The sequence below is a fragment of the Malus sylvestris genome, chromosome 9, assembly GCF_916048215.2.
Source record: "Malus sylvestris chromosome 9, drMalSylv7.2, whole genome shotgun sequence".
Classification (NCBI taxonomy): domain Eukaryota; kingdom Viridiplantae; phylum Streptophyta; class Magnoliopsida; order Rosales; family Rosaceae; genus Malus; species Malus sylvestris.
Genome location: NC_062268.1, coordinates 33,950,577 through 34,001,051, shown reverse-complemented (window position 1 = coordinate 34,001,051; position 50,475 = coordinate 33,950,577). Strand labels below are relative to the sequence as shown.

General features: G+C 38.0%; 4 protein-coding genes and 1 long non-coding RNA gene across 17 annotated transcripts; 2 read left to right on the top strand and 3 right to left on the bottom strand.

The window, feature by feature from the left end:
- Positions 1-6,593: 6,593 nt before the first annotated feature.
- On the bottom strand, positions 6,594-7,337 carry LOC126633999 (uncharacterized). Its single transcript, XM_050304491.1, has one exon. It carries the CDS (start codon positions 7,335-7,337, stop codon positions 6,594-6,596), a length of 744 nt encoding a protein of 247 aa, XP_050160448.1.
- Positions 7,338-11,690: 4,353 nt separating this feature from the next.
- On the top strand, positions 11,691-17,932 carry LOC126582318 (disease resistance protein RPV1-like). 4 transcript variants are annotated; one of them, XM_050246430.1, is made up of 8 exons: positions 11,691-12,120; positions 12,310-12,448; positions 12,539-12,572; positions 12,671-13,305; positions 13,851-14,958; positions 15,034-15,393; positions 15,493-15,595; positions 17,351-17,932. In XM_050246430.1, exons 2-8 carry the CDS (start codon positions 12,378-12,380, stop codon positions 17,506-17,508), a joined length of 2,469 nt encoding a protein of 822 aa, XP_050102387.1. In that variant the 5' UTR covers positions 11,691-12,120; positions 12,310-12,377; the 3' UTR covers positions 17,509-17,932. The 4 variants fall into 4 exon arrangements, with proteins under 4 accessions (XP_050102387.1, XP_050102388.1, XP_050102389.1 ...); XM_050246431.1 differs by having other exon boundaries at positions 11,921-12,120; positions 12,310-12,380; positions 12,504-12,572; XM_050246433.1 differs by lacking the exon at positions 12,539-12,572 and adding an exon at positions 12,504-12,538 and having other exon boundaries at positions 11,927-12,120; positions 12,310-12,380.
- LOC126582331 (uncharacterized) lies at positions 13,936-27,910 on the bottom strand. The gene is made up of 3 exons (XR_007609463.1): positions 27,800-27,910; positions 15,806-15,847; positions 13,936-14,069 (listed from the first exon to the last, which is right to left on the bottom strand). It is a non-coding gene; the product is annotated as an uncharacterized LOC126582331 (long non-coding RNA).
- LOC126582324 (disease resistance protein RPV1-like) lies at positions 15,862-17,543 on the top strand. The gene is made up of 3 exons (XM_050246448.1): positions 15,862-16,694; positions 16,788-17,146; positions 17,244-17,543. Exons 1-2 carry the CDS (start codon positions 15,942-15,944, stop codon positions 16,803-16,805), a joined length of 771 nt encoding a protein of 256 aa, XP_050102405.1. The 5' UTR covers positions 15,862-15,941; the 3' UTR covers positions 16,806-17,146; positions 17,244-17,543.
- Positions 27,911-30,347: 2,437 nt separating the features above from the next.
- LOC126582328 (uncharacterized) lies at positions 30,348-41,921 on the bottom strand. 10 transcript variants are annotated; one of them, XR_007609455.1, is made up of 18 exons: positions 41,809-41,921; positions 41,645-41,724; positions 41,226-41,257; positions 40,771-40,836; positions 40,652-40,675; positions 40,324-40,376; positions 39,256-39,316; positions 38,975-39,109; positions 36,715-36,764; positions 36,488-36,541; positions 35,544-36,402; positions 35,243-35,434; positions 35,014-35,096; positions 33,808-34,928; positions 33,328-33,704; positions 32,020-32,501; positions 31,558-31,670; positions 30,348-30,727 (listed from the first exon to the last, which is right to left on the bottom strand). XR_007609455.1 is itself a non-coding variant. In XM_050246452.1 (5 exons), exons 2-5 carry the CDS (start codon positions 33,844-33,846, stop codon positions 32,292-32,294), a joined length of 420 nt encoding a protein of 139 aa, XP_050102409.1. In that variant the 5' UTR covers positions 33,847-34,294; positions 34,338-34,364; the 3' UTR covers positions 32,212-32,291. The 10 variants fall into 10 exon arrangements, 1 of the variants encoding a protein (XP_050102409.1); XR_007609457.1 differs by lacking the exon at positions 32,020-32,501 and having other exon boundaries at positions 31,558-31,674; positions 33,328-33,380; positions 33,587-33,704; XR_007609461.1 differs by lacking the exons at positions 31,558-31,670; positions 32,020-32,501 and having other exon boundaries at positions 30,348-30,569; positions 30,663-30,727; positions 33,328-33,380; positions 33,587-33,704.
- Positions 41,922-50,475: the final 8,554 nt, after the last annotated feature.

Below are 50,475 nucleotides of genomic sequence, written 5' to 3'. Positions count from 1 at the left end.
TTTGAGAATTGTGGTTGCCCTCCATTGATGAAGCTCTTGTTGGCACTATAAATTGGTTTTGCTTCACACTGTTTTGATCAAGAGTGTGGAGCTTTTGAAAGTTGTGGTTGCCCTCCACTGATGAAGCTCTTGTTGGCACCATAAATTGGTTTTGCTTCACATTGTCTTGATCAAAAGTGTGTGGAGCTTTTGAGAATTGTGGTTGCTCTCCATTGATGAATCTCTTGTTGGCACCATAAATTGGTTTTGCTTCACACTGTCTTGATCAAGAGTGTGTGAAGCTTTTAAGAATTGTGGTTGCCTTCCATTGATGAAGCTCTTGTTAGCACCATAAATTGGTTTTGCTTCACACTGTCTTGATCAAGAATGTGTGAAGCTTTTGAGAATTTGTGGTTGAACTCCTTTGATGAAGCTCTTGTTGGCACCATAAATTGGTTTTGCTTCACACTGTCTTGATCAAGAGTGTGAAGCTTTTGATAATTGTGGTTGAACTCCTTTGATGAAGCTCTTGTTGGCACCATAAATTGGTTTTGCTTCACACTGTCTTGATCAAGAGTGGAGCTTTTGAGAATTGTGGTTACCCTCCATTGATAAAGCTCTTGTTGGCACCATAAATTGGTTTTGCTTCACACTGTCTTGATCAAAAGTGTGTAAAGCTTTTGAGAATTATGGTTGCCTTCCATTGATGAAGCTCTTGTTGGCGCCATAAATTGGTTTTGCTTCACACTGTCTTGATCAAGAGTGGAGCTTTTGAGAATTGTGGTTGCCCTCCATTGATGAAGCTCTTGTTGGCACCATAAATTGGTTTTGCTTCACACTGTCTTGATCAAAAGTGTGTGAAGCTTTTGAGAATTATGGTTGCCTTCCATTGATGAAGCTCTTGTTGACACCATAAATTGGTTTTGCTTCACACTGTCTTGATCAAGAGTGTGTGAAGCTTTTGAGAATTTGTGGTTGAACTCTTTTGATGAAGCTCTTGTTGACACCATAAATTGGTTTTGGTTCACACTGTCTTGATCAAGAGTGTGAAGCTTTTAAGAATTGTGGTTGAACTCCTTTGATGAAGCTCATGTTGGCACCATAAATTGGTTCTGCTTCACACTGTCTTGATCAAGAGTGTATGAAGCTTTCTACGAGTTGTAGTGTTTCATTGTTACAGAGGAGAAATGTCTGAAGTAGATGCAAGAGGGCTGAATAGCTTGATCTTCGTATGCTATGCACTGAAGTTGTTGACTTGCAATAAGACTTTGTTGGTGACTATAACTCTTGTTAGGCATAAGTGCTCTCCTAGTTGAGTTGTCAAGCTTGAGGGTTTTTGATTATTTGTGAATGTTAGGAGTTCACATGTACAAGTTGTACCACTCGTCTTCTGGTAGGTGGAATGAATGGTGAGTTGCTTTCATCACTTGGTTGGTGGTACGAAGGTGAGTTCCTTCATCACCTTTCATCACATTTTATCACCTGGTTGGTGGCACGAAGATGAGTTCCTTCTTCACCTGGTTGGTGGCATGAATGACAAGTTGCCAAATGATATTAGAGTACGGGTTGTACATTTCATCACCTGGTTGGTGACATGAAGGAGAGTACGGGTTGTACATTTCATCACCTGGTTGGTGGCATGAAGATGAGTTATTTCTTCATATTTCATCACCTGGTTAGTGAGAATAAGGGCAAGGTGTCAATGCACATTGTAGCAAGTGTCGAATGACACAAACTATGTTGAACCCTTTCGAAGCACAGTTGGCTTATGTATGAATGTGTTGGAATGTATGATTGAACGAATATACTGTGAAACTGTTCGTTTATTTGTATAGTCTTGCTGACATATACTTAGACTTTGTTTCATGTTGGAAACATTCATGTTGAAGCTTTGAACCCCAAGGGTAATGAAACCACTTCTTTAGGCGTAGAAACAATGTCAACAGGATATGTGAAGTCGGCGATGAAGTCTGCCACTGCTTGGCCCTTCTCAGCTGACTTTGGTTAGTAGGAGATGGCAAACTCACCCAATGCTATCGCCCATTTGATCATTCTCCCTGAAGTGTCAGGACTTTGGAGTATCTGTTGAAGATGATGATTGGTAAGCATGATGATGGAGTGTGCTTGGAAGTAAGGGCGAAGTTTTCGAGCAGACATGACCAATGCTAGAGCGAATTTCTCAATGTTGGAGTATCGTGTCTCCGCATCTTGTAAGGCCTTGCTAGCGTAGTAGACAGGTCGTTCGACATTACTATCCTTTCGAATGAGAACATAACTTACTGCTGAAGCCGACACAGATTGATTGATAATGAGCGTGTCAACAACCTCAGGTTTGGAGAGCAGAGGGGCTTTACTCATGTAGTCCTTGAGGTTCTTGAATGCCTTGGCACATTCATCAGTCCATGTAATGTACTTCTTACTTCCCTTAAGTGCTTTGAAGAAAGGAGCATATCTGTCTGTGGCCTTAGAGACGAACCTAGTTAAGGCTGCCACCTTGACAGTAAGGCTCTGGATGTCTTTTGAAGTTATCGGTTCCTTCATGTCGAGGATTACTTTGATCTTCTCCGGATTAGCCTCAATGTCTTGTTGGCTTATCATGAAGCCTAAGAATTTGCCAGAGCCTACGCCGAATGCACATTTGTTAGGGTTCAACCTCATTCGATACCTCTTTAGAATGGTGAAAGTTTCAGATAGGTTAGTGATGTGTTGGCCAGCATGTTTGCTCTTGACTAGCATATCATCAACGTACACTTCCATGTTTTTCCCAATCTGTTCAGCGAACATTGAATTGACTAGTCTCTGATAAGTCGCTTCTGCATTCTTTAGGCCGAAGGGCATGACTTTATAGCAATATAGTCCCCTGTCAGTAGTGAAGGTTGTGTGTTCTTAGTTCGAAAGGTTCATGAGGATTTGGTTGTATCCTGAGTAAGCATCCATGAAGCTCACGAGTTCACATCCTGCCATAGAGTCTATAAGTCTGTCAATGAGAGGAAGAGGAAAGCTATCATTCGGGCATTCTTTGTTTAGGTCGGTGTAGTCGACACACATTCTCCACAAGACCTTTTGGAGCATGAGACTTTCTTTGGTCGGATTTTTCTTAACAAGGACCACATTTGCTACCCATGTTGGGTAATTGACTTCGCGGACGAAGCCTATGCCTTTAGGTTTTTCAACTTCTGCCTTCATTGCTTCGTATCGTTCAACGTCATAAGATCTTCGCTTCTGTCTCACCGGCTTGGTCTTGGGGTCAATCTTCAAGCGATGACATATGATATCGGGAGAGATGTCTGGCATGTCCTCGTATGACCAGGCGAAGACCTCAGTGTTCTCTTGCAAAAAATAGATCAATGCCAACCGAATGGGTGATGACAAGGTGGTGCCAATATTCACCATGCGATCTGGATAATCTTTTGAGATAGAAACCTTCTCTAACTCTTCCGCGGGTTGTGCTTACTAGGTGAAAGAGTCGTCTCGAGGATCGTCGGGTTGACTGTTACCACCGTGAAGATCCAAGTTGGCTTCGTCTGGGCTGGTCTTTATGACTTGGTCATGTATAGAAAGGGTTTCCTTGGGCATAGGCAGGTGCAGTTGCTTGACCGAAGTGTTGTAACATGATCGTGCACTAAGTTGATCTCCTCTGATGTAACTATTGCCATAGGGGGTTGGAAATTTCATCAACAACATATGTGTGGATACCATGACCTTGAGATCATTGATGCCTGTGCGTCCGAAAATGACATTGTATGCCGTTGGGCAATTAACCACCAGGAAGTTAGTGGTAATGGTAGTTATGTAAGGGACTGTACCAATGGTGAAAGGTAAGTGTATGCTCCCTAAAGGTTGCACAATATCACCGGAGAAGCTTATCAGAGGATAAATCGAGCGATTGAGCAAGTGTTCAGCTACATTAAGTGCCCTGAAAGATTCAGCAAACATGATATTGACCGAAGCCCCCATGTCTACCAGGATTCGTCGATCAGTGGGTCGTTGTGAGGGTAGATGATACCTCTTTCTTCCTCAGGGTAGAAACATATTGGATCCTAGTTAGGCTTTTGATACTTGCCTCCCTTGATATCTTCCACGTGAAACACTTGGTGGCCAGGCCTTAAAGCTCGTTCGCTGTTTTTCATAGCCCTGTGATTGGTCTCCTGGTTGGAAGGAAACTCTTATGTGTCCTTGACATTATAACGTTGACCGGTGCTCGGTAGTTTCGGGATTGGTCAAGTATGGTACAAACATGACTAATAGGCAAACCTGTTCCATCAAGCACACCACCGACGGTATCATGGCCATGATAATCTCGGGTAAGAGTGAGTTTGCCTAAGTCATTGGTGATGTGAGAGTTAGCACCGGAATCTAGAAGCCAATGTTTGTCGATTTGAGTAGATTGAGCCACGGATTGAGTCACCATGGTAGTGAGGCGCTTAGAAGGAATACGCCATTCATACGCCAAGTTCATACGGTCATAACAATCAATGGCAGGGTGCCCAAGACTACCACAAATTTGACACTTTATGCGTGACTCACTAAAGGTTGAAGAAGATGAACCATTGTGCTAATTTGGGGTGGGGCCTAAAAGACCTGCAGCTAGCTGACCACGATTAGAAATACCAAAGGAATTAAAATTACCTCGATAGAATCCACCATTGCGTTCACCACGATGAAATTTTCCAGAGGTATGAGAATTGACTCTATAGAAGCCTGATGCGAAAATAACTTAACACACAAATTAAACCCTTTTGTTGTCAATTGTAGTAAAGAATGTAAGTAGGGATCGTTCTAGGCCGGGGATTATGAGGGATTGCTAAAACACTTGAAACTGACTTAAATATGTGTAAACAAACTTAAAAGCATGAATTAAACTTACAAGACTCAAAACAAAGTCACAAGACTCAAAACAGATTATAAAGACTCAAAACTGCCTAAAAACAACTCTAAGGCAGTTTCTGCCACTAACACAAAGTTTGGACGAAAATTTATTTTATTTTGACTTAAAACACTTAAAAATACAATCTAAAACAAGTACTAACTATTATGACTTAATAAAATAAAGGGGATTTTGGTTTTGGACGAAAATAAGGAAAACAAAGCAAGAACAATTTAAACAGATTCTTAGACAAATTTAGGTGAATTGATGGGTGATGGGTTAAACTATGGATGATGAGCTAGCTAGAGGGTTCTTCTCCATACATGACATACTTGCACATAAACCAATATCCAGTTGCTTTTCAATAAACCATGAACCTCAACACCCCAGATTAATTAGGTACACTTAAATTAATCCTCAGATTTTTCTAATTTCATTGAATTAGATGATTGCATACAACAACCCAAAGCATTCCCCACAAGTTCCCTACATGAATTGCATAATAGAGATACAAGCAAGAATCATTAAGTTCTATGAAAATCATAAGCATTGACGAAACATTTGTAACTATGATGAGCATGAAACTCCTGCCAAGAATTCATTTAACGCGATCGTTTATAAGCGACCTCCACTACTTGTGAATATAAGTTTGTAACTATTAGGTGAAACTCCCTTATACTCTAGCATCATATTCATGCATGCAAACTAAGTGTGCACTCTTAATAAACATACACGAATAAGTTATCAATCAAGCAGTTAAACAAATTGAATTCACAACTTATGAATCACAACTGAAAGTAATCAAATCATATTGCAAGCATGAACATGGTTTCAAATTCCCCCTAGCTAAGGGGGGTTTAGTTCCTCATACTCACAAAGCAAAGATACATAAACTTAAACATTGAAAACAAAGAATGAAAACACCTAAAAACTCTCCAACAATCCAACTTGAATGGCAAGCACGTCCAAGGGTCCTCCTTCTTCTCTTTGTTGCGGCACAAGGTGTAGTTTGATGGATGCGTATGGATATATGGAAAGGAATGGCTAAATGTGTTTAGGTTGGGTGGAGGTCATGGCAAGGAAAGGGAAATGAATGGATGAATGGATGGTGCTCACGGCCAAGGAATGAAAGTGTAAGTGTATGGAGTTGTGAGATGTGAATGTAGTGTCTTTGGATGGATCTTTTCTAATCTTCCCTTGTTATGGTGAAGGATGGATGTATTTATAGGCTATGGAGATGATGAGTGTTTGGTAATGAGTGGATGTAATGGGTGTAGTGGATGGATGTTTGGTAATGAGTGGATGTAATAGGTGTAGTGGGTGAGTGTTGTGGTAATGAGTGGATGTAATGGGTGTAGTGGATGAGTGTTGGGGTAATGAGTGGATGTAATGGGTGTAGTGGATGGATGTTTGGTAATGAGTGGATGTAATGGGTGTAGTGGATGGATGTTTGTAGTTGTAGGTCAACACACTTGCACACACACATGTTGATTTCTAGCCTTCTAATCTTAAAAAACGTCCATCCTCATGTCTTCATGCTTGCACTATCCAATCTTGGCCCAAAAATGCTCCAAAATGCTCCAAATAGCACTTTGTTGCTAACTTTGTTATTTGAACTTACAAACACACGAAAATAGCTTAAAGTACTAAAATAACTAGAATTAAACTAAGTAAATGCCAAGAAACAAGCTAACTAAGTTGCATAAATATGCTCTTATCAAAGCCACCTCTACAAGAAGAGCGACCATCATTGCGAACAGAGAATGATCGACCACCCCCGCGAGAGGAATTGCGATTCCGGGACCGGTATAGCTTGAACGAAGTGATCAACAGGAGGAGTCGGATCGGCAAGACGCAACTCAGCAGAGAGGAGGAGGGCTTCCAAATCAACATAAGAAACTAGGTTTTCACGAGCTTGGGCAGCACCAACGGTGTTTTCGAACTTGGGTCCAACATTGGACATGATCACAGTAACAAGATCGGCATCAGTGATTGGCGACCCAGCAAGCGCCAGACTGTCAGCAAGAGAGTTGATGTGATCCAGATAGTCAGCGATGGAGGAATCACCACGCTTGGTTTGGAAGAAGGTTGTACGAAGTTGGATGATGCGACTCTGATTGTGAGACGCATATCGGTGTTGCAAAGCAACCCAGACATCACGAGCAAATTTGTAACGGGCTGTTGCAAAGAGAGCCTGTAGGCCAAGAGACCCATTGATCCAAGAAAGGACCAATTGATCTTTCTGAATCCAATCCTCATAAGCAGGATTGACATTGGTGGTGAGGTTTCCAATATCATCCTTGAGAAAGTGGGCAAGGCATTCGGAGGATCCATCAATAAAATGCATTAGACGACGACTCTTGAAAACTGGTACAATCTGAGCGAGCCAGAGAGGGTGGTTGTTGGTATCAAGTTTGAGAGTGATGGCGTGGGAAACATTGGGGAGGGTGGAATAATCTGTAGAATGATGAGTATTGGTAGTGGCAGCCATGAGTAGAAAAAATAATAATAATGGACGATGAGTCAAGGGCTTTGAGATACCATAAAAGATTAAGTGCTACAAAACATAAAGCACACACAGGTTTTTGGTTGAATGTTTGGATAATCTCCATTGATCTTAGTATATGGTATTTATACAATTTCACAGAGACTTTATAGGCGTTGACAATCTGTACAAGGAAATATTTTACAATTGAATATGTGCATACAATTAGGAAGCTTAATAAGGTAAATGGATGTGATCATGAAATCCTCTTTTGGACAGATGATTTCATGGGCTGATGAGCTTGATTCCCTCCATCTTGTCTATCATAAGGGTACGTTGTATTTGGCTTCAATACTACCCATAATTTATTATGCCTTCTTAAATATAATTAGATATTCATTTTATAAATGTGATTTTATTTTATTTTATATTTATCTGCAGTAGTCGACATGGAGGAAGCTCCAGAAGGAGAACTCCACCGAGGTCCCCAAGACGGCAATGTCATTGTTGGTTTTAACTTTCACTTGGCTGTAAATAAGGAAGATAAGCCTGCTATCAGCGCTCTAATTAGCAAGGTGATTAGCAATATTTGATAATTTGAGTTGTTTTAAAATATTATTGTATGATTTTTATCGCAAAAAGTTTAGCCTCAAACCCCACTCATTAAACGATATTGCCGTCTTGGGAATGATATTACCGAGGTAATTAATGACTAACCATAAAGTTTAATATTATTGTCTGGTTTTTATCGCAAAAAGTTTAACATTTGGTTAGCCTCAAGACAATAACATTTAATATTATTGTCTGGTTTTTATCGCAAAAAGTTTAGCCTCAAGACAATAATATTGCCGTCTTGGGGACCTCGGTAATATCTTTCACTTGGTTAGTCATTAATTACCTCAAGTGGAATCTCTCACTAGAAAAGAAAGGCTACACTTGAAATTGAGCGATCACAAAATTAGGATGAGCACAAAAGAGTTCAGAAAGAGCTTTCAAGTGCTTACTCAGAAGGTAAAGTAGAATATGCATTCCTTTCCTCCCTTTGCAAAGTGTCAAAGCAAAACACTACGTATCGGAAGAAAGGAGGAACAAAGTGAAGAAACAAATCCATTTTCTTTTTGCTTCGTTTTATACAGTTTCAAAACTTTGGGCTTTTTGCTACGTTTGTATATATATGATACTCATGTGGTTATAAGAAATAAGAAAGTGAATTCAAATGGCCATTTCATTTGAGTCTTATCTTTTCCGTGTGAATATTAATAATCATATCAAATTCTTTGAACTAAACTGTAAATTTTGTGGGTTGAAAAAAAAAAAACCTGTGAATCATGTGAAGTGGAATGAAACAATAGGCTTTCGTAATACATTTGGAAATGAACATTATTATTCTTTTGTAATATGATGCTCTCTTAATTTTATTATGTAATTTGCTTCTGTAGTACGAATGATATCTTAACTTGCTTTTGCAGATCTTCTTTGGTTCCTAAGCTAGCTCTGTGATTCTCCATGTTCAAATAATTTTGTTGGATAGTTTGGAATGGACAAGTTGGTTGATTTAGAGTTTTGGTCTTTGAATTGATTTAAACTAATTTCCTGACAATCAAGAGTGTTGGAGGGAACTTTTGTTATTCCATTGAACAATTTTTGTCATATTTATCAATGTAACGTCACAATATTTCTTAACATTTTTTTCATGTAAATAACTCAAAGTTTCATAATCTTTTGTATATAAGTACTGTTGTTGATCGAAAATCACAAAAACTGCTTAAGTGGAATGTGTTGATCTAATATTTTATGTACATAGATAGCCAAAACTTATACGATTTTTACTTAAGAGTATCAATTAAATATAGCAATGAATTGTATTAATTTTCTATGACACAATCTTTTATATCTTTCAAATATAATGCTTTTTACAATTTTTAATTCCGTAACAACGTGCGAACAATAATTTTTAGTTATTTTATATACTAAAACCTGGTTGTGGGTTACTGTTTATCTATAGTGTCCGGACGAAAATGTCCCTGGTTTTTTTTGCTTAATTTGCCGTTTTGCTATCTGCTTTTCTGTTTGCCTTTTGTCTCTCTTTGATTTTCTGTTTCCTTTTCTTCACTTTTGCTCTTCTGTTTTCACTTAGCTTTCCTGTTTGCTTTTCTGTTTGACTTTTGCTTATCTCCGTTTTCATCTCGCTCTCTTCGTGTTGGATCCTTCAGTTGTCTGGCGATTTTGTTTCCGGTCTGTGTTTTTCGACTGGTTGTGCGTTTTGTCCACGCTTATAAAATTGGGTTCGATCATTTTAACCCCATCTTGCGATCGTTGGGGAAAAAATTTCAGGGTGTTGGTCTCTGTTATCATCGGTGATCCTGGAGTTGGGATTGAATTTCCGGCGAATTTTTGTCAGTTTGACGGCGTCGCGGTTTGGACTGTCGTCGGACAAGTTGAATTGAACTCAGGTATGTTCTAAGATTCATCCAGATCCTATTTGTTCAGGGTTGTTAATTTTTCCTCTAATTTTCTGAAATTGATCGATTAATTTGTTGCATTAGTTTCTTTAATTTCGTTATCTCTTCTCTCTGCAACTCGGCTCCTTGAATTTCCTCTGTCTCGAGATTGAATTGGATTTGGGGTTTTGATTTGTTGAGAGAGTTAGGGAGTATACAGGGAGAGAGAAACGGGAGAGCAGGAACCCATGCATAGAATTGGTGAGGCTGGGGCTGCGCGATGAGGGTAGCCTTTCGAGTATCCAATCTGGTTTGAGTCTAATACAACAGGTGAAGAAATAACATAGTTAAACTCATTTCCATCAAAATCAGATTTTGGAATCAACAAAAACTCCTACAACCCAGTAACGTGAAAAATTATCCCAAACGCTGCAGAGTTACAAAAGGAAAAAAGAATATACAACTAATGCCAGTCTGGAAGCATCATGTGATCATACATTTTGTATATTCTTCAAAAACTTCAATAATGGATATCATACATTTTAGACTAACCATGAAAAGTATATCATATTGTAGACTATTGTCATATGAATACATTATAGGATGAAGTATAAATATGACTATCTTCATATTGTTGTATGTATGAATACTACAATAATGGATATCTTACATTTTAGACTAACCATGAAAACTTCATACTGTCATACAGAGGAAAGGCAATAATCTACAAGATATTTTGTATGAGATTGCTAAATTGCTGTGTACTTACCCAATGTAAATATTAATAAACAGACTGATGATGTATTGACAACCAAAGGAATGAATTCAGTCTATTTCGACTAATACTCAAAGTTTCAAACTCATTGTTATAACCTCAATTATATTGAAAAACTTGGAATCATTTTTTCATGGATTGGCACATGCACAGCACAAATCAATAATTTGAATTGGAAAACAAACTCTAACTTGGAAACCATCATGTCCATGAACTCGACAAAGTTTTGTCCCAACTCTTTGCTCTTTGTTCCAGTTCTTCTGCAAAGCGTGTGTCGGGTTTTTATACATAGAGTGTCTATAATAAAGGACCAAAAACATAATGTTGCTTTTTTTTATATATATCTTCCATTGATGGGTCTCGGGTTCGAGACTTGGGAACAGCCTCTCCATAAATGGGGGTAAGGCTAGCCGACATTCACCTCTCCCAGACCCTGCGTAAAGCGGGAGCCTTGTGCACTGGGTACGACCTTTTTATCTTCCATTGAAATTGCAATATCTACGATTAAATCATTGCTATATACAACTCTTAATTAGAATAGCAGCAAATACAATTTTCAAACTTTGAGTCATGTTGCCTTTTCAAGCTTTCAGTCATGCACTAATGATTCTGGAAAAGCAGTTGTATCATTGTTTCTTTGAAATGTCAGATATTCAATATAACAATGTAAACCTTGCTAATTAATGTTGTTTAACTACTGATTGTGGCCTCGCTCACCTTGCCATTACCCCAGCAGGCTTCCTCTCGCCGTCTCCACAACCCACTTCGCCCAGCTCGATTCACCGTCTCAACCACCACCTCAACATCGACCACAAGACCTTCCAGGTTCAATCTCTCTGTCTCTAGAAATTCGGTTTTTCCTTCCGTTTGATTTATTTTTAAATTTTAAATGTTTTTGTTGATGATTTGGTTATTGAATTTGACAAAATCAGGTGTTAGATCAAACTGTACCTTCAACCCTCAAGAAGGTGATCTAGGTGAAGGTTGTAAAAATGAGCTTTTATTTTTTTTATTACTAAGTTTAACTATCAGTGCCCACTACTAATATCTTGGTTTGTTAATTAAAAAATGTGTCCAATCGAATTGCCAAATCTGGAACATTTATTGAAGGAATTCTGATTTCAGCTTTATGGACTTTACAAATAGGAAGAGGAGGAGACAACAAGAAGTACAAGGGGATGCATTTGGCTCCCACTTTTGAGTTTACTACTATGAGCAGGTTCTCAAAAACAGGCAACTGATCAGATTAAGAAAAAACATTTTTTTTCTTAATTTGATACAAAGTTTGAATTTTAAATTCTGAGTTGGATTTAGTTCTTCATTTAATTTGATGGGTTTGAATTGAATGGAAGAAGTTTGCTTTCATTAATGCATAAATTATTGATTGTTTTAGTTAAGATGCTAATTTTGCAGGTATTAACAAACCAGTTCAAGTTGTGCTCTGGCTTAAGCACGGTGGAGCTGAGAATGTTGATGAGGTTGTGATTGTGGATGCTGACGTGATTATCCGCAAGCAGATTGTTCCTTAAGAACTTGGTGCTGAGAAAAGCAAGGCTCTTGCATCATATTATGGGTATATTACTACTGCACCTTTTTTCCTTTCATATGAATGATACTAGATGTTGGTTAATCAGATTATATCCGGCAAGAGCATTATGAATGTCATGTAATTTCATATGATCGTTCGTGCCTTTAGCACGTGTATGTAGGCAATCTATATATTATTAAATATGTGATACTAATCATTTTCTTTGTTTATTAGAGATTAAAGATGTAAGTGTACTAAATTGGAAGCTCAAATATTGCACAACATAAGGAACACCCGAACACATGGTACAATTTGACACATTTTCGAGATTTTCTACATCTTCAACAATGTTTCAAACCCGCAGCACGCACATGTACAATTTGCTAGTTTTTCTTTCATATTACTCTGTGCTTTCTCTTGGTTTCCAGATAAAATCTAATCCTTCTCCTGACTCACTCTCCAGGTACTCCAGTAAAACCCTAATCACTCGCTTTACAGTACGATTTTCGGTTAATTAGGTTTGATTGATTTGAGTAGCAGAGAAAATTTGAATGAAAAAAATTGGGAACTAAGCGCCAGAATTTATGCTCTTCAGTGTCGGATAAGAACGAGACATAGTACCGGAAAACAGGGTGATCTGCTAGCTTTAATCAGCAGGGAAGGGCTTGACAACTTGCAAAGGCCAACCGTCGTTCTTGGGCTTCATTTACGGCGAGGCTCCGTCCCTGCGTGTGCAAGTGGAGAGAGTTTAACTTTCTCAATGACTGCTTCTTGTTCCTCCTCTGATCGGTTTAGCTATCATGCATTCTTGAGTTTCAGAGGCGAAACACGCAAGGGCTTTAGCGGACACCTCTACTGGGCCTTGGAGCAGGCAGGAATCCACACCTTTAGAGATGATGAGGAGGTCGAGAGAACAGCAAATACCGAAGCAGAACTACAGAAGGGTATAAGAGAATCACAAGTGTCGGTAGTTGTCTTCTCCAAGAACTACGGTTCCTCAAGATGGTGCCTGGACGAACTTGCTAGGATCATGGAACGTACAAGAACGGAAGGACACAAAGTTTTGCCAGTTTTCTACGATGTGGAGCCAACCAATGTCAGGCATCAGACTGGGAGTTTTGGAGAAGCATTTGCCAGTCGTATAAAGCGCTCCTCGGAGGAGAAGGGGGAGGAGTGGAAAAATGCTCTTAGAGATGCAGCTGATCTTGGCGGGATGGTGTTAGCAGATCGGTAATTTCATTTTTCACTCATCATCATAGTTCTCAATCCATCATACACGTCCTTTCGAAGTATTAGCTAATTAATTCTTTTGACTAGTTAATCAATTAGCTAGATTAAGATGCTTGTTAGACTTATTTAATTTTTCAACAAAAATCAAGCACATCTGATTTTATTATAACTCAGGAAGCCCATCTCCAACACTAACACATCATTTTTCTTTTCTTGGTGGCCTTGAAATCACATGAATTTTGAGAAACATAACTCCCGTCACGGTAACAATATGTAAGCAAAGGGTACCAGTTCAGGTTCAGAATGAAAAAAAAAAAAGAAAAAGAAAAAACATAGATCGATGGGTATTGATCAGCATTCATTTGTTTACATTATTATTTCTACTCTCTATTTTCATATTTCATTGGCACGAGGATTATGGTTCATTAATTCAAGTGATAACATATCATCGATTATGTTTCATTATTCCTACTCTCTGTTTTCATTATAAAAGAAATAAAAGTTATATCGTGTGCTTAATAAATTTTGATCTCAATATTTTATAGGTATGAGTATGAATTTATCCAAGATATTGTTGAAGAAATTGGAAATCGACTAAATTGCACAGCAATGAATGTTCCTGACCCTGCAGTTGGAATAAAAGGTCATGTGAATAGTCTAGGAGTTTGGTTACAAGATGGATCTAGTGACGTTGATGTAGCTGTGATCTGGGGGATGGGTGGAATTGGCAAGACCACCATTGCAAAAGCTGCATATAACCTGACCTTTCACGGATTCCCGCGCAGCTGCTTTTTCACAGATGTTACCTCAGCAACTTCACCTGATTCACCACAATCTGTCCATCGTTTCGTTTGCTTGCACAAAAAGTTTCTGTTTGACATCCCAAAGGAAATATACAGCATGGATGAAGGAATAAACAAGATTCAACGTGCTGTGCGTGGGAGAAAAGTTCTTATTGTTTTTGATGGTCTGAACGACTTGGACCAATTCAATGCAATTCTTGGAATGCGAGAATCATTTTATCCAGGAAGTAAAATCATCATAACAACTAGACTACATGAAAATATATCAAAGGCTCGTGATCAAGTGTCTGCAACGTTTAAAGTTGAAGGTCTAGATAGCCATGCATCGCATGAGCTCTTCTGTTGGCATGCCTTCAAACAAGACTATCGTGTCCAAGGTTACGAGTGTTATATGGTCTCTGTAGTAGAACACTGTGGAGGGAACCCATTGGCTCTTCAAGTTCTGGGATCCTCTCTCTTTGGAAAAACTCTAGAGGCATGGAAAAGTGCAGTCCAAAACTTGAGCCTGATTACTGGCGATCCCAGAATTCAAAATATTCTCAAAATCAGTTTCTCTTTTCTATCAGATCATGACAAAAGATTATTCCTCCATATTGCCATTTTCTTCATTGGAAAGGACATGAATTTCACAGCTACAGTACTGGACTCGTGTGATTTTTCGACGAGGTTTGGAATTCAAAATCTAGTTGATAAATGTCTAGTTGAATTTGGCATGGACGACAAATTGTTCATGCATCCATTACTTCAAGACATGGGAATGGAAATTATTCGCAAAGAATCACCCGAGGACCCTGGAAAGCGTAGTAGAGTGTGGCAAAAGGATGCCTTTAATATTTTGAGAAAATTAACTGTAAGTAACATACTATCCCTATCCTGTGTATGTATACTAGTAAATAACTTACCCCATGTTTTTATTGGTTAGCAGGGTACAAAAACTATTAAGGGCCTCATGCTTAACCCTTCCAGTAGGGAAAGTAGTGACTTTTCAAGACAGATATGGCACAATATCCTCTCCTCGGAACCAATGAATACTTCCTCAACAACTCATTCATCAGATGAACTAGCTTTCAAAGCAGAGGCATTTAGAAAAATGCACAATCTTGAATTTCTCCTGCTCGATAATGTCAAAATCAATGGCGACTATGGGGATTTTCCAAAAAATTTAGTATGGTTGTCTTGGCAAGGATTCCCTTTAGAATCAATACCAGCCAATTTTTGTTTGGAATATCTAGTTGCCCTTGAGTTGCCGAACAGCAGGCTGCAACATGTTTTGGAGGGAACTACGGTACGATTCTCTGTCTCTCTCTCTCACAAGCACACACAAAAATTTAGGGATCTTTTATCGTGATATATTTGGAGAAACTAACTACTTCTCTTCATACAGTTTCTTCTCAGACTGAAAATCCTTAATCTTAGTGGTTCACTTGACCTTGAGACAACCCCTGAATTCTCAGGACTTCCTAACCTTGAGAGATTAATTCTTGAAGGTTGCACAAGATTGGTTGAAATTCATGATACCATTGGAGACTTGAGGAAGCTTGTTTTCGTGAACTTAAACGGCTGCGGAATTATCAAGGGAATTCCGTTAGTCTAGCCGTTTGGTTACAAGATGGATCTAATGATGTCGATGTAGCTGTGATCTGGGGGATGGGGGAAATTGGCAAGACCACCATTGCGAAAGCTGCTTATAACCTGACCTTTCACGGATTCCCGCGCAGCTGCTTTCTCACAGATGTTACCTAAGCAACTTCACCTGATTCACCACAATCTGTCCATCGTTCGGTTTGCTTGCACAAAAAGTTTCTGTTTGACATCCCAAGGGAAATATACAACATGGATGAAGGAATAAACAAGATTCAACGTGCTGTGCGTGGGAGAAAAGTTCTTATTGTTTTTGATGGTCTGAACGACTTAGACCAATTCAATGCAATTCTTGGAATGCGAGAATCATTTTATCCAGGAAGAAAAATCATCATAACAACTAGACTACATGAAAATATATCAAAGGCTCGCGATCAAGTGCCTGAAACGGTTAAAGTTGAAGGTCTAGATAGCCTTGCATCGCTTAAGCTCTTCTGTTGGCATGCCTTCAAACAAGACTATCATGTCCGAGGTTACCAGTGTTATATAGCCTCTGTAATAGCACACTGTGGAGGGAACCCTTTGGCTCTTCAAGTTCTGGCATCTTCTCTCTTTGGAAAAACTCTAGAGGCATGGAAAAGTGCAGTCCAAAACTTGAGCCTGATTACTGGCGATCCCAGAATTCAAAATAATCTCAAACTCACTTTCTCTTCTCTATCGGATCATGACAAAAGATTATTCCTCCATGTTGCATGTTTCTTCATAGGAAAGGACATGGATTTCACCGCTATAGTACTGGACTCATGTGATTTTTTGACAAGGTTTGGAATTCAAAATCTAGTTGATAAATGTCTAGTTGAAGTTGGCCTAGACAACAAATTGTTCATGCATCCATTACTTCGAGACATGGGAATGGGGATTATTTGCAAACAATCACCCGAGTACCCTGGAAAGCTTAGTAGAGTGTGGCAAAAGGATGCCTCTAATATTTTGAGAAAATTAACTGTAAGTAACATGCTCTCCCTATGTATGTACTCCTAATTGTCCTGTGAATGTAAACTAGTAAATAACTTACCCCATGTTTTTATTGGTTAGCAGGGTACAGAAACTATTTAGGGCCTCACGCTTAACCTTTCCACTCAGGAAAGTAGTGACTTTTCAAGACAGATATGGCATAATATCTTCTCCTCGGAACCAATGAATACTTCCTCAACAACTCATTCATCAGATGAACCAGCTTTCAAAACAGAGGCATTTAGAAAAAATGCAATCTTGAATTTCTCCTGCTCGATAATGTCAAAATCAATGGCGACTATGGAGATTTTCCAAAAAATTTAGTATCGTTGTCTTGGCGAGGATTCCCTTTACAATCAATACCAGCCAATTTTTGTTTGGAATATCTAGTTGCCCTTGAGTTGCAGAACAGCAGGCTGCAACATGTTTGGGAGGGAACTACGGTACGATTCTCTCTCTCTCTCTCACACGCACACACAAAAATTAAGAGATCGTTCATCATTATATATTTGGAGAAACTAACTACTTCTCTTCATACAGTTTCTTCTAAGACTGAAAATCCTGAATCTTAGTGGTTCACATGGCCTTGAGACAACCCCTGAATTATCTATCAGCATTTCCTAACCTTGAGAGATTAATTCTTGAAGATTGCATAAAATTGGTTGAAATTCGTGCCCTTGGACACTTGAAGAAACTGAAATTCGTGAATCTTAGTGGTTCACGTAGCCTTGAGACAATCCCTGAATTTTTTGCATTTCCTAAATTTGAGGCATTAATTGTTCCACGTTTGGACAAAATTGATTGAATTGCTGGACACTCAAGCAACTTTTGCCCTGCGGACATCTCTTGAGGTGGTTCTTATTGGCCGGTTCCAGGCTTCATTTGCCTTAGGATTTGAGATCCCCACACAACTCTCCCTGCGTAAGTGAGCAATTTGAAGGTGCCTACAAAGCCTTGCGTAGGCTCTTAGGCTCTCTTACAAAATTAATTAATTTTAGGCGTGCCACTACTGGCCAAGAGCAACATATTGTTTTAAGTGTCATATAGGTCATTTGCTTGCGCCACAAGTAAACTGCCTCCTTATCAAAAGATCGTTCTTATGGAGGAGTTGAGTCCATAGTGAAGTTCTTTTCTATGCCTTGAAGACAAGAACTTTATATTTCTCTTGTATTGAATGCCAAAACAATGACCACAAACTGATCAGTACTGATCCAAACCAGGTTGCAATCCTTATCCTTGTAAGAAAAGTAAAGAGAGAGTGCTTAACGAATGCTGCCGGAGTACTTCTCTGAAGAGGTAACTTTCTTCGAAGATTACTCAATAAGAATAGCGTCGCCATCTATGGGATGAAATAGCAACTGCTAACCCTGGCCCATGCACAGTTTTTGGCGCTTACAAAACAATTGCTACATCTACACGTATCCTCCTGTAATCACCATCAAATTAAGATGTAACACAATTTAAAAAACATGAAATCATTAAATCACCAACTGTGATCAATCACAACAGGTGAACTGAGATCACCTTCTCAAGTTGGAAATGGAATAGGGGTGTGATATCCACATCCCATTTTACTTCTTATACACCTTTTTAATTTTCGGCCGTCGGATCGGATGAATTGAAGAAAATCAATGGACAGAAATCATCAAGGGGTGTGAGAAGTAAAATGGGGTGCGTAGATAGCACACCCCAATGGAATAACGTAAATAACAAATAAACTGATTCAATATTCTGAAAAACAGACCCTAAAAACAGTTAATTCAGTAGATCTAAGTTCCTAATTGAACCCACAAACTACAATTAATCTAGAGTAGTTTAATCCAAGAAAAAAAATTAAAATTTCTTCAAATCAGAACGAGAGCCAAGCTTTCTGGTATTAAATTTCTTCCAAACAAAATGGAATTCAGCTTGGATTTTCTCAAGAATTCCACGAAAAATATATACGTTTGGTGATAATCGTACATGAGAATGAGATTCATACAATATTTTCATATCTTGCATAAAAGTCAGAAATTAAAAAAAAAAATAGAAAAATAGAAGAGGTATATCCTGCCGCTGCTCTTGAAATGCAAAAAAAAAAAAAAAAAAATCAGATCTTAAATACCAAACCAATATAGAAGCAATTTAATAATTACAAAAGAGAAGTCCACCATGCATGAAATAAAAATTAGAAATTAAACAAAAAAAATACAGAAAGAAGAAAAAGTACCCCAACTTCGCCTGCTGCTTTTTAAAAACCAAAAATCTGAGATCCTAATACCAAGAAAATACAGAAGCGATTTGATAATTAACAAAGAGAAATCTGAAATCCAAAAAAAAAACCACAACCTTCTCCGGGTACAACCTGCGGACAAAAACGATACCCATTATACCTTTTTGAGATAGATTTTAGAGCGAGAAGAGAGAGAGGACCTCGTGAAGCAATTATGGTAAGCGCCTCTGAGATTTGCACAGGGAGAAGCGAAAGAAGAACTTTATAATTTATACCACTAGGTTGATTTTAGTTGGTGATTTTAGTTGCATCGTTACTTGACTTCTTTCAAATGTGATTGTGGACTGAGGAAGGACTTTTTAATTTATACCACTAGGTTGAAGACTATCTCTTATGGTGAGCACTTTCATTTTGTGAAATTATATTTCATTCGAGAGTAGTTGTTTTCCAACATTAAGTCCTTACAACGTATGTTCGGACTTACTAAGTAATTTGCCAACACTTCATGTAGACTCCCCACATTTAAGGTATTTTCGGAAGTCAATAACCTTTCAATACCTTAAAAATCACCATAAGAGAATTTAAAATTGTCTAGTGAACTAAGTAATTTGCTAACACTTCAGGTAGATTACCTCACATTTAAGGTATTTTTGGAAGTCTCTAACCTTTCAATACCTTAAAAATCACTATAAGAGAATTTAAATCGGTCTAGTACTAGTAAACTAATCCACTTCATATTTGTTATCTATTTCTAGAAGCAAATTACTTTTTTCATCTTCTTTAGTATATATCAACGCCATAATCTCCTCACATTGTGGTTGCTATTCAATGCTATCAAATAAATCAGTCTTCATGCTTAAAGAAGTACAAAGATAGGATCTCTTTTTCTATCTTCATTTCTAGGCTTTAAAAACTCACTGCCTTCTTAGGATAAGTATGTCTTGGCACTTTACCATAGCCTTTGAACTTTGAGAGTTTTCCACAGCTAAACTCTCACTCGGAATACTTAACCCTTTGTTGTAGGCAACTCAATCACCATGACTAATATGGACGAAGGCAAGACTCTTTCCTTGGAAATCACACAAACAGCACACTAATTAGTAATGAAGTTTCTTTTCCAATTATCATCTTTTCTAGTACTGCACTGCAAATCTTTCCGTGAACGAGCCAACTTGCAACCAAGGCCGAGCGAGTAAAGAGAAGTTGGTGGTTTTAGTTGCTTGTGATTTGACTTCTTTCAAATGTGATTGTGGCCTAAGGAAGGAATCCGTCCCGGTCAGTCATAGGTTCTCCATGCCTTGGGTGCAAGGACATTATAATTGGTGCCACTAGGTTAGATCACGGTTTCTCATAGTGCGCACTTCCATCTTCTGGAATTATATTTCATTCAAGAGTGGTTCCAACATATGGTGCGCGCTTCCATCCTCAAAATGTATGTTCGGACTTATTGATGAGTCATTATTATACTATATATTTTACCCTATTCTTAGTTATAATTTTGTGGTTATTTTGTGAGGATTTTGATAGTTTGATTTATATTCTTAATGTAGGACATTCGACTTCCTCTAGAGCAAAACATAATGAAACGGACGAATTTTGTCACAGCCCGTCCCGAAATTTCATTTATCGTGGATTTGAATTGACGGAATTGCCCTTAAAGGTTGCTAAGGTATGTGTAACATGTTTATTTGAATAATACATACTTTCCTAAGTTTTTGGAAAATTAAGTTGGACTAAAAATTGTATGCATTTTGTGTGGTTAGGGACTTAAGAGGACCACACAAATCCCTATCATCCTCTCTCTCTCTCTCCTATCCCGTATCTCTCTTTTCCCTCTCAGTTTCACTCTCTCTCCCTTCAAACTTGTACAGACACTCTCACCCGCGAACATTCAGGCACAGATCGAAGGTTCCAAGGTAAGAATCGAACTCATCTTGAGTCCCTGAGTCCAAACATACTAATTTTGGAACTTAAGACCTTCGAAATCATCATGAAACCCTAACCCCGAAAATGTGCATTATTCATGCACACGTAAAACATTGTGTTTCAGGGAATTTCAAGCTCACAGTGAGCTTAAGTAGGTTCTCACGAGCTTCGGGGTACTTTGTTGGTAGAATTTGGACGTCAGAGGACTGAGAACGAACCTTTTCAAATTTGGCCGAAAATTTCGAGGCTTTTTCCGATGAATCCTAGGCGAGTTAGGGGTCGAAGCAAGTATGGATTTGTTTATCTCGTCGAGATCTTCATTTTGATATAAAGAGCATTGAAAATAGTGAAGAAATGAGTGAGTTATGGCGATTTGAAAATAACCCAGAAACCGACGACTTTTCTGTCGCCGGCGAAACCAGTCCGGCGTCTGGAGGTAGGGGATGACGCCCATGGGGGTGCGTAGCACCGTGCCTCTCCCGACACGTGGGGGCACGTGCGGCGTTGAAAAATTATTCTAAAAATATCTCGACATCCGTGACGTCGAGTAGGTCACTGTGGTATATTCATATACCCAAATTAAGCATCATATGAGAAGTTATTACGTATTGTTGCTTATGTGCTTTAAAATAACTTTTTTATAGTTGTTTCGCATATAGATGAGACCTATCATGAGGACGAGCGCATTCAAGGGCGTCACGGGGGTTACGACCCTTCGACATACCAGTGAGTGGGCAGTTATTTTCTGTATATACCTTTATATTACTGATCTTTCCCAGAAATTGAATTTAAATGATAGTATGTTTTAAAATGCCATGCATATATATTATATGAAATATATGAGTTAGTAATTGATGCATATATGTTAAATGGTGTTGTAGACACACAAGTGAGTATCAGGTGAGTTTTATGTTATTCATGTGATTTATTGTTTGATGTGATTATGTTGAGAGCTCATAACCTACACCCCCGGTGTTAGTGTTTATATTATTCACCCCGCACCACACGCTCACGTTGGATCCAAGTAGGTGCATGTCGTACAGACCATTAGAGGTGGTTCCGACTTGTAGGTGACTTTAGATTATTATACAGCTATTGATGAGAGAAGTACTAGAGCGTATTCTTACACCATTCTTGTCGTACAGACTACTTCAGATAGTTCCGATTTATGTGCAGAGTAGGGCCGTACAGGTCATAGTTGGTGACTCCGGTTGGATTGGATATTGAGCTATAGAATTAGCCGTACAGGACAACTGCAGGGTCTCCGGTTGATTCCTTATTTCACCTGTTATATTGATGCATCCTTATTATGTTTTAAAGCATAGCATGACATATTTTTCCTGAAAAGTGTTAAAGACTTGTGATTTGAGTTTTGCTGTTATATATGGTTATATATATACTATTTTTCTGGGAAAGTATACAAGTTTTACAGCGAGGGGTTAGAAGTGTTATTAATTGAAATATTTTCGAAAAGCTTTGTTTTACTGACTCACTCAATCTTGTTTTTCGCCCTTCCAGGTTCTAGTTAGCAGTGTTGGTGACTCACGAGGATTTCCACGGCGTTCTGATAGACTACTTAAATGTAGGATTCACCTTCAGGTGTTGTAATTTAGTAATGGTCCTACTTAACTGCACCTAGTACTTATGTTTTGATTATGTGTGTTTCACACTTAAACTCACTCTAGCATGTTAGTTGGATATTATTGCTAGTAGTTGGTTTTTATTCCTTCGTTTTTCTTTTACCTTTTTGCTTCCGCGTCGCACTTTTGGTTACGTCACGCCCACGTGACGGCCACGTGACGGCCAGCACGCCCTGATTTTAGGGTCGGGTTGTGTCAAATTTTGTAGTGATTTAAATTGGAGGACGTTCATGTAAATCTCAACTTGATTGTGTCAAAGTTTCATATTTTTCTACCAAGTAGTTTATTTATGGCGAAGAAATAAAGGAGCAGCGTGCAATACTATCAAAGTGACATTTTGGGCTTATTTGGACTTTTTGGTGTCCAAGATGATGTATTTTGTGTTCGAGACCTTCTGCAATTATGTTTGGGACATCTCAAGTTTTAGTTCAAGTCATTTTGATCCTGTTTTGGAGCTCCGGAAGTCCAAAAACATGGCTGATTTGTGGCTGGGCAGATTTTTCAAAGTTAGAATATGAATGTATTTCCTAGTTATCTAATTCTATTATGTTTCCTAGTTTTTAAAAGACCTTTTCTAGTAAGGATTTTAATTATGTAGTAGTATAAATAAGGCTTTTTAGCCGTTAAGGTGAGCAGAGAGAAGAGAAGAACGCTTTACTTTGGAGTTTTTGACAATTCAAGTTTATCTTCAAAGTGTTTTCTATCATTGTTTTTAATAATATTTTGTTTTATGATTGTTAGTAACTAATTTCAGTTTGCTAGGGTGAGGCCACGAGCCTTAGCAAGAATATGTAGACTGTAGTTTCTTTTGAATTTGCTTATGATATTATGTATGCAGGTTTGAATTATTAATCAATTATTTATACTATCTAATTGTCTTAATGCTTAGCTACTATTAGGATCTTTAGAAAAGTAATTTTATGCAATTTTGGACAGAGGTTGGTCCCTGAAATTGAAGAAGGCTTCGTGTGGTTAATATGTGCAAGTTCACTTAGGATGAATATCACGTCTTAAAGGTTGTATGGTTTTTCAAAAGGTTTCACAGAGCTTAATGAGCCATGCATGTTTAGATTTGATATGAATACCAAAGACAAGTTGCATGTTTGATATTCACTCTATGTTGGGGGTCCAAGTAGGCATACTTTAGGAAAACTTAACCTTCAAAATATGCATGTGTAATTCATAAGTAATTGGAAGAACTACATAAGTCTGTTAAGGTGATGGCGGAACTCGAGGCTTTTACATTTAATTTTCAAAAACCGTTTTCTTTTAGTTATTTTTTTATTTTGTCACTTTGACACATCCCGACCTAAGTCGAGGCATGCTGGTCGTCATGTGAAGATGACGTAGCCATGTGGGCCGTGCGGAAGTGAAAGTGATAAGATAATGTGGGTAAATAAAAATCAAACTAACTAACTTACACTAGACTAGTATAAAAGTACGATTGGGAAGTGTTAGAGTGTAGATGCACATAATCAGAGTGCAGGTACCAAAGTGCAGTCTAGCAAGCTAAATACTAATTATACAAGATATGAAAGAAAACCCTATATTGATGGATGTCTGTCATAACCACTGTAGGATCCTCGTGAGCCACCAACACGAACTTCTAACTAGAATCTGGAGGGGCGCAAAATAGAAAATGTGAGTGGGCAAAAATAAAACTTTTCAAAACCATTTCACTTCCAAAACATATAACCCATCACCATAAAACCCGTATAATTTCCCAGAAAATAACAATATACACATATATAGAAATCAGGCTAAAGAGTAATGAAAACCACAGTATATGCCATGTCAAGTATCTAAATAATAACTATGTAAGCCAGGTGATCTAAATCAATATAAAATGATATATCAGCCGGAGTCACCTAACGTGACTTGTACGGCTGAACCTATAGCTCATAACCAATTCCTGCACACGAGTCGGAACCACTATTGTGGTTTGTACGACAGGTTGAGTGTAAATAGATACGCTCAAGTGCTACGATCATGTGAAGGCTGTGCGAAGTATCGCAAGTCACCTACGAGTCGGAACCACCTAATGTGGTATGTACGACAGGCTGACACCTGCCTTGGATCCAAGGTGAGCGTGTGGTGTGGGAAGTGAACGATCACGTGAAGGCTAGCCCTGGCCCGGGGCGGAGCACTAACACCGGAGTGCAGGATAATGAGCACTAAATGCATCTAAACATAACCATACACTCTGCAATCATTATCATCAATATGTACTCACCTGAAGCTTACCTAAGAGTCCGCAGCACCATGCAATAATATGCATATCTATACTAATGCATATACTAAAATGTAATGCAATAGACATGGCATTTAAAACATAATTTCATTTAAAAACAATTTTTGGGAAAATGTAAATCATATATACGTATATATATAGAAAACCAAAAGCCTACTCACTGGTATGTAGCTGGGTCGTAATCCTCGAGTCTCGCCTGGCTACGCTCGTCTTCCGGGAACGTCTCGCCTATATGTGAAACCACTGATTTAACGTTAATTTAAGCACATAATCAAAACCGTATAATAACTTCTCATACGTTGCTCAATTAGGGTGTTTGAATATACCATTGTGGCCTACTCAACACCACGAGCATCCCCATATTTTAGAATAATTTTCCGATATCCCACGCGCCCTCACACTCCGACCATGCATAGGCACGTGCCTGGCATGTTAGACAGAAACTTTAACGCCGTTAGAGAATATTCCGTTAAATATACCTGATGCCGTTAGTATATTCTGTCAAAGTTGACGGAATATTCTTCTTTCTTCTCCGGTGGGTTGCCAGATTCCGGCGCCGGTCGCCGCTGTGTTGTCGGTTTCTGGAAAAATTTAAAATTTGATTTTCTCACTCACTTTTCAACCAAATTCCATAAATCTTATATGGATTTGAAGCTCTCAACAAGGAGAACAAAACCTTACCTATTTGGAGCCCAAAAACCGACCAGAAGTTGTCTGAAAATTCTTCGATATTCCGGCTAAGTTTGCAACTTGATAAACCCGAGTGTCCCGACATCCAAAACACTTCAAAATGACTCCAAAGTGCTAGGGAAACTAGAAGAGTACCTTCTTAAGCCTCAAAACCAATTAAATCAACCATGATCACATTGGAGCAACAGAACTCCTCGCCGGGGTTCGAAAGTTCTCACGATTCCGACGTCCTTCCCTCAAACAAAGGGTATGGTTAGGCTCGTGAGCTTGCAACGAACTCGAAGGTGGTCTCCAACATCTCGATATGTGCTAGATGAGGATGGTTGGGTGCATGGGTGTACGAACAGTACGAACGAGAGAGATTTCGAGAAGGATGAGAGAGGAAGAAAGGTTACGTATGGGTGTGTGTGTGATTCAGCTACGGGATTGGCTAAAGGAAAATGTCAAGGCTCCCTATTAGGCAGCTGTGAGAAAGAAAAAGAAAGGAAAACCCAAATGGCCCAACATCTACTTCAACCCAATCCTAATTGGGCTCCAAGAAAACAGGAATGATCCCAATTGGTCAAAATTTTATTTTCCTATTTGATTCAATTGTATTTTAACATTCGTAACTTTTCCGTTACAAGCCCGATTCAGCCCTAACTCACGTCAATGCTCCCAGGACGTCAAGTACAATTTAATTACGTCAGCGAAAAAAATAATTTAAAACTGTAAAGATACATTCATGTCACTACGACTCGAGGGCATAATCGTCAGTTCCACACATCTGAGGATAAAATATATATATTAATTCGGGACGGGTCGTCACAACCTTATTTAATTATTTTCTATTAAATTCATTTTTATTATTTTAAATCACAAAATCAACATTTTCTCAAACTTCGTTTTAAATTATTAATTAAAATTTGGTTTAATACAAATTATTCATTCAATCCCTGTGGAGAACGACCTTACTACAATTACCTTGTACTCTTGCAAGTATTTAAAGTGTTTTTATCCTTACTTTTGCATGCGGTAAAAATCTTTATCACTTATTAAGTAATTTGCTAGTCTTTGACAAAAAAAAAAGTAATTTGCTAGTACTTCAGTCTTCAGCAGATTCCACCACATGTAAGGTATTTTCGAAAAATCATTAATACTGAACTACTACACTTTATTTCTCTTTTTAAAAGTAAATTACTTTTTCATTCTTAAGTATATGTTAACTCTCAAAAATAGCTAAGCCACCCCACAATTTTCTCACATTGTGGTTGTTTTTCAATGCTATAAAATAAATCAGTCTTCATACTTTAAAGCCTAAGAAGGCAGTGAGGTTTCAAAGACTAGAAATTAAGATAGAAAAGGAGAACCTATCTTTGAACTTTTGAGAGTTTTCCACGGCTATACTCTCTCACTTGGAAATACTTAATCCTTTAGTGTAGGCAACTCGATCGCCAAGACTAATATGGACGAAGGCAACGCTCTTTCCTTGGAAAATCAAACAAGAGAAATGCTAAGGAGACCTTCTCAAGAGTGGAATTCTCTACGGACTTTCTGCCACCTTATATTTTTTACACAATATTTTATAATGTTGACACATAAATTAATATTAAAGTGACAGAGAGTCCATAAAGAGTCTCACTTTGAGAAGATCTCCTTTCTGCAAATAGTTGTGTAGGCCTTTAGAGTTGGCCATGGCATCACCTTGATGTGAAAAATATCAACAAGGATAATGCTAGGGATACTAAATTTGGAGACTAAATGATGTGTCACCAATAAAAATGAACATGTTTATCAACGCTTAAGTAACCAAATATACATGATCAATGCAATCACGTTGTCCTGAAGGTGTCCTAAATCTTCACCTACCAACTATATTATTGTTGCATGCTCAGAAAATGACAGAAACTAATCAAATCTTTAATAATAATAATCAATGTAATCTCTCAAAATTCAATAAAAATTAAATGTTTCATAGTTTTGGATGATAATCAGTTGCCATAAACGAAGAAATCAGATAATGAGAAAATAGTTTTTTTAAGTAAATAAAACAAGCATAAATTGAGAATTGATTCAAAAATTTTGTCACTTAGTATTCCGATCTGATGATATTTTTCTTTAAGATGTCTTATCTTTAAATATCATGAATAACAAGTTCGATATCAATTGATTCCCATGTAAATACATCGCGTAAAAAATCAAGTTCTAATAACTGTTAGATCCCACATCGCCCAGGGTACCAGTTCAAGTTCATAATGAAAAAAAAAGATGGATGGGTATAGATCAACATTCATTTGTTTACATTACTATTTCCTACTCTCTATTTTCATATTTCAAAAGCTGCATATAACCTGACCTTTCACGGATTCCCGCGCAGCTGCTTTTTCACAGATGTTACCTCAGCAACTTCACCTGATTCACCACAATCTGTCCATCGTTTCGTTTGCTTGCACAAAAAGTTTCTGTTTGACATCCCAAAGGAAATATACAACAAGGGTGAAGGAATAAACATGATTCAACGTTCTGTGCGTGGGAGAAAAGTTCTTATTGTTTTTTATGGTCTGAACGACTTGGACCAATTCAATGCAATTCTTGGAATGCGAGAATCGTTTTATCCAGGAAGTAAAATCATCATAACCACTAGACTACATGAAAATATATCAAAGGCTCGTGATCAAGTGTCTGTAACGTTTAAAGTTAAGGGTCTAGATAGCCATGCATCGCTTGAGCTCTTCTGTTGGCATGCCTTCAAACAAGACTATCATGTCCAAGGTTACGAGTGTTATATAGTCTCTGTAATAGAACACTGTGGAGGGAACCCATTGGCTCTTCTTCAAGTTCTGGGATCCTCTCTCTTTGGAAAAACTCTAGAGGCATGGAAAGTGCAGTCCAAAACTTGAGCCTGATTACTGGCGATCCCAGAATTCAAAATATTCTCAAAATCAGTTTCTCTTCTCTATCAGATCATGACAAAAGATTATTCCTCCATATTGCATGTTTCTTCATAGGAAAGGACATGAATTTCACAGCTACAGTACTGGACTCCTGTGATTTTTCGACAAGGTTTGGAATTCAAAATCTAGTTGATAAATGTCTAGTTGAATTTGGCCTGGTTGACAAATTGTTCATGCATCCATTACTTCAAGACATGGGAATGGGAATTATTCGCAAAGAATCACCCAAGGACCCCGGAAAGCGTGGTAGAGTGTGGCAAGAGGATGCGTTTAATATTTTGAGAAAATTAACTGTAAGTAATTACTCTTCGTATGTATGTATGTTGTCCCGTGAATGAATACTAGTAAATAACTTCGCCCATGTTTTTATTGGTTAGCAGGGTACAGAAACTATTAAATGCCTCCTACTTAACCTTTCCAGTGAGAAACGTAGTGACTTTTCAAGACAGATATGGCGTAATATCTTCTACTCGGAACCAATGAATAATTCCTCACCAACTTTAACTCCTTCATCAGACGAACTAGCTTTCAAAGCAGAGACATATAGCAAAATGCACAATCTTGAATTTCTCCTGCTCAATAATGTCAAAATTAATGGCGACTATGGAGATTTTCCAAAAAAATTAGTATGGTTATCTTGGCGAGGATTCCCTTTAGATTCAATACCAGCCAATTTTTGTTTGGAATATCTAGTTGCCCTTGAGTTGCATAACAGCAGGCTGCAACATCTTTGGGAGGGAACTAGGGTTTGATTCTCCCTCTCTCTCTCTATCTATCTCTCTCTCTCTCTCTCTCTCTCTCTCTCTCTCTCTCTCTCTCTCTCTCTGTCTCTCTCTCTCACAAATTTAGGGATTTTGTATTGTCATATATTTGGAGAAACTAACTACTTCTCTTTATACAGTTTCTTCTAAGACTGAGATTCCTTAATCTTAGTCATTTACATGACCTTGAGACAACCCCTGATTTATCAGGATTTCCTAACCTTGAGACATTAATTCTTGAAGATTGCATAAAACTGGTTGAAGTTCGTGCATCCATTGCACCCTTGGACAAACTTCTTGTCTTGAAGTTAAGTGACTGCAAAAGTCTCATAAAATTTCCGACAACTAGCATGATTTCTCTTCGGTGTCTTAATATTTGCCGCTGCTCAGAGCTATGTCCACCTGTACAACCGCTACAAACCAGTTACACTGTACAGCCCAATCATTTCAATCAATCTGGTCAAGGGGTCTTCTCAATTTTACCACATTCTTTATGCAGCTTAAGTTTGGCTGACTGCAACCTATCAGATATTCCTTGGACTTGTGATCCGCCCACAAATCTCCTTCCGTGAATGAGCAATTTGAAGGTGCCTTAGCAAAGCCTGAGTAGGCTCTTAGGCTCTCTTACAAAATTAGTTGTTTTGAGAGTGAAAGAAAGACATGGTCTTAGGAGCTTCTTGTTCGTGGAGCTTGGCACTTGGGTTGGAACATAAAGTTAGGTTCAGCTTCGGAACTGAGGTAGGGGTTTTTTTTGGAAACTTATCACTATTGGGGTATTTGTCTTGTTTAAGCTTTGTGAAATAGGTGTTACTAGTAATAAGCCCGCGCGATGCCGCGGGACTTGAATTCACCAGCCTTAATTACATGAATAAAACACATTTAACCTGAAAAACATTCAACATAATCATGAACGAACAAAAATGATAGATCTAGAAAATTATAAAAAGCATCGTAACTGTAGATCCAATAAATTATATAAAGGGAGTTTTAACGAAAAGCCCACGGTACTGTTCATTTTAATGAAAAACCACATTTTTACACTAAAAAGTCAAACCTGGTACTATTCACTTTACTCTTTATTTTGTCCTTATCATTAAAACTCAAAGTTTTCAAGCCTTTTTCATTATTTTTCTTTTATATAAATTCATCCAATCAAGAGACTAATAGTTGTGGGAATGTGGGTATGCAACCAAGAATCTTAAGATATACTTGACTTGCAATTCCATTATAATTTCACACAAAAAAAAAGGATCAATTTTGATTGAAACATCAAACAAAACAATCTCATCTGTTACAAATTGGACCAACTAAATAAAGAATATATCGATAAGATTTTCAACCTAACTATAAAAAAGAGCTTTATAACAGCGCAATCAACATTATTTGAACTCAACTAAAAAGAAACTAATTGCATGTTATAAATTCCATAGGTAATTGAATGGCAGCGCAGCCCCTACATAATGTTTTTTAATCGATTTAGTAGTTAACACTGGACAATTGCACAATACAAATCTTAGAAACTATTCCAAGTTAGAGCAAAAATTACCTCTAATCTTTGTTTCTCCTGTACTTTGGTATTGCAGGGTTAACTTGTAAAGGGTGAATGAAGTCCTGAAAACACAAAGAATAAAAAGCCTCTGTTTCAGTTAACTAAAAAAAAAAGCAAACCATAAACAAAGAAAGATATCTGGTAACCAAAAAATGAATCTTGGAAAGCAAACATAAACAAACTTCAATCAAAATTACTTTAATACACTTGGATATCAAGGAAAATTAAATTTATTCAATTTCGATATAAAAAAAATTAATTAATGCAGGAACAACATTTGTGCCTCAATGACGTGAGAAGTACTCAAAACAAATATTGTTTTCTTTAAGTCTTTAGTCTATCTCTGCAAATCGCAATAACTCATCCATTGAGAATCAAATTAACTAATTAACTTACTAACCCGTGACCAGCCTTAACTACATGAATAAGACACATTTAACCTGAAAAATATTCAACATAATCATGAACGAACAAAAATAATAGATCTAGGAAATTATAAAAAGCATTGTAACCGCAGATCCAGGAAATTATAAAAATTCATCCAGTCAAGAGACAATATAATAGTTGTGGGAAGGTGAGTACGCAACCAAGAATGTAAAATATACTTGACTTGCAATTCCATTATAATTGCACACAAAAAAAAAAGATCAAATTTTGATTGAAACATCAAACAAAATAATCTCATCTGTTACAAATTGGACCAACTAAAAAAAGAATCTATCAATATGATTTTCAACCTAACCATAAAAAAGAATGAGAGATGAGGACAAACTTGAACTCTAGAGCTTCGTTCACCAGAATCACTACCCATTCCTAAAATTAGGCAAATTCCCAACAATAACAACAAAAAAACCTCTTAGATTTCACTTTCACTTAATCATAGGCATCTCACCTTGAGACAACGCAGAGTCCACTGTTGCAGCCTCAACGGCATCTTGAACGGGAAGAATACCAATTAACCCCTTCTCTTCCCACTGCCATAACTCATGCTCCACCAATTTGGCACTACCTTAATCAAATTCCCTAATTTTATCAATTCTATAATCCACCAATTAGAAAAATCCAACTTACAAACAACCAATTACCTATAAAAAGAAAAGTTAGCATTGAAATTAACTCTGGCAAAATTGAAGAACAAAATATGCAAAATTTTTGCAGCAAAAAATAAACGACACAGTTTGGGCAACAAAGAGCGTAAAAAGGAACATAATTTCCAAGCAAGTAGAGTAATTGTAGAGCTATAAAGTTTGTGCTGAGCTAAAACAACTACCGGTTAAAGTACATACAAAGTTTTTTCAGGATTCAAACAGAAAAAACAATTAATCAAAAGACAGATTTTAAGGCTCAAAGGTACTTGCCAGGTGAAGTGCAGTGAATTCGAAGATGGCGCATGGTAGAAGGACCTTGTTTCAGAAAGGAAAGATGCCTAGGCTAGTGGGAAGCTCCACCAATTCCACCATATTTGGAAGTTTCACAAAGAGAAGAAGAAAAAGAAAAAAGAGTCGGAGGAGGAGGTAGAGAACAGAGGCATTACCATATAAGTGCCTAACCCAAAAACAAAAAACTTAAACACATAATTATGGATGTCGGTGTACACCATTTTTAAATGAAACTAAAAATTCATGACTACAACTTATTTTCTAGAATCTCCAAACAGAAAGTTAACCACCGAACATTTGAATAACCCGAAGAACATCCTCGTGCACCACAAAGTTCCCAAAACCAATCCCTTGACAACGATTCAAAGTGAAATAAAGTGAATTCAACATAGAAACTTCTATACAGAAGCGAGAGTGTTGAAACCACAATTTCCCTCTCTCCCTCTATCTGCATCACCTATCAAACCAAACCAATAATCAATTTTGGAGTTATCAAATTTAATCAGCACAGAAAACTATAATCAAACCCAAACAAAAGTCTAAACCCAAACTGTGATTTCAATAAAATCAAACAACAAAAAACCAAATTCAAGTCGAATACAATAAAAAAAACCTAGTAAAACTCTATATCAAAACTCTGGAATTTTGAAACTGCTCACCTTAAATACAGAGGGCTTCGTAGAATGCAAAGAAAAGTCCCAAATCTGAAAAACCACGACCTCCTAAAGTTGAATCTAAACCCACAAACAAAATCCCCAAAATCACAACCAAAACATTTAAACAAAAAACCCATTAAACAAACACACATAGAATCACAGGCTATAGGTGCATGTATGTTTTTTTGAGGTGCATGTATGTTTTTTTGAAAAGAACACATAAAGACGTCAGCAACAAAGAGGTGCACGTATGTTTTTTTTGAGGCAAACAAAATAATATTACAACATGATACTTGATTAACACTCCTTTCAAAACTGACTCTGCAGACCCTAACTTTTATCTGGAAACACATAAAAACTACAAAATCACAACTCGCTTATACTGGATCAATGTTTCGCACTGAAATCTCTATTTTAGACTTAGTATTGAGAAACAAAAAATCTTATATGCAAAGGATAACTCATTCATCACAAAGCAACAATACATTTACAGTAACTGTTTAAATCAGAACATATGATTATCATGAATTGCAGCATTAGCATTCTAATTAGAAACTTGTGGCCATAAAATTGAACATTTCACGACCGTGTTTGATCACATTAAACAATCTGATTATCCATAATTACCTTAGCAGAAGCTTGAATTTCTCTGGCAGTCATATCCAAAGCAAGTGCATAACCTTAAACCATCCAATTTTTGCTAATCAGATTTAAACTAAACCACATCATTAACAGCATCATTATATTAAAACTAAATCATTAGCAGCGGCATTATTAACTGATTAATTAAACTAAATCATTAACAACAACACCATTAACTGATTAATTAACTAACCTTAAAAAATGGTTAATTAACAAACAACAGTAACAAAAATTACAAATTTACCCACGACGTAATCCACGGCAGTGGACTGCGGAACATCGTGAAGTTTCTGAGAGACGATCACCGTCAGCTCCACCTCATGGTCCAACGACAACAGAGGGTGAGGGACAATCAGCATAATCTAAAATTATTTAAACAATTAATCCACAATGAAAAGCATACATTACAAATCCAAACCAAATTACATCATCCAAGAGATATTTTTTATACCTTTGTTATTGTACCTTTAAATTGATTTCAGCAAAACTTGTTTCTTTTTCCATAGCTTGTGAAGCTCAAATTTTTCAAAAATCTACAATCATTACACAACGTTGCCACATCATAAGTGTAGAAGAAATCACCGCTACCAGAATTTATAAAGACCAAAACAGTTAGCACCCAAAAATAACATTTATTAGCAAAGACCCAATTGCCAACAAACGTTGAACAGAACATATGCAGAAAATTTCGTTAGTTTTTACCATTCATAAAAATATGACCTAACTTTAACTAAGACCCAAATTTTATTGAAGGATCGTGTTGAGCTAAGCAGCAAATTATAAATTCACTAATCTTCTTAATTATAGTAATTTAGAAATCAACCGATACAAAAATAGTCACAAAGCTTAATAAAAACTCATGAAAAAAAAAAGTTTTGACCACAACACCTGCACATGACCCTATAATTTGGCTAATTTACAAAAGCTCAACGTGCTCAGCAGATGTTTAACTCTTCAGTAGTATATAAATTGAAACTAATAAAGCCATCTCTAACTTTCAGAAATATTTAAACTGAAATGAATTGATATTTTGTTTCTATACACTGATAATTCAAGGTTTGCTACAGAAAAGGAATCTATAATTTAAGCTTCAAAATGCATTACAACATCAATTATCCAAAGAAAGCAAGCTGACGATAACAATTTGATTAGCTTTGGAAATCTCTTTGCTTTATCACTTCACGATACTAAATTTTTCAACCCGTCTTCTCTCTCTCTCTCTAAAACGCCTTTTTTTTCTAGCAACTGACCTAGAAAAGATTAAAACCGAATGCATGGGGTAGAATTTCACCCAAAATATTGGGAAAACTAAATAAACAAATAAAATTAAAAGATAAGTGCATGAAAAATCAAATCTTTCACTCCTATAAAATGAAAGCAACTTTTTTTTGTCGTTGATGAGTCTAAAATCTCATCCTCATAATACTCAAAAGTAAAGGAAATATAGCAAAAAGATAAGATGTAATTACTGCCCCTGATGGTGCGCTCCTAAAGAGAGAAAGACAACGCTCATAAAGAGAGAAAGACAGACACAGAGGGAAGAGAAAGACAACGCTCCATATGGTATTCTGGAGCCAAAAGAAAAGCTGCAGATGGAAATAAGTTGGAAGGAATCAATTTAAGATAAACGTTCAACAACAGAAATCAAGAAATCAATTTAAGAAAACTGACCCAGGTAGTTAAGCTGCTATGAAGGTAAAGAGGCCCAAGAAGCTCATATGAATGAAAGGATTTTTCTTGTTGCACACATAGACCTGTAAACTCGCAAACCCAACGTCAATCAGACCATAGGCCAAAAATATCAACAACAAAAAAACTGAGCACTGTTGTCCATTGTAACAAAATCAACTGTGGAGTATTAGACAGTGCAATTACAAAATCGGTATGCGTTCTCAACTACCTTCGTTGTCCTCAGGTCTGAAGACATGGTCAAACTTGAACTGCTTTTTCGAGGAATCAGAACAAATGACCTGCAGCTCGTTATCTAGGGAGGATTCGAATTCAACAACAAAACCTGCTCCGCTTGAAATTTCAGTTTGATTCAAAGGTCTACATCTGCAGAAAACTCCGATGTTGCCCTTAAGCTCAATCACTTCATTGTAAAGTCAAAAAAGGAGAAGAAAAGTGAGAGAGAGAGAGAAAGCAGACCAGCGGACTGAGGAGGGAGGGATAGAAAGGGAGGCTAAACCACATTTAAATACCTGATTCTCTTTACTTAGGAATATGGCATTTTCTATGATCTTCAAACATTTCAAAAGCAGAACCTGGCTCCGCACCATGCTGTTTTCATTTTCCCAAATAGAATGTGAGCTATCTTTTAGCCAACCCCGCATATTAATTTCTGGTGCTTAGTAAGGCAATTTCCCCAATAATAATTGAGTACCATATGGACCCCAGGATTCAAATGAAAAAGGTAAGTATATAAATGAAAAGTTATATTATGTCTAAGGAATTTTGGTTATCATAACTCAATGTGTATGATGTGCACGTAATAAGTAAAGAAAACAAATCAATGACTGAGAAGTGATATTGTTAGCACGCAAAACCACTCATGTTACCCCAAGAGGAAAATCAGGAACTACAACGAACAATAAAGAAGATGACGCTATCCAAAGGCAAATAGATAACTGCCCATTTGTTACTATATAACTACCAAAGTGTAGTCAGTGTTGCTCATAAACTGAAGAAATATACAGGTTACAGAACAGAAGAAACTTGTGAATCTAGATACAACTAAGGCTGCTTTGGTTTTTTACCATCACATGCATTATTTTTTCACAGAAATTTATTATTTACATAGTGAACCAAGAAATTATTGTTGAAGTAGCATAGTGAAGTAAAAATCTCTCATAACTATTTAAAGCATTGCGGTCCCTTGTGGTAATGCTGTATTTGAGGTGACCATGCATAAAAATAATGCATAAAAATATGTATCATAACCAGAAACCAATAAGCTTCAACATAGACTCAGACCTTCAAGAGAGATAGTAGATAAGCTAGCTTTCTCTATAGTCAGCAAAGCTATCCATTTTGGGCATAACTCCGGATTTTCCATTTCTCCTTCATCCGCACAACTCAGTTCAGTAGCAACAATTCCTAATTTTCTTACAAAATTAAAAGGTCAAGAATTGCAGAAATTACCCACCTTTGTCGCTCCAATCACTGTCCACCTCGCTTGCAATCGTCTCTAGGGTTTTAACTGAAGAAAAAGAGGGATGCAATCAAATCAGAAAATCTCCAAAATCTACATTTTCTTGGACTGGAAAATAAAATTAAAACTATAAGAAGCAGTAATCTTCGAATCCGAACCTCAAATTCAAACTTTTCTTGTAATTCAAAAATTAAAAAAAAAAGGGAAATGAAATTGTTTACCTTGAGCACAGAGGGCTTCCTACGACCAATTGTCAAGACTTGTGTTTGATCTACATACATGTCAAGAATCAAATTTAAAACTTGATCACAGAAATACATAAGCAACCAAGAATTGCAAAAAAATCCATCAACAGAGGAGCAAAACAATAAGTAAAACAACCTTCTAACATCCTTATCGCACCAATACAGAAGCAACAAAGCATGGAGAAACACCCAGCAACAGAGGGATATTCAAAGGATGTAAAGCAGAAAATGAACCTCAATGCAATTTGTTGAGAAGAAAACAGCAGCAAAGCATGAAGAAACACAGAAATGAGCACAGTGCAAAAAGACACAAACCTGACTCTAACAATGCACTAAATAGACCAATCTTCCTAACACCCAACTAAACAGCCTATAAACATCCATTACAATTTTATTGAAACAAAAAAATGTCAATCACAGTTTTAACAAAGCAAATGGGAAACCAAACAATAAACAATGATTTCTGAACAGTGTTTTACCTGTTGAATCAGAGGACAAAAATGAAAACCCACTCTCTCCCATACCTCCCTCAGACATCCTCTCCTCACCAACCCCGCGGGATAACCCATTAACGCCAAAAAATGCACGGCATGCTCTCTGCCCTCTCTCTCCCTCTCCCTGTCCATCCGTCTCTCAAAAAAGGGGGAAAAATCTCTAAATATCTCTCCCACTCAGTTGAAACCATGCTTTCTGCCCTCTCTCTCTCTCTCTCTCTCTCTCTCCATCCTTTTCTAAAATTTCAACAAAATCCCTAAATCTCTCTCCCACCAAATTGAAACCCCTAGCTCCCATCTCTCTCCAACTTGTCTGTCACTCTGTCCCCCTCCTTTCCTCCCCCCAATGAACCTCTGACGGATGCATGACCTACAGCCACACACACCAACCCCCGAGCCAAAATTCCCGGCGATCCTCTCCTTCCAACACGTCAACCCTCCCATCCCCTTTCCATCTCTCTCCCCGAGTGAAAGGCCACATCCAGCCCAAAGATCCAAAAGCCTTTCTGAAGGCTAGTGGCAATTTTGCAAATAACCAACGATTGGATCAATTCGATCACAACCAAACCGCCAGTATTAAATTTAACTAACTAACGATCAAATGATTTGAACATTGTGTATTACAAATTCAAATCAATGGTGGTAATAAATAAGATAATTTCAGCTACTATTTGCAATTAAAAACGAACAATGCTTACTACCAAGGAATATCTAACAATTTGGGTCTACTTTTGAATTTCGTCCTCATTAAACTTCTTACTTACTTGGTTTTAGATGTCTTTACTTATGAATCTATTTTTTTTTAGAATGAAGTTAGAAGATGTTCTAGCACCAGAGACTATTAGAAGTTGGAAAGATATGCCGATGCAGTCGTTTGAGAACAGTTTGGGAAATTTTGGGTAATAAATATGCTCGCAAGGAAAACCGACAATGGGTGAGCATCACACTCAAAGCTGGTTTAAATTAGTGAATTACCATAATCTTTGCTGGTCGATTTTCACTTTTGGCCTACTTTAGTGTGTAAATGCTAAATGTATTACTCATTTTGCTTGATCCTGGGCAACACTTACACCCTTACTCCATTGTCACCTTTCTGATTTTTGAAGAACGAAGACTTAACTTTGTCCTAAACTTTTCCTAAATCAACGTAATTGTGTCTTAAAGATTTAGACCTGACGACATAGCAGTGTTTGTGGCAATTCTATTTCTCTTTCGCCTTAATTACAGAAGCAATACAATTTTTGGGGAAAATAAGTTTTCATGATGATGAAAGAAATACACTCACCATCTTTTAGATTCGGGGATTGTACATTTTAAATTGAATTGGATAAAGTTGAATATATTATCTGAAAGACTCGGTCTTCAGAAGTTCCAATCATATTCAGTTTGCCTCAGTTTCTCAATGAGTGTCATATGAATTCTTAATTTAATTTCGGAAGGTGATGCGTTTAACGTTTGTGCTATGTGATGAAGTTAGCATTATGTTTTTTTTTATTATATACTGGTGGTGAACATTTTAGCATATTGGTTGAGAAAGATTTATCATTTTCTCATTTTCATATTTCTATAAATTTTGAGAGAAAAAAGCATGTGAAAAAGCACATTAGTCTCTAGGTATAAATCACATTAGTCTAATTATGGCTAGGATAAAAAAACCATGTGATAAACTATGGCTTTTCAATTATTTTATCATGCATTTGTAAACCAGAGGTCCGATTAGCAAAGTAAAATTTCTCACATACCTGTAGTTTTCTTGCACTTCTCTTAGCTTTAGACTCTAGCAGATGATCCTATTAATTGGTCTTTTTCTTTGCACATTCAATCTCGCCTCTTATTACACCGTTACCCGAGTGTTCCACGCAGAACAAAACAGATTCCTGCACCTCCTTAAACTATGCATTAGGAGATTTTCACAACGACACTAAGAATAATTGTATATTGTAAAATGCAACTGCTTTTAGAATTCCTAAGTCATATCATATTGACAAATAATTTATTAAAACTGAACAGAAGATCATCTTACAATGCTACATGTGGGAATTCCTTGGCCCACCTACTGATGACTGAATGTGAGAAAAAATAGGCTGAAGAAGAGTAAACCACACATAAGTTGAATATGAATACTTGGTTGCAAATGATCTGACTGTTAAAAGTAAATTCATAAAAACTTACCATGCATTTGAGCATTATTCAACATTTCATTAAGCACAAACAAAATGTAATCTACACGTTATAGATGAGATAATACGGGTTTAGGTGTTAACCCATATGCAAGAAGTCAGATAAGTGAAGAAATAAGAACCTTGACAGCTTATCACTTCTTATACTTAGGACTCAGTGTTGGAAACTTGTCTACCAGGCATAACATGTGAAACATTATTTATTCATATGAATGTGAGAATGATTACTTTCAATGGCATTCCATCTAGAAATGTAAAGGGAAGCTGTAATCGAATTCATCTATACTTCACAATGTCCATGGCTGTCAAATTACATTCATTAGGTCAACTATTTTGTCAGTTTTCTATAGTCAATCTTTTGTTAATTTTTACATTTTGCTCATCACAAAAGAGTTTACAAAAAATGAATCACTGTACAGAACACAACGCAATTAGGAAACTTATATCTTATTAAGTTTTTCAGTAAAACACTGGATCCACAAATATATACAAATGCAGGAAACCATATCTTGGTTGCCCACTCCATTAGCTTCTATTGGCAATACCAGTATATTGGCTCAAAAGCTATATCTTGTGGTGGCATTGAAATTGCCACTTTGCAGCAGAAATAAAATTAAATATGGGGACTTTTATATCTGATGATGTTTTTCAGTCAAAGGCTGGATCCACAAACATATACAAATAGAGGAAAGCCATATCTTGGCTGCCCACTCCATTAGCTTCTGGTTGGCAATACCAGTATATTGGCTCAAAAGCCATATCTTGTTGTGGCATTGAAATCGCCACTTTACAATAGAAATTTTAAAAAAAAACATCATATATTCCGTAATACTATCTTGAAAGATGAGTAAAATAAAAAACAGGACTTTTCAACTTCTACTTTGAAGTAGAAGAAAAAACCAAACACTTACTATGTATTATGACCTTAATTCCAATTGCCATTTCAAACTCCCTCAATCACGACCTGTAGGAAAATACCAAACCCAAACATAAGTCCACTGAAATCTGAATTCAATATAATCAAACACAAACAATATACCAAACTCAACTCCGATTAAAAAAAAAAAAAAAAAAAAAAACCTAAACTAAACTATAAAACAGAAATCCTCTGAAACTCCAATTTCAATATATAATCAAACACAAAGAAAATACCAAACTCAACTCCAATTATAAAAAAACTAAACTAAACTATAAATTGAAACTTTCAATAGAATAAGCCCAGCATTTTAAATTACTTACCTTGAGAACAGAGGGTTTTGCAACCTACAAACAAACACCCAAAATCTGAAAAACCTACAAACCCAAAATCACAAAAACAACTACAATCAAACGAAAAAAGCAATTACAATCAAACTAACCTGTCTATGCTATATGAAGTAAACCACGTCTCATGTTTCGTATTCCTGAACAATACATTGTCTATTCTGTACGCACACAAAAAACACTCAATATTCTTACCAACATTATACAATCTATACAGACAGTATCATATATGTATTTGCACATAAAGTATAAATATTTTTTGATAGAATCAAACTTAAATTTAATAAAAGGATTAATCACAAATTGAAACTAATTGTAGTATTTGACAAAGACCAGGTGGGCGATTTTATTAAAAGATGAGTTAGGGAGCCCCTGAAAGAGAAAAATCCAATTGAAGAATTCAATTACTGAAAAATACTGGGTAAATACTAAGGCTGTCATTTGAAAAAGCCAAACAACAACAAACTTTGACAAATTAACTACAATTAAATTAAGATGACATTCGATATACGAAGACAATCTGAGAAATCAAAGGCTCTGAAATCAATACCGTATTTCATGTGCCTTTTACTGATAGTGAACCTAGCAGCAAAACCAGGATTAAAATTTGATTTAGAACCTTGCTATCTTTGTCCTTGTAAATATGATATTTTGGCAACGGCAATATATCACAAAAAAAAAAACAAATATATCTGAACTCAAAGAAAATATAGAACGAACATAAAAAAGGTAAATTATGAACGTTTAGAAGCAAATTTCATTAGCAATTAAAGCAACCAAGCTCTCTCAACATCACGATTTAGAGCCCCCAGGAACCCAGAAATTTAATGAAAATTTTCTAATCATTCAATTGGATTAAACAAAATCATGAATTTTTTTTTTTCTAAAGCCCAATTATATTAAATCACAAATTTGAAGCAGATTTTGACATGCAATAAGTCCATAAGATATGAATCGCTTCAGACTAACCTCGATGGCACAGCCTCCAGAATTGCCCGATCCGAACCAAGCTCCTAGGTTATAGGGAGATGCCGGAACAAAGTAGAATACTGAGTCAAAAGTATAGACATTTAAGAAGAATGCTTGATCCACAATTAAATGGAACAGAGAAAGCTATGACAGAAATTACTTACCATGGTCATAGTTATCTACTTGGTACTCAAATGCGATCAGCATGACGTGTACTCAAATGCACTTAGATGAATTTCTGCTAAACATTCATTAACTCTCTCTCTCTCTCTCTCTCGTGTGCCTTTTTCACAATATACAACCCCCGTCTAATGGCCAACCTCACCATCCCCTCACAGTCGCACGAAACAACCCAACCTGCTCCGCCTTGGCCAGCCTCCCCTAGCACAAACCCTGCGAGCACAAAATAACTAATACCAGTTTAATTGAAGGAATTAAGAAATGACCAATGAAACATCATCATAAAGTACTCAATGAAAGGTGAAAAGGGCACCAATTTTAATAGGAGGAAAATATATCAGAAAGTGCAAGTGTGAGAGGCAGAAAGAAAAAGAGTAATATACCTCTGAAAATGGTGAATGAAGACCCATGCATGACCCTGCCTCGTCTTCACCATCCTTTTAGATTTTGTTGTGATTCACTTATATCCACGCCCATCTCCCTCGTTGTAACTCTGCAACCCATGTTTTTTGGCAGACCTCCCTCTGCCTTCCTCTCCCTGACATTCCACATCCTCCTCCCCTTCTCTGTCTGAACTAATCTAGCCCCATTCCACATACCGAGCCCAAGCCTTACCCCCATTCCGGCCCCCTTACTTTCTTGAAACCAACTCTCAAACCCTACAACGCAGCACTCTCACTCTATCGCAACCCACTCTGAGTGACACGGATGCAACAACCCTCGCCCTCTCTCCCGCCGTCGCCTAACCCCAAAATCGCGCTCTCCCTCTCTCTCTCTTTCTCTTCCCAAATCGAGCATCACCACTGAATCCCTTCTCTCTCCCTCACTCCCTCCTGTCTCTCTTCTCTCTCTGCTCGCTCGCTCTCTCTCCCGACGGCATGGTCTCACGGAATCTCACTGCGACTCAGAAAGGAAATGAAAGTCTCTAACCCACCAAATCCGTTTGAAACCTTACAGACTAAAATGACCATCGCACCATGCCTTTCCACGATTATCAACACGCGGCATGAAGATCAGTGGCTGAGAGATCCACTCATCCCGCTCCCTCTCTCTCTCGCTCAGTCTCTCTCTCTCTGTGTCGGAGGCATGGCCTCCCATCCCCGAAACCCACATTGAATGACAACAAACCTAAACCCACCCCAATCCGTCTCAAACGCACGGGACAAAATTACCCTTCCAACCCAGCCCCAATATCAGCCCAAACCTCACGACTTTGTTGTAAATAGCATGAAATCGAGTGGCTCCCTTATAAGCCATATAGACAAAATTACCCTCTGAACTTTTGAGAATTACCCTCCAAATCCCTCCACATTCGGCTGGTATTGTTGTAAATAAAGCAAAATCAAAAACAAATGAACAGTGCCTGCCCTCCCCCCTACTTTAGAATAAGTAATACTTGATATATTTCTATAATTGATATAATGCTGGATATTGGAATATGATTTATTCACTGTTATTGTTGATAATGTGGATATTGTGATAAGTTGATTATATGCATGTATCATTGCATATTGGAGTGGATGATTTTTATTGGTTATTTGAGATTAGGATATGGAAATGGAACTATCTTTTGTATGGTTGAGTTCGACACTCGTAGGGACCATCAAGGGTGGCAAAAGTGAAATTATAGGAATGGTACGAAATAGTGGGGACGGAGGTCGAGAAAAGGACAAGACAACCAACAAAACTAGTATTTGGGATGATTGAGTTACGACGGTTAGTTTGTATTATACAGCATTCGGACCATCGCTACAATGGTAAAATGCATGGTATGAGACATGCAAGTCCGTGTGTTTTATTATATAAATTAACAAATTGGGTGAAATTAAGTTGCATTTCATGGTTCATCATTTAATTAAATTGTGATTAATGATAACATGTTCCCTACTGAGTTGTAGTTTCGCTCACTCTGCATTTGGAATTGATGGAGAATGACAAAGGGAAGGAGATGAGGGAAAAGACTAAGGAATGGAAGAAGAAAGCAGAAGCAGCTACGACATTTGGTGGGTCTTCTTACACTAACTTTGATGTGTTGATTAAGCAGCTCAAACAGTAACAACTGTTGCATTAATAAGTGTCTAACGAACATACTTGTAAGGATTAATGAGACGAAAAAAATCTCAAACTATCTAAGTCAAAATTTTACTTTGAGTACCCGCATTGATGTTAATTAATTTAGGAGGAAGTTCTGAGCTTAATAGTATCTAATTGGGAGGCTTTGAAGCCTAGAAATTAAGATAGAAAAACAGAACTTATCTTTGAACTTTGAGAGTTTTCCATGGTTAAACTCTCTCGCTTGGAAATACTTAATCTTTTATTGTAGGCAACTCGACCACCATGACTAATATGGACAAAGGCAACGCTCATGTTCTTTGGCACAATGCTTTAGAATGTTGACATAGAAATTGACGTTAAACTTTAGATGGCAGAGAGTCCATAGAAAATCTGACTTTGAGTCTCCTTAGCAGTTGTATTCGAGATGAGATCTCCATCCTTTCTAGTACTATACTGTAATCTTTCCGCAAACGGTTGCAAATGTAGGCTTTAAATTTGGCCATGCCATCACCTTGCTGTGACAAATATCAACAAATATACATGATTATTGCAGTCATGTTGTCCAAAAGATGACACGCTCCGACCCCAATAACCCCAAATATCATGATATGTACATGTTGGCCGACACCCGAGGGTGACGAAGTCATTTTAAACATGCATACAAATTAAAATATGTGATTAGAAAGAAATACACTGATGCAGAACCGTGTTCAGAGCATACAACTAATTAAGAAAAATGTGAATGAATTATTATAGAAAGGTATGAAATGAGGAATGGGTCCTACACAGAGAAGGCTCAAGATGCCTATGAGGAAGTGCCCTGATGCCGAGATCGTGTGCCTCGATTCTAACTCCTGAGGAGGCGCAAAACAAAAGGTGAGTGGACCAAAGTTTATAATAATAATACTAATAATAAGAAAACCATTTTATTTCTGAACATACTAACCCCCTGTTTTGAAAACACATATAATACTACATATAGATCTTTCCAAAAACTCTAACATGCCAAAATATTTGTAGCAATAAAATCATCTCTAAAAGTGGTATCGAAACACCCGAAGGCAAAACCCAAGCATCTCATAACTCAAATCAATGGTATACTTAACTAGGGGTATCATAGTGCCCCGAAGACAAAACCATCACCAAAGGTGAAGCTGTATGACACTGGGTTATGCCAATGAAGAAACCATGGTCCATCACCCGAAGGTGAAGCTGTACGGCTCCGGGTTATGCCAGAGAAAATGATATAACATATATATGTATATGCAGTGGGTCCATCACCCGAAGGTGAAGCTGTACGACTTTCGGTTACGCTAGAGAAGAAAAAGAGGTCTATCACTCGAGGGTGAAGCTGTACGACTCCGGGTTACACCGGAGAATAAGCATATACATATAACATATCACACCGACACTAGCCCTGGTGTGAGATCCCACATCGGCTGGGTGAGGGTTGGTCTATGGCCTTATATGTACATGCCCATCTCTTCCTAGCAAAACGCGTTTTGGGAACTCACTGGCTTCGAATCCCATAAGAACTTTGAAGTTAAGCAAGTTTGGACGATAGCAGTCCTAGGATAGGTGACCCTCTAGGAAGTTCTCGTGCCGAAACCCAAGAACAAATTCGTGAGGGCATGGCCTAAAGCGGACAATATCTTGCTATGCGGGCTAGGATGTGACAATTTGGTATCAGAGCCACTCTGTTATTCGGTGAGGATGTGCCGACGAGGACGTCGGGTTACCCTTAAGTGGGGTTGATTGTAAGATCCCACATCGATCTACAAAGAGGGGGTGATGTGCCTTATATGTACATGCTCCCCTCCTTATGGCATGAGGCCTTTTGGGAACTCACTGGCTACAGATCCCATAAGAACTTTGCAGTTAAGCGAGTTCGAGCGAGAACATTCGTATGATGGGTGACCTACTGGAAAGTTCTCGTGTGAGTTCCCAAAAACAACTGCTACAATTGAGCCGAACCCGGGATGTGACACCTAGGCTAGTGAAGATGGGGGTATGTCATCAATATCATCAATATCATCAATTGTGTCCTATGGCCATAGATGTCTACATACCCGATTGTGTGTATGTGTTGTATGATAACCCACTATATAAGCACCGAACACATACCTTAAAAACCTCATATCAATCTGGAGCTCAAAAGCACAAATCTTCACCTTATAAATCCATAATAAATCACATTTGTAGATCCATAGAATTTCAAATACGAAAATCCAATAATTCATAATCTTTCGTAAAACGTAAATTTAAGAAATCATAAATAATGCATAAATGTAAAATCATGAAATCAAGCTTTTCGTGAATGCAAGCCTAGTATTTTATAAAAACATGCAAGTTAAGAAGGGGTCCACTCACAGTATTTTGTTGCCCGAGAGCCGCTTGAGCTAGTAAGGATGGAGTCACTTCCCATTGATGCACCTAAACACAAATAGGGACCATTTAGTAAAACTCTACTAAAATGATCGAATTTGGGAAAACGGGCAGTGGATTTAGGTTCGTCACGTCGAAAAACTTAAAGATGGACCTCAGGTATTCCCACGCACCATCGTATGCTTCGCCAAGCGCCGAGTTGGGTCGCCAAAAAAGTCGACGGCAGAGGTGTGTGTGCTCCACGCACTAGCCATGACGCGCAGGCCATGCGTCGGCCCAGGAAATTGGGACTGGGTCCTGGTCGGATCTGGGCTTAGGTTGCTGGATTGGGCTAAGTTATTGAGTTGGGCCTGGTTAGATCCGAGTTATGGGTCAAATGGGTTGGACCGGGTTAGGGTTAATGGGCCAAGGGTTTTGGGCTAGGTTATTGGGTTACATGGCCCAATGGTTTGGGCCGGTTTTGGGTCAAATCTTTGGGTTTTTGGGTCGAGTCGACTTAGTTTCAGGTCGGATTCCATGAAGAAGAAAGCCGGAGCTTCCCAAGTTCCGATCAACCTCAAATCTCAACTAACAATAGTAATCTAATATATCAAATTGAAGCCTGAGAAACAAGGAGTCGAAATATACCTTTGGTTTCCTTAATGGTGGCCGGAGTTAGTAGGAAAATGACTTGGAAGGCACGGGTTCTCACTGGAAACTAAAGAAGGTTTCTCCCAAAGTGTTTTCTGCATCCACACGTATGATTAACTCCTAAACTACCTTAATATAATACTAAACACAATCTATGGGGTTCCAGGGGTTTACCTTGGTCTAAGATTCAAGAAGCTCGCCGGAGTACGACGAGGTGATGTCACTGTGCTCCTTTGCACAGAAAGAAGTTGGACGAAGAAAGAGTGCTAAGGGGATTTAAGGGAAAATTGAGCGATGGTGGTAAGGTTGTTGTTGCTGTTGTATGTTTGCATGTGTGTGTATGTGCGTGGTGCTCGGGAATCGAGAGGGAGATAGTTGTAGAGAAGAGAGGTAAAGAAAAGTTCAAGAGTGTCCGAGAGCTTGAGGGAGGGAATGACATGGGGAAAAAGTGGGGTGTGGGCCCCACGGGTTACCAGAAAAGTAATAAAATAAGACAAATATCCCACCCCAAAATCTAAAACATTGAATTGACTATTTTTGCCCTCGACTTTGTAGTTTCGTAAAACGTTCATCGTAACTCCAATTCTGATTCCACTTGTGCCCATACATTCGTAACGATGAGTATGATAAGAATACGCCAAGGAAACGGGTCTTACGTGACACGGCAAGGTAGTCAACAAAAGTTAACGTTTTTGCCTCGAAGGGCATTTTCATAAATTCACGTATTAAAATTATGAAAACCAAAATATTTGGTGATGGGTCGTTACCATTGTTCTAAAAATCCCCGCCTAGGCGCTAGGTGGCTGGCCACGGCCCCGATTAATGCCTAGGAGTTTGAAAATTGAGAAAGGGAGCCTATACCAACTAACGCGCCTGCTAGACCGCCTAGGCACCTACCTAGATTGCGACTCACTTAGACAGAAAATAATAACTTTCAATTTGCATTTAATTTTTTTCAATAAATTGTAAGAGAGTTGTTGAATACTTAAATGAGCACACACTATATGTTTGTTCCACATGTTTTCATTATGTTCTAATACTTCATAATACATATGTCATTCTATTTTGTAGTTTATAATGAAATTATATATTTTAAGTATAAACAGACACTTATTTACACGAAATATAATGGATTTACTTAAATTCGCCTAGTTCGTCTAGACGCCTGCCCAATCGCCTATGAGCTAGGCCCCAACCCGACACCTGACTAGCGCCTAATGTTTTTTAGAACCTTGGTCATTACAAAAGGTGTCCTAACTATTCATTTTGCCAGCTGTATCTGTAGACATCGAAATTTCGGTAAATAAATGTTGATCGATAAATCAAAGTTTCAACGCTCATGTATTACATAAATTTTATACGTAGCGTGTGACTCGACGAAAAATTGAAATGAGTTGGAAAAGTCATCAAACAGGACACGTGTCAACACTTGGCAGAAACGACTTATTTCATTTGGAATATTGTATTCAAAATTAGGCCTTGGAAATTTCTATAAATAGAAGGCTAATTCATTCATTTATGGGGGAGAACCAAAATCATTAGGCAAAATTCTTGAAGTTCTGAAGCTCTGAAACTCCGAAGCTCTCAAGCATCCAGGTTCCCGAAGAATCAAGAAAGCTCTCTTCGTTCTTCGTTCTTCGTTCATCGTTCTTCCAAGATCAAGCCCCAACGGCCCTTTGGATCAACAATCATCCATCGTTCTTCCAAGATCAAGCCCCGACGGCCCTTGAAGAAAGTGTTCTTCGTTCACTGTTCATCCTAAGATCAAGCCCCAACGACCCTTTTGGATCAACAATCATCCACCAATTCAAGATCAAGCCCCGACGGCCCTTGAAGAAAGTGTTCTTCGTTCTTCGTTCTTCCAAGATCAAGCCCCGACGGCCCTTGGATCAACAATCCACCAATTCAAGATCAAGCCCCAAAGGCCCTTGAAGAACTTCCACCAATTCAAGATCAAGCCCCGACGGCCCTTGAAGAAAGCACCATCGTTCATCATCCGTTCATCCTAAGATCAAGCCCCAACGGCCCTTTGGATCAACAAATGTCGACAAATCCATACATCCAACCGTTCTTCAAGATCAAGCCCAAAAGCCCTTGAAGATCCGTTCATCACCGTTATTCAAGATCAAACCTTAACGGCCCTTGAAGAAACACTCATCCTCAAGATCAATCCCCAACGGCTCCTTGAAGATCCGCTCAAATCCACCTTCAAAGATCAAGCCCACGGCCCCTTGAAGAAACTTCCAACAGTTCATTCAAGATCAAGCCTCGACGGCCCTTGGATCAACGAAACATCCACAAATCAACACCTTACGGAGATCGAATCAAAGGATCAAATTTGAGAGAGATTGTAACCCAAAATCATCAAACACAAATATTTGTTTGTGCACGTTGTTCTTGTCTCTTTTGTTTCAGGAATTTTCCGTGTTCACAAATTTGGCACGCCCAGTGGGACCATCTATACCTCTCATCTCTTTCTCCGTTCAAGAAATTCGAGCACATTTCCAAAATTAATGCCATCAAGGAAGGCTCAAACTGATCCCGCAACTGGCACAAAGAACAAGAGCGTCATCGTCGCAAGTGGTGTCACTTTAGGCATCATGACTCGAAGCAAGGCAAGAGCTACTTCTGCCGCCTCTTTCACCTCTGCATCAACTCTGCCAAGGGAACAAGAGCACCTAAGGCACGAGCATTTGATCACCTTAGCCTCACCAAGGGCACCAAGGGGCGAAAGTCCAAAGAAATACTCTGAATCCATGTTCTCCGATGCCGATTCGAGAGGCAGTTCAACCATGCAAGTCATGACCATTAGAGCAACTTCAATCGATGAGCAGCTGGCTCAAATGAATGAAGCAATCGCAAGGCTAACCCGAACTGTGGAAGAAAAAGACTTGCAAATTGCAGCACTAGTCAACCGACTGGAGGCGCAGGACGGCGATAAACCCGACCCAGAGGATGATCCACTAAAGGGAGGAGCTGGCGGAAAAGATGAGCATCCGGTGGAGAGAATCGATGTGAGGCTGGAGCCAGACCAAGCAGCGGCACTTATGGGATCTCTTTCTATCCAGCAGCTGCAGGAGATGATCACCAACACCATCAAGGCACAATACGAAGGGAGCTCAAATACCTCCGGGTTGTACTCGAAGGCGTATTCAAAGAAAATTGATGCCTTAAAGATGCCGAGGGGTTATCAACCGCCAAAGTTCATGCAATTCGATGGAAAGGGAAACCCGAAACAGCACGTTGCCCACTTTGTTGAAACTTGCAACAACGCAGGGACCGAAGGGGATTACCTCACCAAGCAGTTTGTGCACTCGCTGAAAGGAAACGCCTTTGAGTGGTACACAGACCTAGAGCCTGAGTCCATCAACAGTTGGGAGCAATTAGAGCGGGAATTCCTCAACCACTTCTACAGCACCCATCGCACTGTGAGCATGCTAGAGCTAACGAGCACAAAGCAGTGGAAGGACGAGCCAGTCATTGACTACATCAACAGATGGCGCACTCTGAGCCTCGACTGTAAAGACAGGCTCTCGGAAACCTCTTCAATCGAGATGTGCATCCAAGGCATGCAATGGGGT

Bases quoted from the DNA above. Each gene is read 5' to 3' on its own strand.
- LOC126633999 (XM_050304491.1), bottom strand. From the start codon at position 7,337: ATGGCTGCCACTACCAATACTCATCATTCTACAGATTATTCCACCCTC.
- LOC126582318 (XM_050246430.1), top strand. From the start codon at position 12,378: ATGGTACAATTTGACACATTTTCGAGATTTTCTACATCTTCAACAATG. The intron at 12,573-12,670 runs GTACGATTTTCG...TATGCTCTTCAG, and splicing joins CCCTAATCACTCGCTTTACA to TGTCGGATAAGAACGAGACA. The intron at 13,306-13,850 runs GTAATTTCATTT...AATATTTTATAG, and splicing joins GGGATGGTGTTAGCAGATCG to GTATGAGTATGAATTTATCC.
- LOC126582324 (XM_050246448.1), top strand. From the start codon at position 15,942: ATGGATGAAGGAATAAACAAGATTCAACGTGCTGTGCGTGGGAGAAAA.
- LOC126582328 (XM_050246452.1), bottom strand. From the start codon at position 33,846: ATGGAAAAAGAAACAAGTTTTGCTGAAATCAATTTAAAG. The intron at 33,381-33,586 runs GTAAATTTGTAA...GGATGGTTTAAG, and splicing joins TGCCGTGGATTACGTCGTGG to GTTATGCACTTGCTTTGGAT. The intron at 32,502-33,327 runs GTAATTATGGAT...TTGGTTTGATAG, and splicing joins AAATTCAAGCTTCTGCTAAG to GTGATGCAGATAGAGGGAGA.